Here is a 71454-nt window from a genome sequence, read left to right as displayed (position 1 = left end):
AACAAAATTTGAAATTTTTACTGATCCATGCTATGCAACGATTGCAGGAAATACAAAGAGAAATTGCACAACATCCCGATACCAATGGAACTCATTATCGTCATAATTGCCACCATCGTTTCGGCCAATGTCGATCTCCAAGCTCTCTATGGTGTTGAAATAGTTGGAAAAATCCCGAGTGGGCAAGTACCTATCATATTTGTTGATTTTTTCCCCAACTATTCAACAATACACGTATAAACCTAATAACGTGAATGGTTTTAACGATGTCTTTGTTGACGCGAAGAAACATACATACCTACGTACATAACATAGATAAGGAAGTAAAAATGTTTCGAACGTTTTCAACACATCGTTGTATCGTCATCAGGAATAGTCCAATAATAATTACATATCTGCAAAAAAAAAAAAAAACGAATGGCAATTACAATTCAATTTTGACTACGCAGTACCTACAAACGGTAGTTTTGAACTGAACAGCAGAAACTCAGCAAATGTCTCAAGATGATAAAAAGCAAACAAACCGTCAAGAAACAAATCACATGAAGTGTACTACACAAGCGCGTGAAGCCAAAGATCGTGAATTAAGTCTCACGTTTTTTTGGGTATTTTTGGCCTCGTTTAACCCTTTAATGCCCGGACTACTTTCTACAAACGAAAAAAAAAATTTTTTCGTTTTTTAGTGACATTTGTGACCCAATAAATCCATTTTTATCAAAAATTTTATTTTTTGTGTTTTAAATAAAAAATTAAAAAATGTTGCCAAATGGCTACATTGGGCATACAGAGTGCGCAAATATGAAAATTCTTAGATACAAATTATCCTGTAAATTCGATCGCTGAAGGTCAAAAACCGAAGAAGAAATGTTATATGCATTTTACAAAGAGTAACCAGAAAACTAAATGGCTTTAAGATTCTTTGGCAGGCTATTTGCAATTTATATTATATTCCTCCGGAGGAATTTGCTGACATTTCCATTACAGATGCTCTATCAAGGGATTCACTTCGATTGTCATAGCCTTCCTCGTCTCTTTTCTTCATATCTGTGTTATCATTGAAGTTCATGCAACAGCGTTTCAAATCTGTTGCGTGGCATTCAGTCAGCTATTAGAGAGTATCTCGTTCGTCTTTCCCATTACATCCTTCTCGAAGGCATCTTTACAATACTGATGTGTAGGAGGAGCACTCCTATAAGCTTTTTCATTTCAGCAATAGATGTAATCAAGACATGTCCGTCTTTTTGATGAGCGTAGAGTTTTGATTCACGGACAATATTTCCAAACAGCTCGTCATCAAAAAACTCTAAAAAATACTCCAAAGGGGTTTCATATTCAGATAGAGTATACCCTTGATCCTCCCACTGAACATCCAAACTGGGTTTAAATACCTCCTTCTTCCACGTACACTGGCGTTTTGTGGTTTTACTGGTTGACCGTTTTGTCGGTTGAACCTCTTTCACACTTTCCACAACCACTTCAACTTGTGGCTGTCTTGTAGTAGAAGGCGCCGAAGATAACCTTGATGAAGAAGTAGGCATTCCGCATCTTCATCGGACTCATCCTCTTACTCTGAAATGTCACCAGCGGGCACAACTATCGCAATATCCCATTCAACACCAAATCTACATTATTTTCATCAATTGTAGATAATTCAGGCAGCGTTACAGTAAAGAACGTATCTGCATAAAAAGTAAAAAAAAATCAAAAATTTATTCTATTCCATGGAATTTGGACTCTTTCTACGCCCAATGTAGCCATTTGGCTACATCAAAATTTCGGGTAACATAACTAAGATTAAAAACATTAACTTCAAAATTAAAGTATTTAGGCTAGTTATTTGTTGATATGACTTTGTGAAAACACACAAAAGTGCAATCATTTCTTCAAATAAACAAATCTGCAGTGCTCTGAAGCTGCCTCATTTTCTGACTATTTCAACTTTTCAATGGTCACCTCATCACCATGCTTTCTTCGAAAGGGAATTGTGGGTAATTAGTGTTTCCAATAAATTTCTTTGCTATTATTGTCTTCACAAGAGATAGAATGGTGGATTAAACCATGACAAGGAAACATATTTGTTTTTAAAAAAGTTACAGGGGCCCCTCAATTAAGGTGTGCCAATTGGCTACACTGGGCATTAAAGGGTTAAGCAAGGTGTCTCAAATCACATGAGGTGTATGATACAACCACGTGAAGCCAATGATAAGACAGTGAATTAAATCTTGCGTTTTTTTGTATCGTTGGCTTCGTGTAAACAAAGTGTCTCAGACTGCCAAGCATAAGCTTTTGTATATTTTGTCACAAAGACAGCAATTTAATCTGAATGCCTTCCACTTGCCTGAGCAATTGCCACTTTCATGTCTTTTTCAACCTTATGGTTCAATCTGATTAGTGTGGCAGTTCTCTGTTTTGCCTGTTGTTGTGTTTGTCTGATTTAAACCAGTCTGACAAAATTAGCACATTTTACATTGATTTCTACAGACGTTGAATTAGTGTAAAACCTGATGTTTTAAGTTCCTTTGGCTTGATTCACACAAATATATGGAAAAACAACAAGCGATTTCTACCGTGATAAGATTTACTTACTTTTCATGTGGTAAATCCTCTTCTTTTTGTCGCGTTAAGAAATTCTTAACTCCACTACTCATTTTACAGGGTAAACAAAAACAGACTTCTTTAATGACTTTAGAATCTTTTATTGTGGTTTAATCCATGACGAAAGCCAAATCTTAATTACAATTTTAAAACATTCATTTTCAGCCTGCCTTCCCCTTCTATGCCCAAGATCACTTACTGGTCGGATTTAGTATCGGATGCGTTTTCCATCGCCATAGTTAGCTTTGCTATCACGGTCTCTATTGGAAAGCTATTCGCAAAGAAACATGGATATGAAATTGCTCCTAACCAGGTAGCAGGCCAGACATCTTTCAGCATGTTTTGAAACTTTGTTTCTCCACGACAAGCACTATCGGCATTTTGAATTCCTCTTTAATTGATGTTTGATACCACTGCAGAATAGTAAACTGTACCACTGTTTGGTGTGACAGGCAGAATCTGAGGTATTTGGCACTCATGGGGAGGGTCGCGGTGCAACTAACGCTAGAGAATGTGTTAACTACAAGACAGTGGATTTAGAAGCCAACAGTGTGACTTAAACACGCAACACAGATTACATTTGCCATCTTTGTAGTTGTGTGATCTGCCACATCAAGAGCTAGCGAAATCCGTCAATTGCACATTGATTTAACGTCTGCAGACGTCGTATAAGTCAATGTAAAAATGACGGGTTATATTATCTGGGAGAGTCCAACATTTTTTTTATATTCGTAGGATTTCTTACTTACAAGTAAATTTCGACATATTTTTATAGGAACTCTTTGCACTGGGAGTGTCCCAGTTGTCATGCGCCATATTCCAAGGCCACGCCTGTTCTGGTTCACTTGCCAGGAGCAGTGTCAAGGAAAGTTCTGGAACAAAAACTCAAGTACTGAAATCGTAACTACATAGCCTACTCATGCTTTGACAAATCGAGTTTAAAATTGCTCCATTGCTTAAACAGCGACTCACTGCATCAATGCAGCTTAAATAAATGAACTCCGTTTTTATTACTTTTTTTTGAAGTGCTTTGTTTTTGCTTTTTCCACATTTCCATCTTTTCAACGTTTTTTTTTTATACAGTTTTCAGATATCGTATCTTGCGCCGTTATGCTGTTAGTGCTGCTGTTCATTGGGCCGCTTCTGCGACCGTTACCAGTGGCATGTTTATCAAGCATTATCATGGTCAATGTCCGGACACTATTCCATCAATTCTTGCGCCTGCCACACTTTTGGAAGTTTTGCAGATACGATTTTGTGAGTCTCGTTAGAACAAATCTCATGTCTGTTGATGTATATACAAACAAATAGGGTACTTTTTTTCTAATTTGTCTTTTTAAGACTGGTATGCATTGTTCTTGTGAAAGTGTCTAGAAATTTTTTTCTGATTTTCTGCCATCAGATTGTAACACAATAATCGCTGAAAGTGATACGTTCAAAACAAAACCCAAATGGCTCAATAATTGTTCTTTTGTACTTGCATTTCCAACATACTTATGTTACACTATCAACATTCTTAAAAAGGCAATTTCCTTTCTTTTTTCAGTACAGTTCAAATTACTTGTAGTGGCCTTTTACAGGTGATTTGGATCGTAACCTTCAAGGCCACGGTACTTCTTGGAGTTGACCTTGGCTTAGTAGTAGGAGTGGTTACTTTGCTTTCTAGTGTGGTGATTAGAAAGTACAACGCACGTTCAACAGTTTCGGGCCAACTCGGATCATCCAGCTTGTTCGGCGACATGGGCGTCTTCAACAAAGTAAGACTGCAAGAGATATGTTCTGTGTTGTGAGATTACAGGGCCATTGCTTATCCGGACAAGTTTGCTTGAAGTTTATTGGTAAAAAATTAACAACCGGTTAAAAACAAAAGTTTTTCTATATTTGCGGATTTTTTATCTTTGTGGAAAAGCATGCTTTCAGCAACTTCCCTGACAACAAATCAGTTGCTTTTACATTGATTTAACGTCTGCAGAAGTTGGATCAATGTAAAAAGCGACTGATTTAACTGTTTGGGCTTCATCTTATGCTTGATCTCGTGAACAAACAATTTCCTTCAGGGTCTTATTAACAAGTTGATTTTCTTAAAGATAAACGCTGCCTAAATATCAAATAGGTTTTTCTGACCTTTCCGCATTGTTCGTTTCAGGCAGAAGAAGTTGCGGGAATCAAGATTATCAAATTCCCAGAATCTCCATTCTTCGGTAACAAAGAGAAACTGCAAGCTATTTGTTTTGAAATCATTGCTATCAAAAAGAGGTTCACCGATCGACAAGGTTGTTATTGTGAATGCCTGACAATATTCTTTTACCTGAAGTGGTAAACAATGCACAATGGTAAAACAAGTTAGATATGAAAGATCACTGGATACTTTAGCTCTTTTAAAAAATAAATGACCCTTTGTTTTCAAAGAATGAAATAAAAACTTTTAAATTTAGGAAAACAAACAACTATAATTTATTTTTATTTTAGTTGGATAAGTGATTTACTCAATTATTTCGACTCTATTGTTCGATTTATTTTAAACCTAACCAAGCTCTGAAACGATTTGAACAAATTTACAAGTTTGTAGTCATCATCATCTGTTCAGTCGGTTTCGATTCTCGGTCACTCAGTAGATCTTCTCCCTCCACAACTCTCGATTCCTCGCAACCTCCTTTAGCTCTTCCATCCCATCCCGATGTCATTCATCACTGTATCGGTTCATATTGTTTTGGGACGACCCTTTCCTCTTCCTCAGTAACAACGGACGCTATGTACATTGGCTAAACGGCTCTGGCTTGGGAAAAGAACTAGCAACCTACCCCAAAACTCTGGCAAAATACTCATAAGTATTTTTCTCATCATCATTATTAAGTTCCTTCCTCTCGTCGAGGTTGGAGGCAATATTTTTCTATAAGTTCTTTATTGTCTTTTATTATAAATTTCAGAACGAACTCGGGTTCGATTTTCACGGCAAGCGTCAGAGCAATCTCAAGCTCTTCTTGCTGAGGAATCGAGTGACAGTGACGTTGCGATTGTTGCGGAAAGGCCCAACCACGCCACCGAGCGGGCGAAGAAAAGCGGCAAAAAGGAAGCGGCTGTCGACGATTATGTCGTCATCGTCGACGCGGTTGGCGGCACCGTAAAATACGACGGCAAAAATGCCAACAGTAGAGGCGCTGGGTCGTCGTCGATTGCATCACGTTCAACAGTGTCTTTAGCCAACAGTAGCCAGCCCGCTCACCTGCACACAGCTCACGAATTCCACACGATCATCTTCGACTGTTCCTGCTGGACCTTCATGGACACAATGGGGGTTGACACTGTTAAGCAGGTAAGATTGAAACAATGCTTTTCTGATATCAACTGAAAGTGCTGCTCAATGACGTGCGTGGTACTCATAAGTTAAATCACTCGTCTTTAGCAAATCTAAAAAGGCAGAGAAAATTTGGTCCTCATTTTTAAACAGCCATTAATGAGTGATTTGTTGGTTGTCATTCTCAGCATCTTGTGGTAGCCTAGTTTATATAGTCACCAGAAGAACGAAAAATATTATATCATGCTCATCTGTGAGTTATCGGAAGTTGGTTGCTTTAGAAAAATTGTCTTCATCACAAGCAATCTCACAAGTCAACCATAAAACGACCTTTTCTTCAAACAATTTGTCCGTAAAGATTTTTTTTTTCTTGCAGGTTTGTGGCGATCTGAAGGCTGCAAATCTACGTGTCTGTTTGGCCGCGTTGGAGCGAAAGATTTTCTACAAACTGTCAGAGTCGAAAGTATTCGACGAAGACGTTGTTCCTTATTCTTCTGTCGAGTACGCTGTGGAAGCCGCCAGGACACCCTCACCGCCGGCTGAAACTTGCAGCTATGACGTCACTGACGGCGTGGATCCAGACACGGTCGTTCCATGCCAAACAGAAGTCTGACGTCACCTCTTGCGTCTTTCACAATCATGTGCAATTTTAGAAATCACTACGTACTAGTAACTTTTGCTCAGGCGACGGCCACGCGTCGATGCGCATGATCGATTTTGCACGGGTGCACTGGACCATGAGATTTGTAATTTCTCTGCACTGCTTCTTGAATAGGCCAATTGCACCTTCCAAATACTGTTTTTAAATTCGCAAGCTAAGTATTTCTTACGGTTATCTATGATTTGTTTTTGACGAACGGAAGACGTTTGTTTTGTTTTAAGAGCAGACTACGTACCAAAAACATTTTAAACGCTTTTAGGATAATTGCTTTTTACCTCTCGCCTGCATCTGAAATGGATTTGAAGCGTACGTAGCCAGCAAATAATCTTTTTTACATTCATTCAATGTAAAAACGACTGATTTGCTGTCTGGCTACTTCGCCCATTTTCCAAAATCGAGATTGTCTTATGCAAATTACTTGAGTAGACTCTTCGCATCTGCCAAATACTAGTTGTGATGGCGTATAATGGTAACTGTCTGGAGACATCGGTCACTGTAAAACAGGGGTGGGCAACCTTTTTAACACAAGGGCCAGTTCGGAAAATCTAATGCTTACAGGAGGGCCGTACATCAAATAAACACTAATTCATATTTTCAGCAATGGAGTTTATCTTATTGAAATTTTGTACAAGAATGTCATCCTCCTGCAGTGAATTCAATTCAAGCTGGATTTCTACAGGCGAAAAACTTATTTCACAGGTACAGGGGATTGAAAAGACGGTCATATCACTTTTTAAGCTTCGAAATTGTGTAAATCGAGATGAAAATAGCCTTATTTGGGAAAAAATAGCTGAAAGAAGATGAATGGCCGCACGTTGCCCACCCCTGCTGTAAAACTTTATCCAGTGCATTGTGCTTTGCTCTCTTTGTTAGGTATTACACATTACGACTACTGCTTTCGTGTGCGTACATATTGCATCAAGTGTGATTTGAAATCACTGGCATTTTCCTGACAGCTTTGATTGCATGTTACAGCACTTAATTTTTCTTTACACTTGCGTATCATTGAAATTGTTTGTGATAATGGTGTTGGTCCAACCATGCTTTAAATCATGTGCCTTTCAAGCGGTGGGACAAGCAATCTAAGTTTGTGTGATGATCTTGTAGCAAATTGGATTTTATTATCCAGCCACCGAATCAATTTTTTTCACGTTGAATCAATGCAAAGGACTAAATTGTTGACTGCCTAGACAGCAAATCAACTGTTTTTACATTAATCGATTTGCTGTTTGGGCATGTTAACAATTCAGACCAACCAGGCAGCACACCAACCGTCTGAAGACGTTCAATCAATATAAAAACCGGTTGATTTGCTGTCTGGGTATGTTAGTATCGTTTTCAAATTGACATTCTGTTGTAACCCCTTTTGCTGTCTTGAGATGATGATCGCGTCAACTTTGCAATGAATTAACTTTGAAAATAACTGACAACTGCCTCTGCGCTCGAAACCCTTCAGCACCGTTCTGACCAAATGCTGGGGACTCAATTATACGTCGCAGATAATTGTTTCATTTTTCCTTGTGAAGACAGAACATCCACTGCCAATGCAAGAACACGGGGAGTTCTAATCGGCTGCAAGTACACGTTGTTTGTCTTTTTTTTTCGTTACATAATTTTTCGAATTGTTTGCATTTCTTTATATCAATCAAAATGTCCTTTGAACATTTCTGACCGTAAGTTCATATTTATTTATTACAATCTTTTTACTCTAATTTTACATTGATTATACAATTTCTTATCGCAAGGTATTAGATTGGACATCGGTCCCCACCCCCTGGGAACCTTTTCTCCGTGTTTTAGTTCATTTTTCTTGCGTTTTCAATGAATGTTTTATGAGTGAAATTTATTTGCGCAGTTTTTGTTCTCTCTGGTATTCAAACGACAGCAAATGCTTGTTCTTATTTGGCGGATTAAATCTCACTTGGGTTGGGCATTGGAATTGTTACACGGATTGACTTAGTGGATTAGAAATCAATAAATAACGAACTGATAAACGCATATAGAACAATTACCGCTTAGCATAGAGATAGAGTTATGCCACAGGCTATTGACAGCTTGTTACAATTAAATTTTAAGACACACACAGCAAACACAATTGTTGTCTTTGTAATAGCTGATCCAAGCGCTGTTCAGTTAAAGTGACTGCACATACTTTGATGATACAACATGAATGCATACAATATATCGTAATTCCATGTGCAATTTTTAGTTGTTCGATCATCTTTCTGGCATCCCACACCACATTGAGTTTGAGTAAATGCAGTCCTAAAATTTCTTTATTTCTTTAATCCAAATTATGAAAATTTAACTTTGAAATCTGCATTGTCAGAGACTGCATAGGGAACTCGTTGTTAGGTCATTTGGCGTTTTCGAGAAAATTTTGTGGTGACCTTGCTTGCCAACAAACGAACAGCAATCAGTGCACCATTTGTTTTTTAATGCTGCATAGTCTACTAGGAGTTCTTTCCCAGCCAACAAATCAGGGTAGGCTATAAGGCTGATTTGCTGGCTGAGTTCAGTCAATGTCTTTGTCTTTGAAGAACCAATTGTTGAGGTCAAGTCTGATTGAGCTGGAGTTGTCACATTGGGGTGTCTTGTGCAAGTGAGGATTTTGACTCTTTTATACCTTTTCTTCCGCTATGCCATGTTCGGAGGTAGGTGGCTGCGAGTCTTTTCCTACTTTTAGATCTTTGGCGACATCTTGAGGGCGTGATTTTGGCCGGGGTCTGTGAAACAAGAAATACCCGACGGAACAGCCTCCGATTGCACTGCACAAAATGGCGGGGTTCATGGTCATGGCGGTCAGCATCATTGCGTACGTCCACGTTAGTAACGTACAATGAGCGAACGTGTTCACGCAATGCGTCAACATCTTTGAATACATTCTGAAATAAAATAAAACTTTTTTTTCAGCCATTTGTTGAATCAATGTAAAAAGGATTTATCTGCTCGCTAGGTCGCTTGATAACCCAGAAAAAGTGTTACCGCACAACATAGCATCTTTTCACAAATTGGGACTAGGTGGGCAAATTTTCAAAAAAGGGTACTTTTAGCGCGTAAATGATGGAAAAAGGGCATTTTTTCCGAGCGTAAAACATGTAAAAACGTAGATTTTGCAAGAAAATTGTAGGTAAAAATACATATTATACTAAGGCTAAACTTTTGAGACCTATAATAATAATTGCTTCTTATATTCATCCTCGCCCACAATATTTTATAAATAATAATGTAATAAAATTTAATCTAGCAACATTTAGTTGCAGAGGTCTCTTGTACTAAAGTAAAAAGAAACAACTATGATAAGTTAGTATGTGAAACACAACACAACTGCTAAGATAAGTTGAATCTTTGCAGATTAGATGATTCCAAAGAGCTGGTATTTCATTTTGATGAAAATCAGGCAACAAACTTCGGTAATTCAGACTTTTAAAATCTGACATCAAATTTGAGGTAGCCTACTCACAACACAAATTGACAATCTGCTTGAATGTAACATTAACCATTTATCAGTATGTTTTTGTGTTATGCCATCGTTGCTGAACAGGTTGTGTTAACCTGTTTTAGCCACCTTGATAAAGTCAGTCGTGCTGACTGACGAAACGTCGGAAATACAAAAAGCTAGTTATCATCTTTAACATCAGGAGGTAACCTAGTATATAGCCGCCAGAAGAACGCAAATTACTTTAATTATCAAATGCCTGGTGAACAGTCTCTCTCTGTTTTTATTACATTAACGATAACTTAAGTAAGGTCAAAGGTAGGCTCATAAGTTCTAGATGTATGCTGAAGCTTTCCATTTAGCTGTTCATTCTCTGCCAAAGAAATAAAATAGTTCAAAATGTGAAGAGTATCAAAGACGTTACTTGATCACTTTTATAATCTAAAAAGTTCTATCGAAAAAAGCTGCGAAGTTTTCTCCCAACTGTTATGCCTAATAAAAAAATATTTTTGAAATAAAAAATAGTGCAGAATCTGTTATGCAGCTTGTCCTGTCACTTTTTCTTGTTCTTTTGTCATTGATGGCTAAGGTTTGGGTACCTGGCTGTTGTTTGGTTTGCAAATCATTTTCCATGTCTTATGGAAATTTAGATCATGCTGCAGTTTTGTCAAACTGCAGAGCAGTCCGCACATATTATACAATAACAACAATGAAAAAGCTAATAAAACATTATTGCTCAGTCCGGCATAACCTGTCATCATTACCAGGGCCCGCAAAAGTCAATAAAGTTAAAAAATTGTAAAGACCTCGTCTGTCCACGAATCAAAGAATAAAGTTGTTTTCAGCACCTAGGGGACTGTTTCTAAGAAGTTTATAGGTCAAAATTGACAATAAAGTCAAAATTTTCAATAAAGCCAAAATTTGTCAAATTATGGCTGTTGACAAACTTTTTGTGTTTCTTGAGAGTAATTTTTGTCAAAATCCTCGTAGAAAAGCATTGTAAATCAGGAACTGCGACACAGTTAATCCATATTAACCTATAAAACAGGAAATATGTCACAATGCCCACTTGGATAACTTTTATCGCAAATTGTTCACTGTTTATTCGTTGTTACGTATTTAATTATTCTTATAAAACACTTCCTCTTCACAAACGTGGTCCTTTCGAAGATCAACAGTTGGGATTTTGGGAATAGCCTACTGACATTCTGTAATACAAAAATGCCTAAGCAAGCTAAATTGTCTTCAGCAAAAGTTAGACAGATTTGTCGAGATTTTCCTAATGAATTTAATGCAACTCCCGGGGTGATTTAAGGTGCATTTTTGCGAGTTTATAGTGAAGTGCGATAAAAAGTATTTTGTTGAAAGCCACAGGGAAAGTAAACGCCATCCACCTGGATTGGAGCGACAACAAGCATCGCAATCAAGGCAAACTTTTATTGAACAAGCCCCTTTTATTGATCACGTTTGGGTCTGAAATCGACATAATATTATGTTTGGGTAATTGATATCAATTCAAGGAAGAACTGTGGCCTCTACAAATAAGCAATTTCGTTAGGTCAAAGTAAAGTCAAAATTTGATAAAAATAAAATCAAAACTTTTTTTTAGGTCAAAATAAAAATGGCCCTAATCATTACACATACCTAGAAAGAACAAGAAAATTCAGTTGCTTTAAGCCAGAAAGAAGTAAATGAACAGAGTTACAGAACGAAATCTACTTAATGGGAAACTGTAGGCTACTCAATTAGCCCTAGCCAGTTAAAAATATAAAAATACGACGATTCCCATCGTACCAAAACATATTCCCTATCATTTTTTTTATCAAAATTGAAAAGGACTTCTTTGATGACATAGGGATAGGGTTGCACTCTCAAGTCAGCTTCCTGGGTCTATGAGTCATTAATGGTAAAAGCTGTGAGAATCGGGAAGTAGTTGCGTTGGCAGGCAGGTTTTGTTCCTAAGAAATGATGTAGGCATCTAGTGATGCCACCCTATGTAAGTTTAGCTATAGCATAAACATATAAAAACAACTGCAATGAAATACAACGAATTCCCACGTTCGGTAGCGCTGATAGATCGCAGAAGTGAAGTGTTCCACAAGAATGTAGAAAAACTACAGATTTGTTGTTTTAAAATAAAACTAGGATCAAACTTAAACAAAAACTAAGTCTTAAAAATTGCCCACCTAGTTTCAAACTAGGGGGGCAAGGAAAGGGCTAGGAGGGCAAGCGAAGGGACTAGGTGGGCAATTGCCCACCTAGCTTATATGTGAAAAGATGCTATGCCGCACAAGAGGATAGCACTGACAAATTTTACTTTTAGTTAATGCTTATCACTTTTAAAATACAGTAGAAATCTTGATATGTTTATTTGGATCACTTTGATAACTTAATGATTTATTTCCGATTCATTTTCCTCCATCACCGGAAAACCTGCCATATAAGGAGATGGATGCCTGGCTCACCTTGGGTCACGTGATCGAACGGTACTTTTTGCTTCTGGTTTGCATTTGTCCTGTTACAACAACAGTGACGTAATCTCTCATATCGTGTTATTTTGAAAGGTTTAATATTGAACTTCAAAACGATATGCCAATACTCAAGCTAACGAGTGCAAAAATGTTTTGCTGTGTTTCGATGCAAAATGTCGTGTCTTGCTATCGTTTCGAAGCAAACTAAGTTACTCTTTGTGAAAAACTGCGTTTCAACAGAAAAAATTGTTTTGAACCGCTGGTAATCATTATCACTATGTCATAGTTTATCACAAAATCCAAATCCAGACTGTAGACTACTAATTAAGCAGGCTATTATTAATTTTTACGACTTAAAGTGATCTACAGTCAGCTCATTTACTTTGGCTTTGTTGTTGTCCACATCCAAATCTTGCTCTTCAAACCTGACAACAGTGCTTCCAAATCCATTTTTAGAAAATCGAATTTGTAGTATTTTCAGATACTCGTGTAAGCAACCAAACAGAAATATGCCAATGCAAGACAACGCCAAATCTGAAACAAAATTACAGAATAATCAGCGTTTGCGATAAAAATATGTAGCCTACTGTATTTTGTTTCGACAATAACTTCTGTCTTGATTTCACTCCGTTTTAAAGTTAATTTTTAGTGAATAATTTAAATTATGCAGCCTATTTTGGTAGTCTAATATCAAGAGTTATTTTGCTGTAAAATTTATAGCCTACAAGAAAAAACAAATCAATCATGCGTGGAATCAATGTACAAGAGATCTGATAAACTCACTCACTAGCATGGCGGAAAAATAACATAATAGTAGAGATCAAGAAAATGAAGTATCTTCTGACAGGTGTCAAACCCACAACAATGTTTGATATGAACGACTCGGTTACATGTCTTGTAATGCAAAGAAATTTATTCTCACACGAGTCAGTTCAATCATATATTGCTAAAAATCGATTTCGATCAGCTAGAAGCTGGATCATCTTCAGTTCAGCTAAGCTTATTCAAATAGAACCTTGAATAAAGCTTATTCAAATAGATTATTAACTGAAGATTAACTTAATTAGACTTAACTTAATTAACTTATTAACTGAAGATGATCTAGCTTCTAGCTGATCGAAATCGATTTTAGCAATATATGATTGAACTGACTCGTGTGAAAATAAACTTCTTTGCATAATAGTAGAGATGTCGAATATATCAAGCTTTTTTTAAGCCTGTACCTTGAAGTGTTGACGATTTTAAACGGGACTTGTCAGAAAATAGAGAATCCAATTTTTTATTGACCTGCAAACTTTATTTGTTTGGTCAATCTACAAAACTTTCAAAGTAGGCTACCGTATGTCAATCTATCATTAAAAGCAACGGCTGTGGTTGGAATTTACAAACATCACAAGTGGCGATTTTGACACCTCACCAGCTCTAATGAAGTCAATACAGACAAATTGCGAAGACAATATAGTTAACACTTACCACGATTGTTTTCAATATTCCAAGATTTAAAAATAACTTGCAATGGAAGGCGCTCGCTGAAGATCATTCTTCCGCATTTATTAGACTTTGCTAAATGTCACCAGACCTCCTTTTAGCTTAAGCAGCCTAGGCCTATTGTAATCAAACAGAAAAGTTAACCAGACTAATTTGCGTTTTTTTGTAGCTCTTTGTTTATCTTCGTCAAAGCATTTCGTCTGCAAAAAAGAAAGGAAAAATATAGTGGGTCAGCAATTGGCATTGTGCAGCTCAGTAATCTACGAATAAAATAACACTTCACAATAATCGGTAGTCCAGCCTGCAGCTATAATTGTATCACACACATAATAATTATTATATTGGTCATTGGACAGCCAGCTAATTCAAATAATGTCAGCTACAAAAATCATCTAGTTTTCGACCTTCATGGTTGACTTATTGCACGCAATGCCACGGAATTTGACGTTGCTAACGTAAAGTCATTCTCTTCAATCTTGTTGAAGAAATAGATCAAGATTGCCTTATGGGATATACTAGAAAATACTTCTGCCTTGAGCAAGGGATCTAGCCTAGTTATACCAGAGAAGGCAAACATTAAAAATCAGTCGCAGTACAATTTGTGGGACACCTTTGAAAAACGTGCACGAACGGTAGGCTATTGAACCTAGACTGAAAGTTTTATTCTAGATTGAATTTTATTCCATTTCAAAGTCGACTTACTTAGGTTTAATTTTCTGTATGTTAGAGTTAGATCATTTTTTATGGATTTCAACTTTCCATCAAGTACATTGTGAAACTTTCCCGATCAGTTTTAGTGGTGTAAGACAATAATTGCACCAGTGCGATTCAAAACGCTTTTGAGCGCATTTCCTGTCGAGCTCAGAGATTTTTATTGTTTGAATCTAAGTCTGAGCTCACAGTCTTGGCGCAAGCCTTAGACTACCACTGAGTTTGGTGCTTTCAAATAAACTAGTAGGCTAAGTTACAATGTTTATTTTTATTTAATTTCTTCAAATGCTCCCTTGATGGAAAAACATTTGACCTAGTTGATAGGTTCAATTTTTTCATTACATCAAGATTTATGCTTGTTGATAAACATTTAAATTATTAACCGGATGGCAGAGAATCAAAGTTTGATGGCCATCTTCAACCATTTCATTAAGTGTTTTACCAAGATACAGCAACGAGCGTTTGGGTGGGTTTCGAACCGACATTCTCTAGCCAAGTGGTCAATGATATCATTCAAAACGCCTTTTTACTTGAACAAATATAACATATTAAGTTAGCCCAGGTTTTGAACTAAAATTTTAAAAACACTGTTTTGCAATCAAACAAAAATATCAACTTAAAACTGCTACTAAATACGCTTCAGCTAAGTACCGGTACTTTAACCAAATAAGAATTGTAAATATGCATTTTCGCTGCGTTACAATAAGTGCCTAGTTTCTCTTAAACGTTTTTTTCAAGTCTTAGCCACAGAACAAAGAAGAAGGTAAATATATAACATTTCTAACGCGACTACTTCTCCATGACGTCTATGTCCTGCGTCAAGATTTAGCCTGCAAGTCGTTGTCAGCCGACCGTTTAACGTTACAGCTGAGCAGATTTTAGAGAAAAACAGCATTTCATGGAGTCTGACAATAATGTTCAGTATCACTAGATTCAAGAAATGCAAAAAACATTTCAAATTATGCTGCAACAGACTATAGCAAAGTTGTCAAAAATGGCGAAAAAGTAGAGTTGTTTATTTTCAGTTTATTTTTGTTTGGTCTGTCATAGCCACCCTTGCTGGGTTGTGCTGATTTTGGCTCACTTTCCAAGTTTTTACTGACATGGTATTTTCGTGAAAGTTCAGCATCAAGTTCATTTTCCGTTGTAGGTCTAGGCTTTCTGTAGAAAAAAATTGGAAGATATATTGCATGGGGAATTATTTTACTGAGGAATTTCTTTCCGGAGGAGTATATTATCAATTCAGTATTATTATTATTATACTGAAGGCTAATTTCTAAACTTTAAAACAGTGACAAATTATGCAAAATTATTATTCATGACATTTTAAAGTAGCCTACTAAATTTTCTATAGGCTACCTTGCTCAGGTGGTTTTAGATAGACTAATGCTCAATTATCTATCTTGCTTACGGCTACTACTGCTCGTTGTATACTATAAGCCAGGGCTTCCCAAACTTTTTTGCTCGCGGCCCCTTGCGATTAAAACGACGAACATTGCGAAATATACATTTGTGATATTTATTGAAAAGCTTAAATCTAGCGAAAACCAAAAACAATTTACCGTTCTCAGTTTAGTTTGTTTTTATTTATTTCTGACCATAACAACGAAGCCTATGGGTAGCCTACTGGAAACAAAACAAAAAAGCAAACACATATATTCAGCGTGAACAAAGCAAGTCCAGCCGTGGCTCAGTGTTTGTTTTTGCAGGTCTCAAGGCGGTTTCAATGTTGTTTAGGTTGGAACGGTAGGCGAAGTGAGAACATTTCAGATTAATTATTTTGAAATTTTAGATTCCAGGTGTTCAATTTTTTGATGAACGCATCATTTTTAGATTTCAATGCATTATATTGATGTTTTCTCCCAGGAGGGACAAACTAAATTTGTGTAGTTTTTCAAGCAAATCTGACATTTGGCATAATTCCAAAAGCTAGATGTTATTGCGAAAATGGTGGACCAAGACTAGATTTTATTCTGTTGGAAAAATCACGATTTCGGTTTTCAACGTTAATTGGCTAGCCATTTTAAAGCTTTAACTTTTCAAAGCCACCTCACTTCACGATGCAGTAAAAGATTTTTTAAGTCCAATTCCATTTCACCTCATAAATTTTCAAAAATACGGGCAGCTTATTGAGTGCGCGACTCTTAACTATAAAGTTAATAACTGTCACATCATCTTGCACAGAAGTGATATTATGCAGTACCTTGTGCAAATTGGTATACTATTTTGATTGGCACACTTTACAGTTTATAAGCTCTTTGATGTTCTTTAATAGCAGACCTAAAAAACAATAAAAAGTCAAACGTTTTTACCAAATGTACATTTATATTCAACAAAGAACTAAATCCACTTTTACGAGCACCGGCGTAGAGTTATTCCGCTCCAATATGGACACAAGGTAAGGTATTATGAGTGACACCTTCCAAGCTGTGAATGTGGCACGAAGAAATATTGAAATGTTCCAAGACATTTTTTATACAGACGAGACAAAGTAAACGCAGATTTTTCCATGTCATGAAATCTTATTGCTGCTTATTTGTGCCAAGCCTTGTTTTTCTCGATCGGCAAGAACTGCTCTAGTAAGGTGTGAGTTTGATTGTAACGTCATAAAAAAGCATTTAAAATTAAGTTCAAACATTGCTGCTCTAAATGTTGATTAAAATAGTCAGCGCTAGATAGCCAAAAGCGTTTTTGCTGATACGATAATTTAAGGTGATTTCCATGTTTTGTTTTTATATTGAAGCAGCTTACTATGAAGTCATTATAGGAGGGAGTTATGTTATTGGCAAAAGTAGGTTTTAATCGAAATAAGATAAATGTTTAAGACAATTTTAAAAAATTTGGGGCCAAACGTGCGTAGAAGAAATTAGAATAGATTAAATTATTCAAAAAGATGGTATTTTTCTTTTCATAAAAAACAAAAACAAATTAGAACACCTCTAGCTATTTTTTCAGCTTGCTGGTGCTCAGGTGAGGCTGCCGTATGTATTGGTCCAAACCCAAAAATCTGCTGAACCACATGTGGTGAACGTAATAGCTCAGTGTCGTTTGTATATATTTCAACTATTGCTTGCAATTAAGTGTCTGAACCTTAGAAATGTTTCAAATGAACCAAGCATGAAAAATATGAAACATTTCAACAAACAAGGTTTGCAACTGTTTTGTTAAAATCATAAATAACAAATAACATCAGAAATAACAACAATCAGGTAAGGTAACTAAATCAAATTTATTTGTGGAGCTTTCGCCTTGAGTATTCTTATTCAAACAGAAACTCTTGCTAAACTTTAACAATTCGGAATAAGTTGAGTTTAACTTCTAGCAGGGCGGTAACCTACACCGTTTCAGACGAAAGAAGCCCTTTAATTGCTTTGCTCCTTATAAAAAATAATGATTTTACTGAACAACGTGTTTTCAGCCACATGCTGTCTTGGCCAAGGTTCCCCGTCTCCCAGTAGCCTATTTCTTGAAAATACAAAAAAAAAATCAAATTCTGTCACAACGTCAGCAAAGTGCGAGTATGAGATTTGCTTTTTTTCATGTTTCTTCCTCACTTTTAGATTTTACTTTGTGTAAGTCTGATCTAAGCCATGTCAACGTCGCAAAATTCTACATTACTCATAAATGCAACGGACTTAACAACTATACCTGCTGTTCCACCTACAATTGAGTGGGTTCCTGTTGGGCTCACCATTGCAGCCTTTGCTGCTTTTATCATCTACTTAACACTCAGCCGGTAAGATATATTTTAGTTAATTATGAACATACGTCTTTTGTTAACATAAAATGTGACAAACAAGATAATTTTTGCATTCGTCTGTACCTAATTGCAACTACATGATGCAATTGAAACAATTTTACAAATATACATACTTCTAAATGTTAGTAGCATTTAGTAGCTAAGTTACTTATAGAATCTCGACAATCAAAACATAGCAAGTCTGTTGCTTTTCAGGTGCGGAGTTTTCGACGGCAAAGACGACCCGAATAAATTAAAAAACAACGACAACGCCGTTGTTTTAAAAAACAAACAAACGCAAGATGTTGGAAAAAATGAACAACCTCAATCGTCATCTCTTTTTGCGTCACATACTGTGACGTCATCTGCTTCCTTGGGCTCGCAAAAACTTTCTATCTGAAAAAACATTTCAACATTTTCAAGTATTCTGGTTGTCAGCCAAAAAAGCTAACACTGGCTGAACAAATTCGATGCACATACAAACAAAACTTTACTTCCTTTACGCAGTAAGAGCTTACCATAGAAAGCTTTACTATTGAAATTTTTTTTTGACAAAGCATTGACAAGCTTAACATAAATCTCTCTTCCAGTCAGCACATTTTTTTCGAGGATCTTTTCGATTTAACGTCTGCAAACGTTGCATCAATGTGAAAATGAAGGATTTTGCTGTCTGAGTTGTGGGTTATTTTGTGCAAGTATTGTTTCCGAAGTCATTTCGGGACAAACTGTTTTATTGCTTGTTGTCGTTGAAGCAACGTTTAAAGTACGTTTGTACACAAAAGAAAAAATCTTTTGAAAACATTGTGCTCTTCTAATCTTTGATTTATTGCCACGTCAAAGAACACCTTAAGGCCAAACGCAGAGTTTTCTTGAATGGTGGTGAAAGGTCATTTAGATGCCAATTTTACGACTCTATCGTAGCTCAGTGGTCAATGTTTTCGCCCCTGGCTCGTGAGGCTTTGGTTCGAGTCCAGGTCAAGTCATAGCCTACTAAAATCATTTAAAACGGTACCGATGGTATTTTCCTTGCCAAAACGGTGAGTAAATGGTTTGTATAGTTTGGAGAATGAGAATATACTGTACAACGAAAATAAGAAGTTACCGTTGTCAACATACATCTAGTTATTTGCATGCCACTAAATTGTCTAATTTGTTTTATTGCATAAGGATGGTGGATCCCTTGTGACTAAATGCTCCTGTAAATTGTACATTGGCTGCTTGGTAAATGTGGTTTTGTTAAGCGGAACATTTAGTCTTAAATTTAACTGAAAAATATCCAGAGTTTCAATATAGAAAAAAAGCGGCATTCCTTGGCACACCAATTTGTAATTCATGGTCATCGCGGTGTGAAACTTGTATTTTTGTAAAAGATCTGCCAATTAAACTTTCACCGCTTTGTAATAATAATATTCTACTTCAGTTTCAAAAGCTATTGATCACACGCAATTAAATGGACCCAATCTTTTTCATGTTAAAGATTGAGTCATTGTGGTAAGCGCAACAACCTTCAACAGTGTCACATCTAGAAAAGTGGTGAGAGCCGTGGTACGGCATTCGAAAGGGCGCCGGTTCGACACCGCTCAAGAGCATGTGGCTGTGTCTCTGGCAGGACACTCAAAGGCATGCCTCAAGGTGGACACGAAGATTGGCTTCCTTGCTTTCCCGTTCACTTAATCCAAACCTTCAACCACCATGTAAGCCTGGATACGACAAAAAAATGTAAAAGTGGCAGATTTTGCTTTCTGTGCATAAGCTGTTGATGTTGTTGTCAGTGGCGTAGCCAGAAAAAAATTTTGGGGGGGGCCAAATATTTGATGAATTGAAGAGAACGACAAAGTGTTTGATTTAAGCCATCGCCGCCTGATGTGCAGTGGCGTATGCTGGTGGGTTGAGCAAGGGAAGCAATAAAAGTGGTGGGGTGTTAGAGCGTGCCGAAGGCACGCGTATTCTAGGGGGGTTCGGGGGCATGCTCCCCCGAACATTTTTTGCAAGATTACACTCAAATAATGGATTATAGCGCTTGCTGGAAACACTTTTAGGGTAATATTTGTATAAAACTTATTAGCAGAAAAACAGCTATTAACTTATTAAAGGTAGCTCTTACACACGAACGGGCAAAACCTGCGGCTAAGTTAGAGAACACCAAAAACTCAGCTACACAAAAACATAACAGAGTAAGCCATTCTGAAATTGCTTCCACAAATTAGTTAAAAAAAACGTAAATCGCGTAAATTTTTCCCGATTTACGATTTGCAAAATTTATTGGTGTCTTTCTGTGTGTCTAAAACAAGTCCTTGGGGGTGTTAATAGCCAGATGACTTGGAAAACGTTATAAGTTTCTACAAATTTTATTATATTTTCAACAAAGGGCTCAACTTCGGAATCCAAACTTTGAAAATTTGGGGGGGGGGGGCCATGGCCCCTTTCGCCCCCCCCCTCTGGCTACGCCTATGGTTGTTGTGCCCAATAAAATGTTAGTAACTTGTAACGGCACAAACATTTATAATCGGTGTCAATATGGACATTGGACAGTGTCACAAAAAATGAAGAAACGGATCGATGCTTTTGAGCTCTGGACAGTGGACATACAGGCAAATGTTAAAAATTTCATGGAAACAAAAGATCACTAACGATGAAGTATTATCTAAATTCATTTCAAGCAAAATTCTTTTACAAATAGTCAAACGAAGAAAACTAAAATACTGTATTTTGGACGTACAATAAGGCAAAACTCGTTACAAAGGTCATTAACAGAAGGGAAGATAAATGGAAAAAGTAACAAAGACAGACCAAGAGTGATTTGGACAACAAATATCACTGAATCGACAAATTTACGTTATGAAAGTACAGTACGAACAGTTCATTATCGAGAACAATGGAGCATCCAACCCTCAATACGAGGAAGAAACTTAATGATGATAATAATAAATTTGTGGTTGATTTAATGTTTTGCAATGTTTTGGAGCTTGTCTTCTGTGTTTGATCGGTGATCTTTTGTGTCTGAGTGGCGTTATCACTCGCATATCAGATCACACATTGCCATCTGTATTAAAATATTGCCTTATGTTTGGATACAACTGTAGCCAACTTTCTTCGTTAAGCGGATGTTTCTGTTACCGTACGTTGCTGCTATTTTACAGTATGTAAAACAAAAAGAGTTATTGCTTTTTCATGGCATTGACAAGGCAATCAATGTCTTGCTGATTCTGGCCAAAATTAGAGCTGGCCAAAATTTTACTAACTTTAGAGTTGTTGCTGGGTGGCTGAAAACAGTCTGGAGCGACAAAGTCATACTGTACAATTGTGCATGATCCATAGCAAAAGAGCTTGGCAGAATGAAGTAGTCTTGAGTAAGGGCTGTTCAAAGTACAGTATATTTTTGTAAAAACAAAGTTGTATTCATCGAAACAAATTTTCGTTTTAAAAAGTTTGTCGTCGTCGTCGTCGTCGTCGTCTGAGCTTCTGGGGCCGAGGGTCTATCCTTTTACCACCCCAGATTCACGATGTTCCCGGACTACACTAGAAGGCTGCTAGAGAGCAGCCAGTCTTTAGTTTCATCATCCATGACGCGCAGACCTTCCACTCCGTTAGGTGGCTTGAAGATGGTACAGTCATTGATGACGCGGTCTGCGGTCTGTTCCTCGGCACCACATTCACAGGAGCAGGAAGAAGCCATTCCCCATTGGTGCATGGTTGAGCGGAAAAGCCCGACGCCCGTACGGAGACGGTTGAGGCGCACCCATGCCTGTCTCTGTAGTGTCAGGCCGATGGGGCGTGTGTCGGCGTCGGAGATGAATGAATGGAGTCTGGTGGTGCTTGACCTCCATTCAGAATTCCATTTATGGTCCGCCCAAGTAGCCACAGAGATGTCTTGTTCATCAGCTTCGTTGATTAGAAGCCGAGCGGCTGGCACGAATGGGTGTCTTGATTTCAGTCGGCAGGAGGTGCCCGTTTGGGAAGGCAGAGATCTTGTGGTGGAGAAGATGGTTAGGCTCCAGTGCCCGTCGACCGAGGGACAGCTTTAGAGTGGCTTCTTCGCGACGAAGCTCAGCAGGTTGGATGCCAGCGAGAATGGGGAGATTGTCCAATGGTGTGGGACGCAGGCATCCGGTCACTGTGCGCAGGGCGCTGTTTATGGCAGTGTCGATGTTGTGGCAGTGATCACTGCGGCACCAGACAGGTGCACAGTACTCTGCAGAAAAGTAGACAAGGACTAAGGCTGCTATTCGCAAAGTGTCAGCCCTCGCCCCCCAGCTAGAACCTGCCAGGCGCTTCAGTAGTGCAGCGCGGGATGTGAGTTTCTTGCGCAGTGACACCAAATGGTGGCGGTATGTGAGCGATCTGTCTAGTGTCACCCCAAGATGTCTTGGCTCGGGGCAGAAGGACAGAGGTTTTCCGTTGTTGTGGACATGTAGCTCACGATCAGCTTCTCGATTATGGAGGTGGAAAGCTGCCGCCACAGTTTTGGTTTCGCTGAGTTTCAGTCGCCAGTTCTGGAGATAAGCTGAGATGGTTTGCATGTCCTGGCTCAAGGTGTCTTCTAAATTTTCCCACGACTTTGTGGAGTGGAGAATTGCCAGATCGTCCGCATAAACGTATTTTGAGGAGACCGTGGTTGGCAGGTCGTGGGTGTAGATGTTGAAAAGAAGTGGAGCCAGGACCGATCCCTGTGGGACGCCGTTTTTCAGGCGTCTCAGTCTGCTTCGCCATGGATTGCCGGTGGTGAGGGTGAAGCTTCGATTCCTGACAAGTTCCATAATCATATGGACCATATGTCGGTCAGGAAGCAGGCGAAGCAGCTTGTAAGTAAGGCCGCGATGCCATACAGTATCGTAGGCAGCTGTGAGATCTAGAAAGACAGCGCCGGCCTTCTTTTTTGCCTCAAAGCAGTCCTCGATGTCTTGGGTCAACAGTGTGACCTGATCTACAGTGGATTTTCCGCACCGAAACCCAGCTTGCTCTTTTGGAAGGAGCGGGTCGATGATTGGGTTGACGCGGGCATAGATCAGCCTTTCGAGGATTTTGAAAGGAACGCAGAGGAGGAATATCGGACCATAACTCCTTGGGTCCTCTGGTGGCTTGTGAGGCTTAGGGATCGCAACTACTAGAGCTCTTCTCCAGATTTTTGGAATTGTGAGGTGGTGCAGGCAGGAAGAGAGGAATCTACGTAACCAGGACTTGAGGGCAGGGCCAGCATGGAGCACAAGCTCAGGGCAGATCTTATCCGGCCCTGGAGACTTGTGTGGTTTCACTAGGCGGAGGGCGGTGGCGCATTCCTCTGGAGTGAAATCTCCAGAGATTGTTTCTTCTTGTGGTGTTACCACTCGCCACAGGGCAGACACTTCCTTGGCGACAAGGCGAGATGTCTCGCGGTCCTTTGTCTTGTAGACCCCGTTCTGCACTAGCTGGGAAGCGATGGCATTTGCAGAAACGGGGCACTGGCGAGGGGAGTTTGCTGAGCGCCCAGTGAGGTTGTTGATGATGCTCCATGCTTTGCGGCTTGAGTGTGAGAAGTCGATGGTTTGGACGGCTTCATTCCATCGCTCAAGCTTCTTTGCGTCCAGCCGCTCAAGTAGTCTGGTGGCGGCGGTGTTAGAAGCAGTACTCGGGGTGGCGTTTAGGTAGGAGCGATAGAGAGCTTCACACTCAGAGTCCCAGCATGGTGTATAGCTGGTTCGATGGCCACGTGGTATTGTGGCCTTTGCCGCAATTATTATAGCATTGCAGAAGTCCTGGTATGCCTCATCTGCGTTGCATGTTTCAGGTGGTGGTAAATTTGCAGTAGACTCATTGGTCAAGAGGCTGTATTGATTCCAATCGGCTTTTTTGAAGTTCCATCGCTTCACCGGTGAACTCGGGACAGGAGCCACAAGTTTTGGGGCGATGATGAGGGACGGCCGGTGTTGGGACCGCGGGAACTTCTCAAGCACACGTCTGTCTGGAAGAGAGCTGTCGACACTCGCGAAAGCCAAGTCAGGGTTTGTCTCTGTTCCCCAGCGGCCGGAGTGGAAACTGGCTGGTTCCTTTGGATTGAACAGGAGGGCAAGATGGTTTGTAGAGGCCCAGTCAGCCAGCAATTCTCCGTCGCTGCTTGTGTTGTTGTAGCTCCAGTCGATGTGCTGGCAGTTGAAGTCGCCAGCGTAGAGACTGGGGGAGGGGAACGTTGGAAGGGATGATGGCAACATTCGCGATGGTGGGGGCTTGTAGATGTTGACGATGTTGTAGTCTGAGATAAATATGCATATTTACTCAATCTCGGCATCAGTTGGAGATTGGTCGACAAACGTCCACTTCAGGCTCTCATGCACAAACGTGGCAATGCCGTGCTTCCTGCTTAAGGTAGACCCGGCTAGCGTGTAGTTGAGAATAGCTAGCCTATCTGCAGAAGTGCAGTGGGTCTCCTGGAGGAGGATGACGAGTGCCCGATTGGTATGGGCAAGCTGCTCCACAACTTTGGTCTTGCTTGTTGTGTAGCCTTCTATGTTGAGCTGCAGAATGGTGGGGCGTCTGAACTTATCAATTGCCCCTTGCAGCTGTGCCGTCCGGGTGGAGGCTCTTTGTTGACAAATTTCGTTTCTTATCTGGTTGAAAGCAGATGGTACTCACAGGATGGGGCACGAGGAGCCATTTGTCGTCCATTTTAAAAAGTTCAAAGTAGTTTTTGTTTTACACTTTTAAGCCCGAATAATTGCTAAATCTTTAAGAAAACCACAAACCGTAAGTATCGTGGTGTTTTCTGTGTCTCGTAACTTTCTTTGCTATTCGTTTTCGTTTCAATTGGTGACAAAATGACATTGGTTGGATTTCTAATTGATCAAAATTGATTGCTTTCGAAATTGATTGCTTTCGAAATTGATTGCTTTCGAAATTGATTGCTTTCGAAAGGAAGCAGTATTTGAAAATCTTTGCGACGCACATTCTTTCGAAAAGAAAAGAAACAAAATAAAGCAAAACAATTTTGTGTCAAACTGAAACCTTTCGAAAATTTGAAATGTTTTGCTTTCAAACAACTTTTGTATTGAGACATTAGAGCGGCAAGTGCAGCCTACATTTGCTTGCCTGCTTGGGCTCGTGTTTTGAATTGTATTTTTTAGGCTTTTGTTTCGCTGTTTTTTTCTTTTTTTCCGGTTGTTTTCTTCGCACTTCTTGAGATCTGTTTCTCATCGAGTAGTATAACATCTCCAGCTCTTCTTAGGGCGTTGATAAGTTTATTTGGGCCTTGTAAACGTGACATTATTCGGTCTTTAAAACAAGACACCGCTAAAAAATACTTCTTAAATAAACCCAAGAAGAGAAGTATTAGTACAATCATCGAAGAAATAGGGTAGTTTTCTTCATTACGATAGTGATTTACTTTTCATTATGTGGTCAATGAAAAGTATATCAACAGAAAAAGACATCATGCTTGGTTTGGTAGGCAAAGGAAAAGTAAAAAGATCGCTCCAATATGAAATGGCTCGACACAGTTATGAATGATAGCAGGATGGGTATGGAAGAGCTGAAGGAGGTTACGAGGGATCGATAGTTGTCGAAGGAGAATGTTTATAGAGTGGCCGAGAGTCGGAACGGAGGATGATAATAACTTGCAATAGTTTGAATAATTTTATGACCCTAATGATGTACAACACTCATCAGAGTTTCTAAACCCATTGGCTGTAGTTATAGTCTTATAGATGCTTCCATATTTTTTTTACGGCATGTCATTCAAAAACTACAAAATAAAAGCTCTTTGGTGGCACTTGGCGGATAGTGTAAGTCATATATCAAGTGCAATTTTTGCATTTTGTTGGATTGGTTGTTTAGACATATTAACTAAATTGACATGCTTTTTCAACAACATTTTTATTGCAGTTAGTCATTAACTGGTTGCTTTTAAATTATATCATTCACCTTACACTATGCTCAATTGCTCAACCGCACAGCTCGTTAAACATAGAATTAAACTTAGGCAATTTTTATTTATTGTTGAAATAGTTCAGTTCAGTAGGTGATAGCCCCAAGAAGGGTCGTGGACATTTATCCAGAGTAGCGCATTTTTCGGACACGAGAGAAATCAAGGGCTATAATCGAAGGACCGCCACTCCGCAATGGACAAAGACACAGCCACATGATCTTGAGCGGCATCGAACCAGCGGCCTTACGAACATCGAACCAGGATTGTTACCACTTGGCAATGCAGCCGAAGTAAGAAATAAATTTATTACGAAGTATTCGTAGCCTATTCAAAGTATTCGTAGCCTATTCGCCGTGCCCATTCCTCAGTGTAACTAATCATGTCGAGAAAAAAAAATAACAATAGAATTCTTCTTCTTCTCTCGTATTGTCGCTATACGTCAGGGCATCCGTTGGTTAGTCACTGCCTGGTGTCGTCATCGATGAAAATTAGGCCTTCCATACCATGGGGTGGTCTATATAGCCGGCAATCCTTTATAATGTGGGCTGCCGTCTGCATTTCGCCACACTCACAAGCAGCACTCTCTGCCAAGCCACAGCGCAACATGTCTGCACCATAGCGTCCAACACCAGTGAGCAAACGGTTACGCCTTGATGAGGCAAGTCTAGAGAGGCCATGTCCCAGCTGGTTTTCGGACGGGGATCTGAATACTTGGCAAAGTGGGGACGTGCTGCTTGACCATTGTTCACACCACGCCGCGTGGCACCTCTGTTTGCTAGGGCTTCCACCAGAGGCTGCCAGAAGGTCTTGTGCAGCGCGTACAAATGGCTTTCTTGATTTTAGCCGCTGCTTATTGTGGCGTAACAATTGCATGTTGCGCCACCATGGAAACAATCAAACAAACTACTGTATATAATCGATCACTACGTAATTAGTAATTACAAATGATGATGGCGTATGAGCGATCTTTCCAGGCTAGATTGGAGGGCAGGAAATCTTCAGCCACTCAGCAGTCTCGTCGTCCAGGACTCTCAGACCATGCGCACCGTGTGGAGGCCGGTGGGTTAGGCAGTGGTGGATGACATGGTCTGCGGTCTGTTCCGTGGCACCACACTCGCATTCTGATGAAGGAGCCAGGCCCCATTTGTGCATGTCCGAACGAAAGCGGCCGACGCCAGTTCGCAGGCGGTTAAGCCTGACCCACGCAAGCCTTGCGAGGGACATCCCTGGTGGACGGGGATCGGCGTCGGGTATGAAGTCACGGAGCGTGGAGGTGTGATTTTGCCACTATGATCACTGCCACAAGAAAAGTAACATGTAAAATTAAATAGAATAAGAAACAAAAGAGTCTATAACTTTTATCGAATGATTTAAAAGATAACTAATAAATTTCTTCACTGTAGATTCGACATTCAAGACTGTCTTTTATTTATGCACATAGGCTAGCTAGAGCAGGGGTGGGGAACCTTTTTAGTATTGCCGGCCACATAAAATGAGAAATAACATAGGCGGGCCACTAAAAATTTCGAAATTTTCTTTACAGATAAAAAATGCAGCGAAGTAGGTAATGATTTATTTCACTTTCACGCTAGTGGGATGGCTAAAAGTTTTTATTTTTGGTGAGTCGTGTGATATCTGCTGACACAGAAGATGTTGCAACTCTTAACTGCATCTCCACGTTTTTATCAGTCAGTCTGGAGCGAAGCCGACTTTTTGTTAGATTCAATTCGGAAAAAAACTGCTCGCAACGGTAGGTGCTTCCAAACAGAGACACATATTTCAAAGCATGCTTCCGCATAACTGGAAAATCATCAGCATTTATGTAGCGTTGATAGAAGTTGAGCAGTGGAACGTTTTGGTACATCGCTTTCAACGTACCGTCACTCTGGAGCTCTACTATTTCATGTTGGAAGTTACTAGGAGCATCAGTTGCAACCACATTGAAAGGAGAGGCAAAATATCTAACTCCATTTCTTGACTCTTTATTTCCAAAAATCTTGCATTAAATGTTTCCATAAGATTGACACATACATAGGCATATTTGGCTGTTGTGAGAAGGCTTTTGCTCTTGCAAGGTAGGGAAATGTGCGGTGTTATTGTTTTCAAGTTGTACTTTCCTTTTGGGTAAAGAAATTTTGATGCGGACCACATGGAACAGTCACGCGGGCCGCAGGTTCCCCACCCCTGAGTTAGAGCAACATTGCATGGATTCAGGCTGGTTTGGGAAATCTTGGCTGTTTGTAGAATGCTTGATCACGTCATCAACATTTTTCGTCTGTTTTAAATAGCTACACAAAGCTTTGTAATATAAAATCTTTCAACCCCAAACGGATACAAGCAACGAAAGATCGTGCTCGGACGTGGCCTAGCTCGTAAAACAAGTAGGCTAGTTCGTGTAGGTATCGTCAATACCGTTAAAGCCATAAAATACTTAATGAGAGAAATAATGAGAAGATAGACCTAATAGGCTTAAACAAAAGGAATCAATCAATGGTTTATTTGTCAGTAACAGGAACATAGTACATGTTTGAAATATGCAAGTAATATACACAATGCAAAAGTTACACAAGTTCCCATACCGACAGGGAGACAACGAGACCACCACACGGTCTACTAGTCAACTGCCACCCTACGGAAATGACGATTTTGCCATTTAAAATACAAGAGAAAAAAAGAAAACGTCAAAACGTTCCCGCGCTTCAACATACGCACCAAAAAAGCATATTTAAGATAACGTAAACACAAAATTCCAGAAAGCAAGCAGGAACATTTTTATCTTTTCTTTTAAGAGAATTTTGTAAATAAGTATCTGTACACAAAACATTTCCCCAAGTCAAAAAATGGTTTCTCGCGTTTCGCAACTGGTAATATTTGACGAAACGCCTACGTATCACGTCATGGTTGAGATCTGTTTGGAAAGGGTAAACAGATCTCACGTGCAAATAACATTGCATTGACAATTTACGATTTAAGTGCCAAAAACTTAAAACAATGGTAGCTATTCAAACAAATTACGCTAAACTGGGACACTAATTCTCAAAGGTTTCAAAGATTTGTTTATGACATCAAATAGAATTCATTTTGGTCATTTTAGGTCCGTTACGAGGATACCATATCAACTGTAGTGGTTAAAGAACAGAAATGTATTTGTCTAAGCTTGAGCCGTTAAAAATAATTTGGTTCCGGTACTGATGAGGTTTCCGTATAACCATAGAATAATAAAACATCTCTGAAAAAAAACACAAAACAGCTCATGCGAGGAAAAATACGAGTAAATTCATCCAGGAAAGAAGTAGTTTTCCACAAAAAACGAAATCTCTCTAAAGTAATATGATTTGGATGCAAACACACTTTCGCAAAAGATAACGCGAACGCGATACTTTCTTCAAGCCGGGACCCACAGAAAAGTTCCTTTGTCCTTAAAATTATCCCAAGCCCAAACAGTACCCCCTAGGGCCAAGATCAACTGACAACTAGACTCAACCAAATGAGCTATCGGGGCTTTTTCTACGGTTCTTTGCACATTTTAAATTTTAAGTACACAGAAGAAAATTTGTAAATGGGGTTTATTTTTCAAAACGTCTGAAATAATTAGGTTGTTTCCATTTCATGCAAAAAATACTTTGCTGGTAAACCACCTAAGTTTACTTTCGTTTTTACAGAAGTATTGAAGGTGATTAAAAACAAAAGCATTTTGGGAATAGTTGAAAGGGAAAGATTGATTATACTGCTGTTGCACTTTTTTTGTTTATTTTTTGTACTTACAACAGAAAAATATCAGGCTAACAGAAAACGTTATTGAATAACCGAAAACACTTCTTCACACATGTTTTCTAAAACCTATGGCATGATGAGGTAGTTATGTGCAGAGACGTAGTCACGGGGGGCTTGGGGGAGCAATCGCCCCCTACATTTTATGTCCCCTCCTCCAAAAAAGATTTTCAATATTATTACAACGTTTTAATGACATTGTATTACATGTTGAATGAAATTTCATAAACGTTTGACTATGCATTCAGTAGCTATATGTTTTTAAACAAACTTTTTATTTCAAACACTGTATTAAAACGTTTGCTTCAACAGTTCTTTTAGCCCTTGATTTTTTTTCTAGCTGTGTCATTGGTTATGTGACCGTTGTCGCCTACGCAGTTCCCTCTGGCGCACAACTACCGCTTTTTATTTATAGCGATTTGCTAATTTGTTCTCCATTTTTACAGTCAACACACATTACTACTTAAAGGACTGTTCGTCCAGCCAATGATACACAAAAACATATTTGTAATTTCAAGCAGTACTGCATGTACTGTACTGTATTGAAAGACATGTAAAAGAGTAAAAGAACTCGTGTTTTGTACCCCAGAATTTTTTTTCAAAAATGGGTTGTTGAAATTATGCAACTGATTTAATGTGGAGACTGGAGATGATTATTTGAATAATTCAAAGTTGAGCGATCAGCAGAAAGACATATGTACATTTTTTTTTCAGCCCAAACACAATTATTCTCACAATTAATTAACACATCAAACCATAGCCCTCCACGTAAGGTAATGTTCTTTAAATGAAAGTAGACGATTTGCAGAAAGAAAAACAACAAAAGCTATTTGAGAGAAGAGACATTTCGTGAAACACTACTCAAGTTTTGGTAATAAAAGATGAATGCAGACTTTTATCTACGATCAATAAATACAAAATACTGTAGTGTGTAACTTATCTGTAGTGTGATTATTTTGTAACAAACTAATTTAAGCGCCAGCGTCATTGTCGGTATTACAATAAAACAAACGTCAATTATTTTTTCTAATATTTTTATTCCTATTGTAATAAAAAAAATTTCTAACAGTTATTTCAAAATATTGAATTATTCTTTTAGAGGTTTTGTATACAAGACTAATAAGCAGCAGCTTAAAACAATTTCATGATGATAGCAAAATTAAATACTTTAATTTAGCATAGCTTGTAGGCAATCTTGCTTAAGCAGTGGCGTGTAACGAATAGATTTTCTCATGCTGAACGTCCCACCAAGTGCAGTAAAAATTCTAAAGCTCTTTTGTTAGCTTAACACATGACAATTACACATTGATTTGTTGATCTTACATTATCCTGTAATAACTTCGTTTTTTTTCTATGTTTTCAGCTGGCAAATGTAAAATCACGTTTTCTTGAATGCGAAGTATTAGAAAGACCATCAGAGTAATAAAACACAAGCCTGAGGAAGAGAGTAATATCAACGTAGGGAGATTTTCACCCGATTACCTAATAAACACTTCTCACACCAAAGCGTAATTCGATGCAAACGTGGCGTGTAAAACCACCGAGAAAAAAGGAAGAAGAAAAGACAACAGCAGATGATTGTATTTGAATGGACCCTAAACTGTACGTAACTGAGCTTAGTTTTTTTTGTTTTTATGAAGGCAAGAATCTCGATTTAACAATAGCCTTCAAAAGCTTGTATTTAAACGAGAAAAAAACAAACTTAGATGAACAATAGGGGTGATTTATAGGTTGTATTGTAGTAGGCCAAGTATAGCTATTCCAAACAGCAGTGTTTACTAATAGGTCACCAAGTATTCATTAACTTGATACTTACTTTTTTAAGTCTAATTTACATTCAGTCTGTATAACTTGAAAGGAATTAGCCAGTCGAATAACAAGGTCTCTTTGATTCCCTTCAAATATTGGCCTTTGCTTGTAAAAAGTGTTAGTCAAGCAAATATCAGTGAAGTAGTGTCCAGACACGCCTTGCTTCAAGTCCGTTTCAAAGTACCGTTTCTTGCGTCTCGGTCTCCGAAACCATAGTAGTTACTGTACTTAAAACAATTTTTTCCATTTGCTTAAATTCAAACTAACCCAAGTGGATTGGGGAAAGCAGATTGGAGCAAGGGGTCAAATTCGACCTTTTAGAAAAATGATCTTCAACTTCAGGGCCGCCGACAAGTAACGGTCCGTAAATTAGTTGGTACCGGAAGACAAGGATCAGATCAGGCAGATCTAGAATGGCAGTGTAAGGAAAAGGTCAACTGCTAGAGATTGCAAATGACACCAGCCTTAAAACTACGTTCAAAGCAACAACTCTGCTCGTGTTTTGGATTAAAATTATGGCGGAATATCCTGCGATTGCCATTACAACATACAAAAACGTTTGCCATGTGTAGAATCTTACCTGTGTGAAGCGTTCTTTTTGCAATAAAAGCAAAAAAAACGAAATAACGGAACAGCCTACACCAAACAGCCTACACGGAACTGCCTACACTTCGGGTAGTTTATCCTGTTGTTTTCAAATCGACTCAATGAAATCGCATTCTTACAGAAAAACGAGCTCAGTGTTCTTGTTGTTGAGTTAAATTACTAGTGAGTTACAATGGTAAATCGCTTTATATTTTTGGCGTAGCTGTATTTTAATTTGAAGGCATGTTACAATTACTATCAAACAAATACCATTAAATTAAAACAACCTAAAGCATGAACATCAACGCCGCCCTTTCAGCGTACCGCGGTAACTGTTTCAAGGTTGGAGACCATTGCTCTACAAAGCCTATCTTGGAGCATGTTATTCATTGATTCTACTGTGAAACTATAATGACCTTATTTTTTTTATCTAGATCTGCTGCTGAATGTTAGCTTGTACTCAGATCAAACAAGCAATATCAAAAAAAATAACTTTAACTCTTCAATTTCAGAATTCAAAACAAAACAAAAACTCTTGAGTTTGTTAAAATGTCTGTTCGATCTATTGAAATAAGCTCATGCACTGGAAGAGGATTGAAGGACAAGCTGCTTAAATTAATTCAAGACAAAGAAAATTGGAAGGGAGGAAAGTGGTACAAGTTCGATTACAAGACTGGTGAGCAAAACATACCAGTCTTTCAAATCAAAGCATGCAAGAAAGTGTTGCCCATCGAAGAAGTGGTTAAGTTCGAAAATGTTAGCGCTGGGTTGTCTTGGGGCATTGATGCGCAAGACATTTTATCAGGCGAAGACTTTGGAACTTATTACAAACGATTCATGGCAAACAAAATGAGCACTTTTGATGATGACATAATGAACATACGCGACAAGTTTAGATTGTGCATCATGTTGACATTTGAGATCGCTCGTTGGTCATTGGAGGACAATGACCCAGAAAGAGCGATTTCAATCGTTCTCAACCAAACCGATCGTGATGTTGCTTCTGTTGATATTTCTAATTTGTGCGAGATGTTTCCTAAAGGTTCAAGTAAAACTGATGACGAAAGGCGAAAGATTGCTTGGAGAGCAATTATCAAGTGAGTAGATTAGTAGAATAAAGAAGAAAAAAAGTTTATTGAAACCAAGCCTGACAAAAAGAAGAAAATTGAAGAGAAAACAGCACTAAGTTTTCCTAATTTACTGTCATATAGAGCTTTGGTAGAGAGTTCACTTGTTGTACCTTTGTCGTAATGTTTCGAAGTAAACGCTGTAGTTAACAGTTAAATTTATCCTTTTTCATATTAATAGAGGTAGGCATATAGAGGTGAAATGTGTCTTGTGGCTTATAATATTTGGAAAGGTGGAACACCTCAGAGATTTTAAAATTGGGCTGAAAGACTGCACAACAATATTCAAGCCTTGAATAAAGAAATGATTAAATCTCTTCTATGCTCGTAAAAGAAAAAATATTTAAAACATAACTTCAACTGCAATACCAAAACTTGTAACTGTATAAAATTTCAGTTTTAACTTTTAGTTTTGGTCAAATAGGCTAAAGAACGTGTGTATTGATCAAAAACCATCATTGGGCTAAAGTACCACAAACAGAGACCGAAATAAAGTTAGATTTGTCAAACTTTTCTAGGAGGCATTTCCTCCTAGATCCTTACCAAACTATGATGTTTTTATATATCAATTTTCACATTGTCTATTTTGTCTTGTATATTTTACGTTGTTGAAACTCTGGCGTAGCCCTAATTCTTTTGTTGTACCCTACGTCCGCTACTGTATATGCTAGCTGGGATTCCACAAAATTGGCAAAAAAATGTATTGCTTTTCATCCTATCCACTTATTCTAAAAACTTCACCACCAGAGAGTCTATGAAGCTGAGTTAGAAAGTGCTTGCAAGTGCAGAACATGAAGCAAGATGATTTGCCGTTAGATTGAAATAATTTTGTCTATACGCTAATCGTTATTGTTTTGCCACAAAGGTTTCAGACTGAAAGAGATTTAGAAAATATCAACAAATGGTGGCCAGTTGGACAAAAAACAGAAAATGTTTTGGAAATATTAACCGGGAACGCGATGGAGAGAAAATATGCATTTAAAAATTTTGAAAAGTAAGTTAATGTAGGCCAACAAACTCCGTAAATAATTCTTATTGATGCATATACAGGCAACACTGGGGTTTGACACCCTTGAATTGTATTAAAATTCCAGAAGGACCTGTCAGCTCAATTTATTGACAAAATGGTTAAAAAGTGCTGACCACTTTCATAGCGTTGTTTATGTCTCTACCTCTTGCTCAGAGGAGTAAGCGAAATATGCTCAATCTATGTTTTAACCACAGACGAAAAACGAAGCGAAATGAAATTTTGTTGAGACAGGATCAAGCAAAGTTAGAGTTTTTCAAAACCATCGCAATAACCTCGGATGAAGAAGACTCTAAAAGAGCTTTCCAACAACTGGACGAGTAAGTATCTTGTAGTTGGATGTTCCCTTCTTGTAAGCTCAACAGCAACAGCCCGTGTCGAACCGATAATAGACCCTCAGCTCCCTCGGGAACAAGCCGGCTTTCGCCACGGAAGATCAACTGTAGACCAGGTCACTCTGATGACCCAAGACATCGAGGACAGCTTCTCGGCAAAAAAGAAGGCTGGCGCCGTGTTTGTCGATCTCACGGCTGCCTACGACACTGTATGGCACAGCGGCCTTACCTGCAAACTACTCCGTCTCCTTCCTGACAGGCACATGGTCCATATGATTATGGAACTTGTGCAAAACCGCAGCTTTACCCTTTCCACCGGTAGCGGCCGACGAAGTAGACTACGTCGACTCAGGAACGGCGTCCCACAGGGCTCTGTCCTGGCTCCCCTCCTCTTTAACACTTACATCTATGACCTGCCTGACACCATCTCCAGGAAGTATGCTTATGCAGACGATCTGGCTCTCCTGCATCCAGCCGGAGATTGGCAGTCAATGGAGAGGAACCTAAGCCAGGACATGTCAACTATATCAACATATCTCCAGAAATGGAAGCTACAGCTCAGCAAGGCAAAGACAGTGTCGGCGGCCTTCCACCTAAACAACAAGGAAGCAAAACGTGAGATCAACATTACCACCGATGAAGAACACCTCCCCTACTTCGCCGAACCCACCTACCTCGGCGTAACCCTGGACAGGTCACTCACGTACCGACGACACCTGGAGTCACTGCGCAAAAAACTATCTGCGCGCGTTGCACTTTTGAGGCGGCTGGCGGGTTCCGGTTGGGGAGCTGATGCGAAAACCCTTCGCACAGCTACCTTGGCCCTTGTCCATTCTACTGCTGAGTACTGCGCACCAGTGTGGTGCCGCAGCTCTCACACCCGCCACATTGACACCGCCATCAATGACGCACTACGCACTGTGACTGGATGCCTGCGTCCCATTCCAACGGACTGCCTTCCCATCCTTGCAGGCATCCAGCCTGCTGAGCTTCGCCGTAAAGGAGCCATGATTTCCCTTGCTCGTCGCGCACTGGACCCCGACCACCTCCTCCACAGTACATTCCAGCGCCTACCTGGAGGACAGCAGCGACTGAAATCAAGACGCCCATTTGTGCCCGCCGCACGACAGCTTCTGAACAACGTTGAAGATCTTGGAATAAGTGCGGCACACTGGACGAACTACACATGGAACATAGAGTGGCAAAACAACACCTCCCGACTCCGTGATTTCCTACCCGACGTCGATCCCCACCCTCCGGGAATGTCCCTCGCAAGACTTGCGTGGGTCCGGCTTAACCGCCTACGAACCGGCGTCGGTCGCTTTCGTTCAGACATGTGCAAATGGGGCCTGGCTTCCTCACCGGGATGCGAGTGTGGCGCCACAGACCAGACAGTAGATCATGTCGTCCATGACTGCCCAATCCATCAACCACCACATGGAGCGCCTGGACTGAAGGCCCTGGATGACGAGACTGTCGAGTGGCTGATGACATCATGCCCAAACATATAGTCCAGAAGAACAGCTCATACGACGAAGAACAGCATAAAAGTACACAACACACTTGATTAATAATAAGCAGCGGATTGTTTACTAAAATAAACAAAAGAAATATGTTTTTAATGTTATGATTGAGACTTGTTTCTTAAAGATCGAAATCAATGATTTTTAGTTTTTAGCAATTATACCAAAGGAGGATTTTTATCCATACAAGCCCGTGTAACTTTTTTGTTTCATACAAGAAACAACTGTATGCTACTGTGCGTTAGGTTGTATTGATAACTTTAGGCTACTACAGTATGTTATTGAGCAACGGTTTGAGAGTGCTGTAAACACTTGCATCACACTGTGCACTGAGATAGTATGGGATTAAAGTATTTTTAATTTAGCTTCCCAGTCTTAATGACTATACTAACTACTAAGTTCTTGTAGAGTAAAATAAATTCTGCATAAGTTGAATTTAACTTGGGTTGATAGGCTACAAACTAAAGAAATGAAGCGAGACATTTGGGTGTCCATTTTTTTCTTTCATGTAAAATATTATACTTATGAAAAAAAATCAATCTATTCTTAAAAATCACATTTTGTTAATTAATTATTATATTTTAAAAATCCATGATGCTCTTCATTCGCACGGATTCGTTTAGATTTTCAAGACAAAACAATTCTCACTTATAACGCATCCAATCAACGGGTTCTTCATTCCAAAGGTACATCAACACATACACAAACGAGGCATCCACAAACGATGCATCAACGCACAACGCTCCTCCTGCATACGACGCATGCGGAAACCAAGATGCATTAAAAGACATCGGCAAATGGTGGCCTAAAGGAGAGAGCGCAGAAGATCTTTTGGAGATTTTGTCCACAGATCCATTGGAGAGGAGATATGCATTTGAAAAATTTGAATTGTAATACTTCAGTAGTTTAAGCAGCTTACTGTTGTCCTGTAGCCTAAGCACTAAATACTGTCTTTCAGAAATAGTCAAACTTTTATTTTCAAAACTTATGCTTTCAAACGTGTGAAAATATTAAAGAAAACCAATTTCTCCTAAAACTGTCATTTATACAACAGAAGGAAGAAAAAAAGAAATGACGTCATGGAAAATTTAGATCCAAAGATTTTGGAGTTTTTCAAAACAGTACTGACGACTACCGACACTGAAGACTCTAAGAGAGCTTTTGAACAACTCAATGCGTAAGTTTTTTCCAATGAGTTCTTGAATTGGCTGTTCTGCCCTAAATAGCCTACTTGGATGTCGACCGTGCGGTACAACTTGCGGAGACAGCTATGACAACAATTTTTTAACTTTTTGCATTTCAAAGCTGAGGATTCAACGGAATAAAAAATTTTTGTTTTGCAATTGTAGTCTACTTTTAACATCGAGACACGGAAGATGACATTTAGCTTGTTTACAAATTAGAAAGATGGTCTACATTAGATTACAAACCAGGTTACTTAGGATAAACTTTTGTGTTGTATTTTTACATGGAAAATGAAAACAAACAAACCATGGAGCCCTTATTATACACAGACTAAAAATATTAGGCTGCATGGTTATTGTTAGGTTCACTTATCTCTACAGCTAAACCTATTTTTTCATTCCATTCTAATGTAGACTACTAAATATATTCACAGAAAACTGGAAGAAGACGAAGAAGAGTGAAGCATATATCTGTTACTGGCTGGGATAGTTCCTTTATGCAAATATACTACTTCTGCAATTTTTTTCCATTTATATTAATTTTGGAAAGAGTTAGTTTTTATGTGTCATTTGGTGTATGATGGAAAGTAAATGTATCTTTATCCTTTTTATCTTTGTTTAATGGGTTAATATGAGGTATGCAAAATGTTACGATCTTCATTTTAGCTCAGCCTAACATTTTCCCTTTAATTGCACTTTTGCCTCATATAAATAATCATGTGATGTTATGTTATTCATATAAGAACTGGGCCAGCACTAAGGCACAACAAGTTTCTGTAGAAAAGTTTACGTAAATTGATCTTAGATCAAGTTTTAAATAAAAATACATAATCAAAAAATCAAGATTAACTTGTGAAACACTGTTGTGATTCCAGGGGTTTTGCTTCCATTTTGAATGCTCTTTGTTACGGTAATGCTGATAAACAATCAACTAATTGAGAGAATCTTTATTCTCCGACTAAGAAAGCTTCTTTATTTGAGAGATTAATCCTAGCGGGTTTGCATACTTGTAGATCCCTTTGAACCAATGACGCAGGCCCGATTACCGAGTTTGACAGAGTGAAGTTTCCGATCGGTGAAGTGTTATTTTCTGAATCTGAACATCTTTGTCTTCTTGTGTATAGCCAGTTTAAAGTTTAGTTGCAGGGCAGTTGAGAAGGTAATTTGGGCCCGGTACCAATGAGATCCTTGGCCCAAAAATAAAACACTTATAAGAAAAAAAATCCAACTAATATTACATCGTTTCTTCAAGTTTTCTGGCCCCTTTAAAAACGTTACGAACCCCTAAAATCATTCCGTGCACGGGTATAAAAGTACCTTCTGAACCCCTCTGTCAACTATTATTTAATTGTGGGAAGTTTTGATATGAAGAAAATTTATCGTAATAGGCCTATAACAGTTGCGTTTTGCTTTGGCTCAAACGATCTTCTTGTGAAACTGTACTGAAATACTGTTGTGCTATAATGCCATCAATCTATTTATTGCTAATAACTCTATTGTGTTACTGGATGCTTGTAATGCTAATGTACCTGGTGTTTGTAATACAACAAAACAAACAATAAGAGGTATTGAAACCTAGCAACCCTTATCTGACTTTTGTTAAGACGTACTTTACTGTGTAAGGTGTTGATGTGCACACACAATCCAGACTTTGCAATCGTATGTGATTATTAAAGAATGTTTTCTTCACTTTCAATAACTGATGAATATTTGATTGCAGACATGGCAATGCGATGAATTGATTGAGTGATAAATATACCATACCGACGTGCATGTTTTGATTTTTGTTTTAACGCTTGTAATACAAACAGCCATATCAGGCTATAACAGATCGTCAGCAAGTCTATCTCTATATTGGCTACCAAGCTGATGTAGCAACAAAGGGCTACTTCAGTGTTAGACAAGTGTAAAACGTGACATCCCTATGGCAGTAAACGTTTTTATGATCTACTTCATTTACTAACTTATTCGTTTTTATTGAATAAGATAGATTTCGTTCCAAGGCAACAAAAAAATGAATAACTATAGAACAACAATGATCTAATTAACTCAAATGGTGCCTAATTTTATTTAGGTTGCTGCGTGCATGTTAGAGCATACACTACTAAACAAAGAGCTTATAAATTAAATGTGAAAAAATACTTTTTAAGAATATTCACTTAAAGTCACTTTTTTTCTTTTGTTAGGTAAGCCATAATAGGCCAATAATGAGTTTGGCAGTTGTGAAGCAAGAATTTATATTTCAGGCATGTGTTTTGGCCACTCAACTGGCGTCACCGGTATCGCACTACCTGTTTAGACGTTTTGTAACATCAAGAAGGGTTAAACAGTTTTCAGTCCTTGGGGCATGGTTTAGGTGAACGAATGGCTAGTATAGGCCTATCCCACAACATATCACTCACCATATTATAACGAGGAGCCAAAGAGAACCTTGTGCTTGTATGGAGAGAACTGATGGCCAGAGACTTGCTGAGACTGTAGCGCCACAGTCCAGAAATATAGCAAAACACGATTCAGATCCCAAGTGAGGGCCTGTCTTTTGTAATGAGTGAATTGTCTTCCGATTGGCTTAGAGAATTCATTACCAAATCAATTCAAACATATTTCACGAAAAGTTATCTCACCCTGAATAAAATGCACAATTTTTTTCTTTGCTTAGTATGAGAGCAATTGAATGACTAAATGCTTGCTACAATAAAAAGACACAAATATTTTGTAAAAAATCAAAACAATTTATTTTCCACAGAGCTGCATATTTGCTTCCACTATCAATGGTCTTGAAGCGCTTTATACGCCTCACGCAAGTTGTAGGTTACAACACTTTAAAATACACGTTGTTATAATCTCGTTTTTGGACCCGTTTTTACTGGAGCTGGAACTTCCTTCAATTCATTCTCCGGTAGGTTTTCCCGTGCTGAATGAGTTTTTTCAATGCACAGCATGCAGATGAAAGTCACATCGAGTCCAAGAATTAAGCCGCACACAAGGTATATCTAAAGAATATTTTGACAAAGTTCAATATTGCATTATAGTTCATTTTGCCGATATTAAAAACAAATTGTTTTACAAAATATTTAAATATCTCAGTTCGTGCAAAAGTGTAGCTTTAAGCACAGACTGAACGATTAACACCAAACATGATATTAGTATACGCATAGCCCATACTGTATTTCCCTAAAAGTATTTCTTAGTCTTTGCAAAGCAAGCAAGAGTTGATCTAAAAAGGATAACATAAATACGCAAGAGCTTTTCCCTCAGAGATTGTGCTAATATTGGTAGGCTCAAGTAGAATCTATTTGAATCAATGGCTGGTCTGAACTCGATTGTGGGAGGGTGCTGTATCATTTTTGCTAGCTTAGAAACTTTCATAGCACTGAACATTATCTCATCCCTCTATTACAAGATTTAATAGCATCCGTGTTGCATAGTGAAACGTACTATAATCTTCAAATGAACTTGAATGATAACGCAACCTCCTAAATGGTGACGCGAGAACGAATATGAAGAACATCCAAAAGATCCTTTTAAAGCACCTGGTGGAGCAGGCCGCTTTTTCTATAGATATTACAAACTATATTTGCCAAAGTAGCATATTATATAATTTTTTTTGCGTTTCGAATGGCCTTATTTTAAACTGTAGATCAAATATCTTCGATTTGTTTTCACTTCGGACAGCTCTATTACTTACCACGTTATATGGATCCATTTCGAACAAGACACCAGCTAAAGGTAACATTGTCATCTGGCCAAGAGTGTTTCCTAATCCAAAAACTAAGATATACGTTTTTGACACATTTGTGACACGAGACGTCCAAGATACTCCTGCAAGAATAAACTTTTGCAGATCAAGCTTTAATTTTTATTGTATTTGTTCAAGTTTAAGTTTATTTTGCATCAACTCAAACTTAAATTACCGAAAAATAGATTTATCATAGAATGTAAAGTTTCCGTAGGCTACTTATCTTTTCATTAATTGTTATTGAGCTCCAACACAAAAGACCAAATCGTGCTTGTGCAATAAGTAGGAGCTTTTTTTCTAAATGCAGACTTTATATCGAAACGCACCTGTTGGGAAAAGGGAAGAAAGGCAAAACCCCGACAAAAACGTTACAATCCACAGAAGAGTAGCTACACTGTGTCCAAATATAGTAAGAAATACCTGAAAAATTATTTCTACTGTAGATTGCAGTGCATGACTGCACGTTGTAGGTTTGGTTGGATGCCACGAACTTGGATGCCACAAAAATTTGTTATGTGGATTAGACTTAGGCCACACATACTGTGCATCGTCGGAATAAAACTTGAATGAGGATTTTGTGGATGGGTCCTGCTGAGGCTACGATATAAATTTGAAAAACTAAGGTATAGACTTAATTTGGTAACGTTTGGATAGGTCTATAACGTTTTTTAAAATGGTTTGTTTGAAAAAGTTTATTCCATTGGTTGTGAGCATTGAGCAATGCTGTTGAATTGACCTCTGTGGACCAGTAAAGGGGTCGGTTCTACTTCAGTATTTTGAGTTTGTCTAATTTAAAAACTATACGAGATAGTACAATTTTGGTAAAGAGGTGACTTTCTTCAACCACAGACAGATAATAATCTGTCTATACAAGATAGATCAATCACACTTTCACGTAGCAGCTTGAATTGCGGATCCTACAAATTTTTGTTTTTATAAAGCGTTTGAAAAATCTTCATAAATAAAATAATACTGTATAAATTAATGTACATACGTGTACTACATGTAAATGACGATAAAGCAGTCAAGAGCTATATCGAAATTGACAAAACTTAACTCTTCAACCTGCTTGTTTTATGAAATGAAACAAAATTTTGCATTAAAAGTTTGAGTTGTTCATTACTATGAGTCATGAACAAACTATATTGGCAATCCAAAACAATGCAAATTTAATCACATTTTTTACAGTAGGATTTATCGCATCGTCTCTAATTGTTCCAAAACCACTTTGATACAATTAAACGTTTAATTGAAGCAACTAAGAACTCAAGTTTGCCAGCAAAAATTGTGATCGTGGCGGCTGAAGACTTCACCACAAAGCTAACGGATGACAAGTTTTACCCAATGCGACGCCTAATAACCCTATTAGATCTACGTAATTTGAAAACAAAAGAAACAGCTAGTAGCAAGCTAAAGTATGAATTGTATGTCATATTGCCAGAATTGCACACGAACAAATAGCAGCATCATTCCAATTGAAGCAAATTATAAAATTTCAAAGATATTAGTGGTATAGTTTTTTAGTAATATCGTTCTGAAAAATACCAAGGACAAACCGACCCCTCCTTCACAAGATATACGGTTAATTTTGGGATCTGTTTTATGCATTCAAAAAAAATTCTCGTCAAGCATAAATAGGTTTTTCAGATGCAAGCCAGCCGTGAGTCATTCCACGAGCCTCACACAATACTGTGACACGTTCAAACACAATTTAAGTTTCTAACTTTATTCTTACGATATAGCATAATGTAGGCTACTAACACCAAGCAAGAACACGGAAGCCCACTTCCGCAGTGGTAAGTTAGCCACACTGCACTCACAATGCCTATGGTGACGCTTATCAAACTCAAGATAATCATGCTGGAAGGAAGGAAAAACTTGGCGTAGATTATTCCCAAGCAGGTAGAGGAAGAATACCCAACCCAAAATATCGTATTCAGTGTTAACGCATCGGAAACCTTAAAAGATGTTACTAATTGTTAGTTCAATATTTAGTTAGTTGTTTAATAATATTAAATTAGTTTAATAATAGTAATATATATTAATATTTAGTTACTTTTATACAGGGATCTGCTTTCATATAGCCAATCTGTTATAAACGCTTGAAAAACATTTTAAAAAATTACTGTAACCTAACAAAACGAGACTATATTGTAAAAGACCAAATATTTAGGGTGATAGGCCTATATGTAAAACTTGCTTTGAAGTGTGATTTCACTTCAAGTAACCAACTGATGTTTTTCGGGTCAGGAAGTTGGACAAGATTTCAGCACAGATTTCGATGATGTAACCGATATATCATGACGGATAACGTCGTCGTGCTCGCAGGATTTCTCAAACTTTTTTAGTGTGAGACCCTATTTTAGAAAATAATTTTCGATGCGATCCCTCGGTTGGCAGTGTAAACTGTAAGTCACCCACTGTAGGCCCAGTTTTAACTTCTTTGGAAACTCTAAAATTACAATTTTTGATCCCGTTGAGGAGCGACCCTGAGTGTGGGAACCCTGTGCTAGTCGATACTACAAACATGCCAAACAGCTTAATGTAAAAAAATTCAAATAGATTTCTTAAACGGTGTTTAGCTAAACGTGGTTTTAGAATACTGGAGTTCATGCATGCAATTCGTAGTTCACCATCGAAATGTCACAGAGGTTTCTTGCTACTACAAAGACTCTTACGGAAAAAGCCAAATCGGAACATAAGGCCACAGAATAGATGTAGGATTGATAGACATTAACTCCTCCTGATGTCATGAAGAAAAACAACACAACCGCCAGGAGAAGACAAACTACGTTTTTTAATGGCTCTTCATCGCGTTGCTCAGTGATTGTATTCCGGCTTGTTTGCACGTGATCTTCGACATGTAGCAAGGCCAGAACAAACATGAATGCTGCTGCCAGAAAAGTTAAACATCCTGATATGACATATGTCCAAGAAACCGGATTGAGTTCTGTTGGGTGCAATGGAGGAGAAGTAAGATTCATTGTGCTGTACACCAACGTTGTCACAACAACATCACTATCTTGAACCGGACAGCTGTCTCCTGAAGTTCCTTGTTGATCAGTGACTTTTAAAAATGGTGTTGCTGCAAATTAAACAAAGAAAATCAAGGTATTAGTTACATATTTGCTCACAGAATTATACAAACATCATTTTGATTACATTGATTTTAACAACAAAGGCATGCTTTCATATTTACACTGCTTATTTAATTAATAGATCACCCAGTAATGGAGCTAATAATCCTCCCAAGCCAGTACAAAAGTGGTATGTTTGGATGAAAGGACGAGACGCTTCCTCTCCCCAAAGCCTCAAGTAAATTGATTGCATACCTAAACATGTAAAGTATCATCATTTTGCAAGCAAGTTCCAGTTTTTGTAGATAGAAATCATTTAAACGTTTTTATATAACCGAAATTAAAAACACATCAATTTCTTTTTAGCCTACGTCAGAGTTTTTATGCTGACGAAGGACATAGTGTCATGTAATGGAGTGAAGCGAAAGATGTCTATATTTATCACTTTTTTACATCATCCTGCCAAATGTTGTATCGCATAAAGTAGCCTACTAATAGCCATTTCATACAAGTTACCATGAATCTTTGATAGCCTGTTTTTATCAGAGCGCCCAACCTGACCTCGTAGGCTAAAAAATCTTAAATTCTTATTGAATTTTTATTGGTTTGTGTGGAAATAAAGCCGAACTTCAGAATTTTAAATTTATTTACTTCAATAAATTACAGGCAACGCTTGTGGAAATGATCCATAACACTCAAATTCATGAAGCAAGGTTGTTAATTTGACAACCTTTTGTATACCGTACCATGATCTTTCCTGCACAACGTATGAGGAACAAAGAAGATTAAAACTGCTCACATCGTATGGCATTGCTGCTCTTTATGATAAGCACCGTGAATAACTTGGATACAAAAAGAATGCACACGAAATTCTACCTTTTTTGATCGATAAAATCAATTGGTTGCATACTTGGCTACTACGAGGTTGTTGTGGTATTGTTTTTCAGGATAATGAACTTTACGTTTAAATTTTTTTACCTGCGTCAGCAAATCCAGTAAATAATCCGATTATTACGCTGACGACAATTAGACCAGCTAAATTTTTGATCCATGGTATAACCAGTGTTAAAATGCCAACAAAGATTAACAAGAAGCCTGTAAAATAAAATGATTAACGATTGTTATCTTGACTTTTATCATTTCAAATGCTGACAATGTTTTATGTGACCATTGGAACAGCCCACTGCTCTAATTTTGTGTTAAATCGTAGGCTACTTTGACCATTCGATACAGAAAACTTACCTTGCGCTGTATTGAAAATCAAAAACTGCAGTCTAGATAAAAGAAGTTGGTTTATTGTGTGGGCTATTGTGGTGTTTCCACAATGATAGATTTTGGGGTTAAAAAAGGCCATTTGAATGCCTAATTTTGTCAGTTTCGCTTTCCAGTAAAGGCTTTGAACAACAGTCTCGGAGGTGGTCTTCGAGATGCACAAAGAACGTTTCTGCTTCTCGCTGAAGCATTGTCTATAAACTATTCCATTTACTACAGTAGATGCCGCTGAATGAAGAAATATCATTGGAACACGTTTCTCAGACCGGACTTACGCGGATTATTTTGGTTGAACACATTTTATTGCCTAGTTGAAGATGAGAAAATCTCCTTCTCTCTGATAAACTCCAAAAAAGAAACCTTTGCAAACCTATTGCTTTCAGAGGTTGCAAGGACTTGAGCCGGTTCATTGTTATTCCAAACGACATAATTCCAACAAACATTCCTCCAGACCTCCCGGTGAACATGGCGGACACTTCGGCAACGGATGCATGGACGTTTTCGGCGAGGTATAAAAGAGTTGGTCCAGATAAGGAAAAAAGCAATCCCTATGAAAAATTATCTTTTAAAAAATTTTCACATAAAACCATAAGCAAGACAAAACTAATTGACCTACATTCAAATTTTACTGTACTTCAGCATGAAGTCGAACCAAATAAATAATGTAAATAAGCAAATAAGCTTTCGCAATCGCGATACGTATACTCGTCATCATGTTGCACTAAGTTTGAACAAGCAAAATAAACGGAGCCTAAGTTATAATGAGAAAAGGAATCTATAGTCCACCATTACGTGCATGTCTCATTCTTGTTTTTTCATTATTTTGCTGATACTGTAGGAGTGTAGGTTGCAATATTTTTTCAAATGGTGTAAAATGAAAAGTATCGTTGAAGTCAATGGAATGGTAACCTATACGTATATCTTAAAAACTAATGTTAAAATATATACATTGAAGGGATCAACCAAATTGCTTCGAGTTATCCATAGTTCTAGTTATCTGTAGTTCGAAAAAAAAACACGTTACTATAGCGTAACAACAAGTACTTTACAATATTAGCCTATTAGTACACACGCATAAATCACTTTTTTGAAAGCAATGTATTGTTCAAGTTTCCATGGACAAAAGTCTCGACAGAATTATTTTGCATTTGTAAAACGTCTCAAATCCTCATACATTGATCAATCACTCTTGTTGCTGTGAGTATGGGTCTGGCTTTCGGCTCTTGTCATCATCGTCATCACTTGCAGCAGTGTCAGCTATCTTGTGTGCAAGAGTGTCATTAGCTGCTGCGTAGTTTTCGTATGTCCCGTCAATGATCACAGCAGCATTTGCAGTGCATCTGATGCGTCCAGCAATAGGGATGCGAGATGATGTCATCTTCTCCAGATGTGTCTGCTCTGCTGCGACTTCAATGCCAGGAGTCATAGCAATGAAGTTGGCATGTCTGAAGCAATTGCTTATTACTTTTGCCTCAACTGATATCCAAGCTCTATCAAGCATGTGCAATTGTTCATAGTGCAACGCTTTCAATACATTGACGTTTTTCAGTAATTTCGAAAATTTGAGAGCGCTGTATACGCTCTGGGACCACAAAAGCGCTTCGATTTAATCAAAGTTTCGTGTCATAGAACTTCGACTTAGGGATAGTTTTTTGCGTGTATTTCAGTATTTGATGGGCGTTTAGCAGGGGCCAGTCAATCTCCTTCGACATAAGGAGAGTTTCGAGTTAAAAGAGCTTCGAATTATCCAGCTTTTACTGTGCAAACAAACATGTATTGGGTCACTTACATTGAAATAGATCAGAAAAACGCGTAACTAACCTGGAATAACCTAACATAGCCTACTTATTAAATCAGATTTTAGAAAACTCATTTGATTCTTACGTCAGGAGGCTTAGACAGCCTTGAAATGTAAGCAAAAATAAGATATCACAACTTGTTTGCAACAATTTCTTACAGAGGATGCTCCACTGGCTGAAATACAGGAAACTAATCCGATGACCCACAGTATGCTCGGTTTCTTCGGCAAATTTGCAGTTTCCTCCTTTTTGAGCATGTCAACTGACATACTGCTTTATTCCAAAACAAATAATAATGTTACTTATCAAGCAACGCTATGCTCTGCCCACAACTCGTGCTTAAAATGAACATCCGACCCAATTGCTTTCCTCGACGAATGGGCAATCAATTTGTCAATAAAATTGGCATGGAAGTCAATATTTAACACTAAAAATTTATTAAAAAGATATTGTTGTTTGAATTTCTGCAAAGAAAAAGATTATTTTTGCTTCTGTTTGCCGTTTATTTGCCAAAAATCAATGCACTTCAAAATCACAAAAGCTTGGCAAATTCAATGCGCGTACTAACATTTACCTTGCATCTGATGAGTGTTTACAGGTCCCACATGCTTGATACATCTTGTTTCAAAGAAACTAGAAGATTACTACTATTAATAAGACAATTATTTGCACTTGTGCATAATTTATTAACAAAAAACTATTTTTCATTGACCATACCCTGAACGTTCAAAAAACCTTTCGGTTTAGTTGGCCTCTTTTGTTTTCTGTAATGCAATTTGTCAACAGTTTGTGCATAAAAGAAGTATGAAAGTATGCGCAGCACATATTTGAACAATTCTTTGTGCAAATGTGCATGCATTGGAAGACGGATAATTGAGTAACCTATTTTCTTTTCCAACTTCATTATCAGTCCGCCTATTTGCACACGGTGCAGCTAACATGACAAACATGGACGACCTTAATTCGTGCTCACAAAACATGGCAAACGCTTTAAAAAATGTTTATTATTATTCGAGTATTTCGATAATTTGTTGGAGGAGGAACTTGGTTTCTTAAATAATCTTCGCATACTTATCTTTTAAATTATCTCCAAAAACATGATTTTCCCTTTTCTTTTAGCTTTGAGATGACAAACGCATCTTTTCACTGCTGGTTGTCTGTGTTTTTCATGAAAAAAATCACAAATTTTAAATAACTTCAACTAAAACTAAAAAATGAGGTCCTGCTAAAACATTTTCCCGAAACTGCCAGCTAGAAAGGAAAGGTTCGTCGTAGTAATTCTCTTCAAGCTTTATTAAAAGGCTACTGGCCTATCAGTTGTTCTGTAAATGCAGTTACTTTGGAAAAAAGTTATAAGAGCGTCTACTTCTAACTGAGTTCTAAGTAAGTATTTGAAAACGCTGTGTTATCGATGGGGGTAGATTTCCTCGTAAGCTGGAGTTTTGTTCGTTAGTAGACAGCAGACTGCAGGTTTCCTTTGAATATGCGCCAACACGTTGATCACTCAGCTGTCTTTATATTTGTCTATACTAGGCTATAAGTCTTTTTGCGCATTTGTGAATAGAGGAAAATTATTACGGTGAACTAATTTTCACAAATGGCGTAAAAGCGAATGTGATAAACTTATTAGGTTACTTGTTTTAATCCAATTTTCACTACTTTTCAAAGAACAATGAACGGGACCTTGATTTTTTTTTACACAGCATAGAGCTGTTACATCTATCCAACGGGTGAGGACCACTAAATCATTCTAACCACACATGGATAGGTTAGTACAGTAGGCTATAATTATGTTATCTCCATTCCATTCAGTCTGCAAGCCATCACGCAGTCCAATGAAAAAACCAAAGGATTATAAATAGTTTATACTGTGTAAAAATTGGAAATAGATGAGAAATTTTAAAATTAGAAGCTTTAATTTTCAGTTTTGTGTTGTTGATTTAACTTGCATGACTTTGTTCTTCGCAAAGTCTGTGAAGTAATTCTTTATACAGTTCCTATATGTTTCCTTGTAACTAGTCATTAGACCAGACCAACAATATTTTAGACAAAACGCATGCTAACCTCAACTGTGACTGAGGTACAAGTTCTCTTGTTCTCAATCAACATTGTCTTTCGAATGAGCAAGACATAAATTATTGAGAAATTGTTTTTCTAACCTCTGTGTCTGTATCACTTAGTCCTGCATATGACATTTTCAACTTTCACTTTCCTTTTCTTTCAATTTAAGAAGTAACGTTTATATGTACCAACAACATACAGCAATTAAATTAGCTGTCACTTATGGTTGAATTGACCATGCTTACGTTTATCTTCTTGTTTATTGCAAAAATACGCTATCTACTCGTGTGGTGAAATAACGAGTTAAAACTGCATTTCTTGCAATGTTAAGCAGGTTTGCTTTGCAACTCTCTTACATCTCAGACTTGACAAATGTGATAAAATTATCTTTGTGTGCAAAGTAGGATAGTAGCTTCCATGGCCCTAAAACATAATCTGACACGTTGTCTCGTTTTTGCTGTGGCCACATAAAGTAAAGCTTCGTGAACTGACTAATTAAGCAGCAAAGCTGGATCCGTTTCTCGAAGTTACGTTTTTCCGGTCCGTCAAAAGGTGAAATGAAGGTAGGCTAATAAAGTATACTGTCCCATGCTTGGTCTAGTGATAAGGGCGCTTACGCAACCTTTCAAAAGCGTCGATTTGACACTGTTCCAGAGCACGCGTTTGTGTCGCGTTTGGTGAAATTTCACAGCCACCGGAACAGATGACTTGTTGACTGCATGTTTTTTGCTGCTTCCAGCTGTCTGTTGCGTTGCACATGACTCCCAGTGCTGTAATGTGTGTTGTTTCAATGGGCGCCAAACAAGGCGAGTTTAACTGATGGGGTCCGGAGCACTTTTAAATCGGGGGCCTCCGTGCAAAAAAATTTTTCACGCCGACGACGCGAAAAGCTTTACAAGATAACTTTGAAGTCACCCACAATGTTGCTAATGCTTTTATGCCAAGCTCAGTCGCCACCTTGTGACTAAAAATTAACTTTGAAAGAAAAAAGGAGGCATTTTTGCAGAAACTTCAAAGGCTGAAAGAAAATAATAATAGTACAAAATCACATTTTTCACGTCAGGGGGCCCTTCAAAAGGGGGCCCCGTGGAAACTTCACTCTCTACCCTCCTTAAATCCGGGCCTGGGCGCCAAAAGCAATTATTATTATTATTACACCGATAGGCTATTTAGAAGAAAGCATACATAAAACATTTTTGGGTTATTCGTGGCAAATGAATTTCTTAGCGTAATAACATCTAAAGTAGGCCTATTAAACTTTTGTGAACAAATTGCGTTAAAGTGTTAATTACCCAACCAAACTCAACTCATGCTTATTGCTCATACTTGCTTGCATATAATCTCCACAACTACCTCTGATAACAACCCATGTCCCAGTTCGCTTGTGACTAAGCACTTTTGTACGATAGGACAAACTATTATTGAGACGTCACAAATGCCTCAAAGGGGGATTGTGAGTTCCACCCCCCCTCTTAACTACGCTACTGGCCATAATGTCAATCAAAATTTGGTATTCGAACAGTGGCGTACGCAGTATTTTCTCATGAAGCGCCATTTAAAATTTTTCTCGAATCGAAAAGAAAACGAATTGAAAAAACACCCACTTGCCGATAATAACCAGGAAGTCATATTGTGTAAGATTACCTTACCATACTCGGCTTTCATTGGTGATAAAAATTTTAGTTTGCAGCAACTAGTTTACTCAATTGAATAGAACTTGTATTGAAAACAAAAAAATATGATATAACTCTCTTGACGTCGCATATAAATAATGTTTTACGTAGACGACGCAGTGATCGAGCTTACTCAACCCAATAATCCAGGCGTATTGACGGTACGTTCAGTGGTTACTGGAGGAATAGAGCGCACGATAGAACGACATTTTTTTATCTGGTGTAGCCTAATGCTATACTTTATAGTTCGAATAAGGTTTAAGGTAGCCGAGGCTATTTGTTTGTGAAATATAAACTCTTTCGGTCTATGCGTATGTCCCTGTACTTTTGGATTGAATTATTAAGTATGCGAATATGAAAAGCATGACAGTAGGCCTAAACGCATGAGTAAAAACTGTAACAGTTCGATTAACAGGCAATATCCTAAGATTAAGGTATAACAAAATTATCGTACTCTGAATACATTTAACGAAAAAGAAGGCCTACCCGACAGGGCCAAGTTAGCACCAAATCACCCCTATCCCATCCCTCCGAAATTCACTAGTGAGCCTCTACTTTTTAGCAAAGGAGCCTAAAATGTTTTTCAAATCATAACTTGTGAATTCGGATCAAAACAGTCAGAATGTCTCTACAATCTGTTGGGACTCCATATTTGACCACATAACAATGCAAACGGCTGTGAGCTTTTGTAAACAGCAGCAGCCTAACTAGAGATTTTATGGGCGGTTTTCAGAGAATAACTTTGCAAAAAAATATTGTCTCTAAAACATGCAATTGCATCACTCTTAAAATACAAAAAACTAGGGAAAAGAATGCCGCAGTGTTTGTCTTTAAAAAAAAGACGCTTGGTTGAATGCAAAACACTTCAACAAGGTAGTAACAAAATAAAATGGCGACGTGGAGTTTGCTTCCGTATGTAAGACCCCTCTCTCTTAGAAAGTATTTGAATTGATGGATTAATCTCGGATGCGAAAGTATGTACTGGATAATCCCTGCCAACGCTTCTGGATGCCAATACCGAACATCTTCGTCGTTTCCCGAGCATTTAATTTTGGACAAGTCTTATGCTTTCAATCGCTAAAACCACATTTTCCAAGAAAGCGAGAGCGTAGTAATATTTCTTCTGTAAACTTCAACAACATTTACAACATTTTTTTCATCTTAAATTGCCAAAAAAAAAAACATTAAACAAATAAAATAGAGTGAACTATATTATGTTTGCAGTACACAATCATTACAATGCTATAAAAAAATCAACAATTTTTGACGAGGAAGGCATGGTCCAACGGCCTCCCTCCTACGTACGCCACTGTATTCAACAATTCAAGCTGCAACGTTCATATATTTTACGGAAGGTATTCAATATCCTGTTTTTTCGGTTGCATGTCCCGATTTGTGACTGAACAGATGTTTGCATATGTTCCTGGGCAGGCGCGGATCTAGGAGTTTTTTTCGGGAGGGGCCAGAAAATTTGAAAATCAATTAAAAAGAAAGAAAAAGATAAAATAGATATGAACATGGCCACCTGGAGTTGCGGCCTGATTTGTCACATTTTGCAGATTTTGATTACAGCTACTGCTAGTGCTTGACTGACATTTTTTGAGATGTTTTTACTTTTAGTGGTTTTCTAATGTCATAAAACTTTTTTGTTGCCTTGGGGAAGCAGTAGCAAATGAGACAATGTAAGTTGAAAAACGCAAAATCAGACTGTTATTGAAAATTAACAGTCTGACTAAAATCTTCGAAATCAAATTTCTTTGTTTTTCAACATGTGAGAATGTTAAAACCTATTGTCTCATCTGGGGAAAAGAATAAAGAAAGCGTAAAAATCTACTTTTTAGAAAAATTTATTTAAAAGTTCGCCCAAAGTTAGAAAAACCTGGAAATTTCTGCGAAATGTGACAAATCAGGCTGTATCTTTAGGTGGCCATGATATGAACAATGATACTACGACAGTAGCGTAGCCAGCAATTTTGAAAGGGGGGGAATTGACGGCCGGCGGGCGAAGCCCGACGGCGGTCTGGAGGGCAGCCCCCAGAAAATTTTGAAAAATTACTTTGAATTTGGTGTATTTTGAGAGCATTTTCAACAAAAGTGTGGGCAAAAATATTCCTGTAAAATGGTGCTGTCTGGTGCCATAGCAAAAGGATAAGATCATGTTTTCTTTGGCATTTTTTGGTAATAAAGCTAAGTCTCTATGTTTTCTTGTTGCTAATTCCTGGCCGAGATATTTGAATATTTAGTATTGGCAAAACTCGCTCTTTTAATGCAGTTTCGTTTAAAATTAGGCAAACTTTGTTTTAGAGGCATAGAGACTGAAAGCATCATTCTCAATATCGTGGAGTCACACGCGTGCCAAAGGGAGGGGAGTTGTTAGTTGTTACCCCCAACCCCCCCTTGGCTACGCCACTATTAATACTACGACATATACGATATGCTATAAAATAAAATAGACATTAAAAGAAACAGCCATTTTCATCAATTGTGAATGTTTAAAAAATACATTTTGCTTGAATAAAAATTGCTAAGCAAGCAAAGTAAACTTGAAATCTGGTTTAAAACCCTATATGCAGTGTCCATGACCAATTGGATGTTTGCAGGCATATACGGCGATTGATTGAAATTATAATGAAGGCTAAAAACTATAAAACGGCCATTCAAGGTTTCAGATTGTTTCAACTGACGTCTTTGGTTCAGCGTTGGTTTCAGCTGAGTCAGCTCCAACAAATGTTGCTATTAAAATTCATTTGAAATTGTATGAAAGAAAATAACGGAGTCTGATCGATGGATGATTTCAACCATAATAATAACAAAAAATTATTCCCCCCGGATAAGTTAAGTCCGCCGTGGGACTAATATCAGCTGTTTAGACGCATATCAAACGATTTGATGCGGATACATAGAATTTCAACAATAATTCCTCACAACATTTCGGGGGGGGGCCCGGGCCCCCTGGGCCCCCCCCATAAATCCGCGCCTGTTCCTGGGGTTGAGCTCACAATTATATATCTTCGCTTACTAGCTAGGCAACAGGAGCTGGAGGTTTAGAATGTTCAGGAATCGGAGTCTCCATTTTCATCCGGAAACGGAGTAAAGCAGGAGCCTAAAACTTGTAGCAAAAACAGCCGGAGTCCGATTTCTTTGCCAGTTGATATTTTTAGCGTGAGCCTACAAATACTTACGCAAGTTGTTGCATTTATTATGCTCATGTATTTCTATGATTGTTTTTCCAAGCAGCCATTTTTTATTTCAAAATATGCTTTTCATTTTCATGACAAAGAAAAAGGAAGGTATAAAATAAGGTATAGTATAATGTAATCTAAACTGTGGTTTGTGATTTGCCTTTGGAGTCATATCCAAAATATTTGGAGCAGAAGTGAATCTTTGGAGTAGGAGCGGAGCAGAAGACCAAAAAACCTGGCTCCATATACCCCTGCTAAACAAGTCTATCTACTACAACAATCAAATGTGCAACCCAGAAAAATTTCACACCCAGTTTATCAGTTATTTAACGAAGAAACATATTCTCGTCAAACAAAACGGAAGGAGGTTACTGCACTGACATGATCGGTGAAACATGGTGAAACAGTTATACTCTCTGAAGCTTTCATGCTAGTTGGGATTTTCCTGAAAAACATTTTGATTTTCGTACTTTACGCAGTTGGCTGTATAAAATCTTTCTATTGTTATCTAAATTGTTGTAGGCCTATCGTGAATTGTGTTGTTTCTTAGCGCTGCAGTAGCCTATCTTATAACATTAAACTTTGCAAGGCAAACTAAGCTAAAAATGTCGTGCTAACGTATACCATATAGTACTGCGTAAGCTTTCAACTTAAAAATATTTTCCAAATTTATAAAGATTTCAGATTTGATATGCAAATTTTGATCTCATTTTCAAACTCAGCTACCCAAATTTACCCTTAAAACAATCTTTTTGATCATACATCAGAAACTTGGTTTGAAATTATTGACCTGTGTAATCTGATATGAAGTTTCAAGGGTAGGCTTCGCTTGGAGAGAAACCAGGATTAAAGCAGCATTTCTTTAGAATCAAAGTTTGCAATCGTGCATTGAATCAATGTTACTTTTACTTACTCTTTTTGAGTGTGTTTTTTTTTTCAGTGTTACTGTAATTGTGTAGTGCAAAAATGTTTATTAATTGAGAGTGGTCTCTAGGGTAGGCCTTCTTTTTCGTTCTATATGTTCAAAGTGCGGTAATTTTTGTTTGAATTTATAATTGCATTCGTTATTTAAACTTTCACCGACGTTCGTTTGTGCTTTAATTAAGCTAATAACATTACCTGTCATGATCGAATTGTTAGTTTTTACTTGTTCATTTAAGTTTAGGCCTATTATAACGCTTTTCATTCTCGCATATTTTTATTTCAATCTGTGAATATAGTGACATGCACAAAACCGTGAAAGTTTACATTTCGCCAACAGATTGGCTACCTTAAACCTTGGCAGTGCCGGTCTTTGGGATGTGCAAACCGTGCGATCGCACAGGGCCCGCAAATTAGGGGGCCCGCAATTTTACTCAGAAAATGCAGTAATTTTGTCATTTTCAATGGAAAAAATCAACAAAGGAATTAGCAATAAGAAAACATAGAGACTCAACGAATTCAACCTATTTCGTCACCTGAACATTTCCTACCCTGAAAAGATCGAGAAGCTGATTGGAGTTGCCACAAACATTTCAAAATTTCTCGATCTTTTCAGGGGACGAAATAGGTTGAAATTTAATTTTGTTACACGATTTCAGGGTACGAATTTTTCAGGGGACGAAATAGGTTGCATCCAGACTCAACATAGAGACATAGCTTTATTTCCGAAAAATGCCAAAGAAAGCATGATCTTATCCTTTTGCTATGCCACCGGGCAGCACCATTTTACAGTAATATTCATACCTAAATTTTTGTTGAACATGCTCTCAGAATGCCCCAAATTCAAAGTAATTTTTCAAAAATTTTTGGGGGAGTCCCCCCAAACCTCCCGCCGCTGGTTGTCGCCTTCGGCGATCACGCCGCCACCACCGCCCCTCCCCTTTCAAAGTACCTAGCTACGCTACTGAATTGGATTATTGTCATTGGGGCCCGCAAAGCATATTCCGCTCCGCACAGGGCCCGAAATACCCTAAGACCGGCACTGACCTTGGTCAGACTAAAAGTAACATTAAGCTAGGGCTTCCCAAACTGGGGGTCGCAACCCCCCAAGGGATCGCGTATAACGAACTTCAGGTGTCGCAGAAAGTATACCAATTTGCACAAGGTAGCCTACTGCATATTAACACTTCTCTGCGAGATGCTGTGACAGTTATTAACTTTATAAAAAGTCGCGCACTCAATAGGCTGCCCGTATTTTTAAAAATTTATAAGATGAAATGGAATCGGAGTTAAAAACTCTTTTACTGCATCGTAAAGTGAGGTGGCTTTCAAAAGTCAAAGCTTTAAAATGGCTAGCCAATTAACGTTGAAAACTGAAATCGTGATTTTTTTCCAACAGAATAAAATTCAGGCTTGGTCCACCGTTTTCGCATTTACAGTAGCTTTAGGAATTATGCCAAATGTCAGGTTTGCTTGAAAAACTGAATTTAATTTGTGTTTCCCAGGAGAAAACATCAATATTTTGCATTAAAATATAAAATTGATGCATTCATCAAAAAATTGAACATCTGGAAACAAGAATTTCAAAGTGATTTTTCTGAAATGTTCTCACTTCGCCTACCGTTCTAACCTAAGCAACATTGAAGCCGTCTTGAGACCAGCTTTAACTAACATTGAGCCACGGGTGGACTTGCTTTGTGGCAGAAAGCAGTCACCACGAGTCACACCCATCACACTGAATAAATGTGTTTGCTGTTTTGTTTTGTTTCCAGTGGGCTACCCAATACCCATAGGCTTCGTTGTGATGGTCAGAAATAAATAAAAACAGACTGAACTGAGTGCCGGTAGGGTATATTGTTTTTGGTTTTGGTTGATCTAAGCTTTTCAATAAATATCATGAATGTAGATTTCGTCCTTTTTAATTGTATAAGGGGTCGCACAATTTTTTGGGAGATTAAAAGGGGTTGCGAGAATTGGGAAGCCCTGGACTACAGTACTCTCGATCAAACAATGTCATGCTGCCCTCTCCCGTAACAAAATCCTGCGTACGCCACTAAATACACTCTCAATACGAGTGGTTCGTTGGGGTAAGTCAACTCCGTCGTCTACGTAAAACATCCTATGCGACGTCAAGAGTGTTAGACAATATCATATTGTTTGTTTTTAATGCAAAATTTATCGAAATGAGCAACCTAGCTGGTGCAAACAAAACAAGAGTCAATGCAACTAAGCGACCATATATGGTAGGCTAATCTTACTAACCTACTGGTTGTTGGAAACAGCAACTTAATATTGTACCATTTCTTTCGGTGTTTACCGCAGGGGCGCCGGAACGATTTTTGACTGGGGGGGGGGGCAGGACTATGAAAAAAAGGCACTTTCATTGTTGAAAGGCCTTTTTTTTAAGTTTTACGATAAGATATACCAAAAATGCTCATCTATCAATTCATTATCGAGTTGTAATACAAGTGTCCCATATACAAACAACAATGGCATGGAAGGGCCTCATACTATGTTATAATGATGTAACCTATTGTGATACAGAATTTTGTGTCGTGAATATTACTTTGAGGCAAAAATGAAAGATTATAATTAGGCTAAAAGCGAATAGCAGGAATTGTTATATTGCAAAATGTGCAGTATAGCTTACATGACCTTTAAAAGGGCACCCTGCCTCCCCATCCACAAGAAAATTGAAGGCAGGAGAGGACATTCGCTCCCTGTCCCCCGCTTCCGGCGCCCCTGGTTTACCGCCACCTAATAAGCTGATCCAGTATTTGGCAGCTCTGTTTTCACATGCATGTGGTTTGCTGTCGACTTTAGTATTCTTTTTGATCATCGGTGTTAGGTGTGTGGTCTGGTCAATATTTTTTCGTAAATTGTTTGGTGCAGAGACACTTAAAGTAGATCACTGATCTGAATGGAACAGTTGTAGATACTCGGCTGGTCCTGTGTTAGGAAACGGAATCGGTAGTAGTAATTGGTGTGCCCCTGCAGGATCTTTGGCAGTCAGGTAGTTTTATTTTGGGTTTCCCTAGCACCGAACGATCAGCGAGACTCACCACACTAAGAAGATTTTCGGTAAGTATGGAATATATTCTACACTCGTTATTATTATTAGCAAATGGACATTATCAGCATTAGCAAATGGGCGTTTTTTAATTCGCTAATCGCTTCCATTCGAAAGGCATTTCAAGTGACCTCCCGCCCTCCACTTGAGAAAATCCTACGTACGCCAATGGTTGACCTAATCATCGTTTGTTGCAAGCTGAACACTGTGTCTTAACTCGAGGTTGAATAATCCTCCTTGTAACCTACCTACGTCAAAGAGAAGGGTAAATTTAGTTGACTATTTTTAATTTATAACGTTGCTATCTGTTTAAAGCACAAGTCGTTTGAACAGACGCAATTTGGTGGGCTGTAACACGTCTTCGGTTGCTTAGTTTACTGACTGCCAACGATTCTATTGCAGATTTTGTTTAAACTTTGAGCGATTGAATTTATTCTTTCTTTTCTTTCAAATAGGCCATTGCTCCAAGTGGGAAGGCAAAGGTAAAATATTTTGCAACATACAGCACAGGCTGTAGGCTATTGATGAAAACATCAGTCAACAGTAATTTATCATATTGTAATGAACTAGACAAAATGGCTACGTTTTGGCTCTACATAATGCAAACAATTTGACAATTTTGATTTATGGTGACTGGTGGCAAGAAAAATGAATAAGCAAAAAAGTGGAGAAACTCAATTGACATAATATGTTATAGTAAAGGCAAGGCGTTATTATGCTACGTTGACTCTCATTAATCAAATTGACGTTATAACAAAAAAAGAAATACTTCCTCACAAAAACCATGCGTACTCCACTGATAGGTTATGCGCTTTCAATGCAAATGCTTTCAAAAAGTTGTGTAGACATATAGAGTTCAAAAAATGAAAAAGCTCCCCTCATAAGCAGGTGCTGCCATTAAACTTCTCTTATGTCAGCTGACTAAACTTGGGTATTAATCTTAGTAAAAGTAGTTTTCGTCGTTTCTAACACTAGTTGCAACGTTCATCTGATGAAAGTGAAAGTAAAAGCAACGACAAACAGGTTGATTTATTGTTTCACTGACGTTTTGCGCATCATGACAATGACAATGCGCAAAGTTATATACTGTAGTGCGGTTGAAGCCAAGAAAAAATGAAACATAACATTATTTTCAAGGATGGCCAAAAGATGTGTGAGCGTCTACTTTTTACGTTAAATTATATAAAAACTTCCAACATTTAAACATAAATTCGAAGCAGTGGAGACCAACAGAAATTCCATACGAAATTAAATTACAATCACGTTTCCAACTGTGTTCAAATAGGCATGAAGCCTGCATGTCAAGATAATAACGATTTATAGCCTTTCTGTAATAGATTTCCATCGTTCCGGTTGAGTACATTTCATTGTATTGACGTAAAGCAACTTTCTGCCGTGGTGCTTTGATAATAATTTGTTTCATTTTTCAATATTTTGTATCTGACCAGTTAATTCTGTGATCTTCTTTTAGCACGTGTGAACAAAGAGCTGACTGTTCATCTTCCATAGTATTGACAGCTCTGCGATGTTCTTTGACCCGGGAATTTATACTGCGTTCAGTTTGGCCCAATATAAACTGCGTCACAATCATTGCACGGAATTTTATAAACAGCACCACAGTCCACAATCATTTATTGTGAAAAGGAGTTAGTTTTTTTGGTAGTGATAAAATATTGCCGATTGTTCGAAACGGTTTCGAAAAGTTGAAGTCGCTATGACCCAACTCCTTTTCACAATAAATGTGGTGTTGTTTATGAAATTCCGTGCAATGCTTGTGACGCAGTTTATATGGGCCAACCTGAACGCAGTATCAATTATCGGGTCAAAGAATATCGCAGAGCTGTCAATGGAAGACGAAAAGTCAGCTCTTTGTTCACACGTGCTAAACGAAGATCACAGAATTAACTGGTCAGATACAAAAATATTGAAAAATGAAACAAATTATTATCAACGCACCACGGCAGAAAGTTCCTTCATCAGCATTAGGTCAAAACAATGAAATGTACTCAACCGGAACGATGGAAATCTATTACAGAAAGGTTATAAATGTTTATTATCTTGACATGCAGGCTTCATGCCTATTTGAACACAGTTGGAAACGTGATTGTAATTTAATTTCGTATCGAATTTCTGTTGGTCTCCACTGCTTCGAATTTATGTTTAATGTTGGAAGTTTTTACGTAATTTACCGTGGAAAGTAGCCGCTCTTTTAGCCATCCTTTAAAACAGTGGTTCTTAACCGAGGGGGCGCGCCCCCCAGGGGGGCGTGAAGCATCTCTCAGGGGGGCGCGAGCTCTACAACAATTTCAATTTTTTTTAATTACTTTAATGTCTTAGGACCTATGCTGTTCGTCATATTTTGTATTTTATCTTATTTTATATTGTATTCTATGATTCTTGGTTTATTAGTTAGACCAGAACTTACAAAACTATTTTGCGCTGAACTCCTTCAGATTTATCAAATTTTCTTCTGCTTCATTTTTACTTTTTTGTTCAAATTGCCTTTTTACAGTTTTATTTACTTAATGCTCGATCCCCTTACTTAATATTACCGGTACTAATGGCCTGTTTTATTTACTTAACGCTCGATTGCTTTTTTACACTTTTATTTAATGCTCGATCACCTTATCAGGTCACATGAATGCTTAGCTCAGTGGCCTATCCCCAGCCTAGTTGCAGTCACGTGGTACTCAAGTTGCTATCAAGACCAAGTACAGAAACAGGCTGAGAGTTGAAGGAGGCTTACGTTGTTCACTCTCTGGAGTTAAACCTCGCATAAAAAATCTAGTCGCTAAGAAACAGTGTCAAGTATCTCACTGATGTGTACAATAAACAGACAAAAATGCAATGTTTTTGTAGGGATGGTAGAAGTAGGGGATTGCTCACTCAAAAGTAAGGTGAACAACTGGAGGGTCACAATGTTATGACAAAATTTGATGCAGCTACAGCTTGAGGTCTAATGCCATATGTCGCATACTCAGGTGCAGTTTATATGACCTGCTCAGTGCCCACGTGTGTACAAAGTGTGTATCGCCAAAATAAATGTAGGAAATATGTGATATCATGTTTATTTAATAGTACGGTATTCAAGTCATGATAATGCAGGGGTAGACTTCGCGCAACATCGTTAACGGTAGACAGCCTCACACTGCTACAGTAAGGCTTTGCAGATTTTCTAGCACCCAAGATTATAACCAAATATAGCAATTCATTTGATGAGAATGAATTTATCTAAAAGCAAAGAAAACGTTGTGCAGTTCTGCTGATTTTTGAACTTCTTACTAACCCTCCAGCTGTCCACTTCGGAAGAAAAATCAGTAAAGTGAGTTGTCCCGATATTCTACTGTCCCTATGTTGTTGGTATGATACTTATTTAAAATCTAGGGGGGCGCGAGGCACATGACCATTATTGAAGGGGGGCTTGATAGAAAAAAGGTTAAGAACCACTGCTTTAAAATAATGTTGTGTTTTATTTTTTCTTGCTTTCAACGGCACTGCAGTATATAACTTTGTAAATTTTATTTTGTAAGCTTTTCGCTCTGAGGATGCGCATTGTCATGGCGCACGAAACGTCAGTGAAGCAATAAATGAACCTTTTTGTCGTTGCTTTTACTTTCACTTTCATCAGATGAATGTTGCAACTAGTGCTAGAAACGATAATTGTCCTGATGAACACCCAAACTTTTCAGTATTCGGTCTAGTTTTCATGATGTTTATCGCATAAAAACATTGTGTTTCATAAAAAACACTACGAATGATAAACTGTTTTTTTTTTTAATTTTATTTATGATAAAGGTGTGATGACATGATAAACATGAAATTATGTTGTCAGCTTGGCTTATAGGAAGTGATGCAGTTATGTACAATGCATAGAGTATGGGAGTTTACAGACGTTTCTTGGTACGGCAAACTGTTCGTGCATTCAAGTACATTTCCTTTGAATTCTGCAATACTTGCATAGCTCTGAAATTAACAAAAAAAAACATGGGTTATAAAATTAATTGTGTTCTTGATTCAAGCTAATGAATGTTATTACATGCTTCGTACCTCTAGTGAAGATGTCTGGGTTTGCTCGCAGAAAAGAAGATTGCATCCAGTGCTAAGACTGAAAACCTCAGCCATAGACTGCTTCGGGCACGAGATAAAATACATAAAATTAATACAGATTTCCACTTATTTGGGCAAAAACCGTTGTAATTTAAAAGTAGACCAGTGTTGGTGGGTTTTCTCCAGACTTGTGTGTCAAACGAGTCATGATTTATTTTTACTTTAACATCTAAGTCTTTTATCTCGTGCCCGTTTGGTTTGCTCGACGGACTTATTGTTCCACAGTGAAACTAACAAGTTGAAAAATATGCTACATTTAAATGGATACCCGTCATACTTTTTTGATAAAATATTAAAAGCTTTTTTGGATACGAAACCGAAAGATAAACCCGAAGAAGACGATTTTAGCAACTTTTTTGATGTACCATTCTTGGGAAAAGATTCGGTAAGATTTTCAAAAAATCTAGCTAAAATTGTCAAAAAGAAATTTGATTGTGACATTTACCCTGTGTATAGAACGTTCAAAGTAAGCAGATATTTCCAGCTGAAGTCGCCTACGCCCTTTGCTCTATGTTCTAATGTCGTTTATAAACTCAGTTGTTTGCGTGTTGCAAGCCTGACATACATCGGTATGTCAACAAGACATTTATCGACTAGAGCTGGGGAACACCTGAATTTGAATTCTGTACAGAAAAGCGCAATTAAAGATCACATTTTCTCATGTACAGAAAGTCAAAATAACGTTTCTATCAAGCAATTTGAGATCATGTCCAAAGGCAGGTCTGAGCATCAAACTAAGATTTTGGAAGCCTTGTACATAAAACGTCACAATCCACTTTTGAACAGACAATTGTATGCTTGCGGCTCGTCTTTCTTGCTCTCTGTATTTTAAAATTAGTTTTTTCGCACCTTGCCTTTCTACCATATCATGTGATCTGTTTGACACCTTTTGATGCAGTTACCTTTGATTCTCGTGGAGCCTATCGTTAAGTTTGAGCTAGTCAGAAGTACTGTGCAGTTTTTGTCTTTTCCTGTTATAGATTTAGTTAACCATTGTATTTTATTCAGATGTAGTTAAGTTGTATGTATATTATTCCTGAAGAGGACATCTTGTGATGTCGAAAACGTTCGATACTTAATTTGTTGCGTAGTTTTGTGTTTCTATATGTAGCCTAATAAACTTGAAGATGTTAAACTTGATTACAAAATAGATGTTTTACCTCGCTTTTTTTTGTTTCTAATGTTTCCACATTTCGAAGGAAAAAAATAACTAGGTTTGCCATAAAAATATCCTATTATAAAGCAATATCTCCGACAAGGTCCCTGTGAAAGAACAAAAAATAAAATTAAACTACGACATAGACAATTATAATAAAACTAGTAAAATGCATAATTGGAAGAAACTTAAATAGTGGAATTTGATGTTTAATATAAAAACCAGTAAAACACATGACTAGTTTTCTTAACAAAAGATCTGTACAAAATATTTTTTGACACGAAAATGAAATGTTTTTGTAGCAAAATAAACTATCATTTTGATATGAGTTCAAGATAGTTACTATTATTCAAAACTCTCGCCATATAGCGCAAATATAATTCAGTTTGAAAAAGGAACTTCGTTTTGCTCTACCAATTCATTATGCCTTAGGCTACTTTCTCCGGTTGCAAAATTAATATATTAACAAAAGATCAGTAAGTTAGCCCACTGAAAAAAAATTAGAACTTTAATTTATATTTTCATACTTGGTACATTACTGTTTTGTCTTTAGGTCGGTAAAAACTTTCCCTCGTGAATTTGAAATTATATTCTACCCTTATTGCAACTCACCAGATTCGGTAAGGATGGTGAAAAACTCTTGGCTCTTCCGTTATGATTTTTGAAGAGGATACTTTTAGCTTAAATAAAGCAACAAAGTGGTAAACAGTTTTAAAAACTAGGCTATTATATAATAAAAATAAAGGAAACAGTTAAATAATTCGTGTAGGAAAGTAAGCACCAAATTTTAAACAGCAATTACCTAACTAAAATTTAGTGAAGTAAAATTGCTTGCTCATGAACAAAATAGTTTTCCAAAAACTGGTCCGGTAGCTATCGAAATTCCATCTCAATGTGTGAGCCTATATGAACGTATGTCTTAGTTGATGTGGTCTCACAACAAACGTGCGGCCGTTCCCTCATCTATTTCGGTAGTTAGTGCTGATGGGTTGAATGCTACCCTCTTAGATCGTCAATACATGAATTGGCGTAGATTTAATCACCTGACCTTCAAGTTGTCGTTATTGTACTGTACAATTTCTATTAGGACTTTTCGTTCTTTCTGCCCGGTTGCTATTTGTCTTGTCAGGTGAAAGTTGTATTAGCCCACGACCAACATAATAAATCCCTGATTGTCTTTTTGTTAAATAAAGATGACAACGGTCAATACTTGTTATTGAAGCAACAGCATAAACTTTGTATGATCGCCGCTTAATTGGAGAAGATATTTAAAATCCTTTCAACTTCATCATCAGTCGCCATCTCCGCTTAAGCAGACTGCGCATCAACATGGGTCATGGTGTTGAGGTCCGCCCAGCTTTGCTCACAGAAAAAAAGCTGCCGCCAAATTGAGTTTGGATCATTCTTGGATTTTGTCATGCTAGCGTCTTGGTGGTCTGACTCGTTTTTTCTTTCTGTTGACTTTATCTTCTATGCAGATATTGCTAACTCAATATTTCGATCATTTAGTGTGCCTTAACAGTTTTAGAACTTTTGATTTCATTATTACTGCAATTAGACGTAGCTTCGTTATAGTCAATAAGTCTTCTATTTTCATATGGTCAAGTAGCCTTTTTACGCATTCGAGACTGTAGAACACGACTGGTAAAAAGTAACTGTGTAATGTATTTTATTCAGTTTGATTGAGAGTCCATTGGAAGCTAAAATCTTGTATTTTTTACAAATGCTGTCCAGCCAATTCCGTGTTGCATTGTCTGCAATTTCTCCATCGTTGGTCGCAGATAGTTTGTGGTGAGATACGAACTCTGGTGCTTGTTCTATTTGATTTCTGTATACAGAGATTAACTGTGTTGCTCATTTTATCGATTGTCATGCATTTGGTTTGGACACATTGAGTTGAAAGCCGAATTTAGTATCATTTTTTGTCCAAGCGGCGCTGGCTTGACTTTCGGGGTGTACGCTTGAGCAACGCACGTTAAGGACTGCTCTCCATTCAGCGGCATCTAATGGATGGAATAATTTCTCAGCAACAACACTTCAACAATCGGAAACTTCACACTGTCAATCTCGGTGACCGGCCCTGCGTCAGTGGATCAAAGCCTTTACAAGTATGTGAAACTGCAAGGATTAAGCTCTCAAAAATGCTTTCCCAGTCCGAGGATAAAAATTCAATCAATCAATCAGATTAACTAGAAGTTTCTGTATTTTCAGTTTAGAACTGTTGATGATGGTCAGTCGTCTACAACTAAGCTCTGCATAGCTTAGGTTGGGTAGTAGAGATCCCCAATCGCACATCCACTTGTTCACTCATCTTCCATGTTCCATGTGAGAATATTCTAACAGCTACGTGCAAAACAGCTTAGTGGACAGAACCTCTCCTTGTTTAAGACTTTTTAGGGTATCGATTTGATCTGGTTATTCTGATGGTTTTTTTGATAAGTGCTTTTGAGTTGTCGTAAGTTGTTTTTAAAAGGTCGATGCAGTTTTTGTTGATGAAAGATGTATCTAAAAGTTGCCAAAGGTGAGATAGTTTAAATCTGTCAAAGACTGTTTTAAAGTCAACGAAGAAATATGAAATCGGTTGAATTTGATAGACTTTTCTATAATTTGTTCCAAAGCTAGGATTTGTTCGATTGTTGCTCTTCGTAGTTGGTAAGCTGTGCTTGTGTAGGGAGGAGATGCAAATAGGTTATTATTACGTTTCAACTTATAAAATTTGTGTTAAGGACTTTTAGGCAGATATATCAAAGCAGTGATATATCTTGTCACAAAATTTAGCTTAAAATTAACTAAATATTATTAAATAGCCTAATATAGGTTTACGACTTTACCTGATGTTGGAAAGTTTGAACTGCGAGCTCCTGTGTGTAAAACTCCGCATAGTGCAATTAAAAGTAGAAGTAATGCAGTTTTCATTTTTAGCAGGAATACGGCTGATCACTGACCAGACAAATTCACTGTTTGATCACCTGAAATAATTTTATTTAACAAAATAAGTGGCTACGTTTATTTGATTGCATCTACAGTACAAACGTACTAGCCTACGTGTTTCTTTGAAACGATTTCCTAGAAAGCCACTCTTGCAAGACGAGAAATATTCCACTGTCTCATGATTGTGCAGAGACAACCAAAATATCACCATATACACTTTCCACCCAGGCGCGGATCTAGGAGTTTTTTTTGGGGGGGGGCCAGAAAATTTGAAAATGAATTAAAAAGTAAGAAAAAGATAAAACAGATAGCCTATGAACAATCAGTGGCGTAGCCAGGAATTTGGGGGGTTTTGACGGCGTGTTTTCCAAAGGCGACATCCAGCGGCGGGGGGTCTGGGGGACCTCCCCCAGAAAATTTTGAAAAATTATTTTGAATTTGGTGCATTCTGAGAGCATTTTCAACAAAAATATGGGTATAAATATTCCTGTAAAATGGTGCTGTCCGGTGGCATAGCAAAGGATAAGATCATGTTTTCTTCGGTATTATTTCGGTAATAAAGCTAAGCATCTATGTTTTCTTGTTGCTAATTCCTGGCTGAGATGTTTGAATGTTTGGTATTGGCAAAACTCGCTCTTTTAATGCAGTTTCGCTTAAAATTAGGCACACTTTGTTTTAGAGACATGGAGACTGAAAGCATCATTCTTAATCTCGTGACATCACACGCGTGCCAAAGGGGGGGTTGTAAGTCAGCTGTGGGACTAATATCAGCTGTTTAGAAGCATATCAAACCATTCAACAATTTCTCACAAAATTTCGGGGGGGGCCCGGGCCCCTTGGGCCCCCCCCATAAATCCGCGCCTGTTTCCACCCATGGCACTACCCACTAGTGTAGCTACAAAGATATGCTGCTTATGCATTACCTTGACCAAGTTAACTGGCGATGACAAGAGTTTTGATTTTTATCAGCTGGTTTAAAAAAAATGTATGGTATATGATACGGCGAGGACTACTCGCAATTGACTGAGTCAAATTCCGCAACCTCAAAGTCACATCCACAGGGTCAAAATGGCCGCACTTGGCTTGTGGTCACTGTTTGGCCACTCCTGGCTTAGATTTTGGATGTTTTTCGCTCTTTGCATATTTTTTTCTTCCTTGATCTGTTAGGCTATCACTCAATCCTTTGACAAACCACTGATAAAAATCAAGTTTATTTCAACAAAAATTATTTTACTTTTTATTTTTAAGAATTCTAGTTTAGGCCTATATAAAAAAAAACAAAAAAAACGTATTATTATAAAACTAGTTTCTTATGCAAACAGTAAATAAAAAATGTTATGTGTTCCCTTATCAACAGAAGTCTATACATTTTTGATGTTGTCATTTTTCACTGTCGAAGAGATCAATGTATAGCTTCTTGCTGGAATTGCATCTACTTATGCACGCAAACCGTCTCGGCATTTTATAACATTTTCTTTGGATCAGATTAATAACTAATTTAGATAAATGGAGCAACCCAGCAAGCTATCACGTTTGGGAACTAATGTAAGTCACGACATGATTTCCATAGAACGTACAAGTAGTAGACCTTTCGTTGCAAAAAAAACGAGGGGCAGACGTAAATTTGTGATTATATAAGGAATTGCTTTTCAACAAGCAACAACCACAAAAAGCTTAAAAAAATCAATTTAGGCTACAATGCGATAAGCATATCATGTTTGGACAAAATCTTCTGTAAATTATTGGAAGTAATTGATTAGACTACTTAATTGGTGATTTCCATCTACTGGTAGTTTGTTTGCTTCTGACCCAAAGTTTGTTTTGAAGCAGTTTTCTGAGTGTTTATTGCTCGTTCGCTTTTGTAATATTTTGCTCAGACACGTTTAAGTCTACTTTTCTTGGCTGTCATTTCCCTTGGCTGTTTGTGATAAGTGATAACACGTACAAGTCTTGGAAACTTGGAAGCTTTACTGCTAGAAAGTACAAACAGGTTTTTTTGCTCCTTCATCCTTTAGTCATTGTTTTTATTTTTTTTTTACTGCATAGGCTTACATGTTTATCATAAGTCACCTTCTCTGCTTGAAGCAAATTGAGCAACAACATTGGTTATCCGTTTCTTTGAGAGTCACGGTACGCTACGTTGCTACTGGTGACACCACAACTAAGTTGACAGTCTGCTGTGAGATAACTCTAATGATGTTCTGTTTTGATGTAAACTCTAGCTAGAATGTTTCTTTATTTGAGATTTTTAATTTGTTGTTTGAATTTTAATTGTGCGGTTGTTCACAAATGCCGTACGATCACATAAAAGGAGCTGTCTTTGTCAACCAAAATTCTAAAAAAAAGAAGCACACAAGTGCGTTAAAGCATTGTGTACACTGTACCGCATTATTTATTATTTAGCATTAAAGCATTACAGCATTAAAGCATTGCACAGCATTAAAGCATTGTTTACACAAGTGCGTTAAAGCATTGGGAGAAAAAGTTAAAAGACATTTCCTTTTTCGAACTGCATAACCTATGCCTCTTCAAGGCTGTTGAGAGGATATGTTTGGCCCAGTAGCAATGAGATCCTCTTGCCTATCAATACACTTTTCAGAAAAATGCGATATATTTAAAGAAACGCAGTGATTTTTTGAAGTTCTTGCGCCTTTGGAAAAGTTACGGGGCGCCAAATCATCCCAAACCTAGGTCCAATAATACCCTTTAGAGCCCCCTGTCAACACTACTGTGCTTCAACATAATTGCAGTTTGAGGATTCTTGTGTGGTTGCTAGAAACGTTCGTTTGCAAAAACAATGTTTTTTCATTGTAGCGCAAAGTCACAAGCATGTGCTGAATTATAAATCGCAGTTTCCGAAGTTAAGTTTTCATCATTTTTCTGGCTTCAAACCAAGGCTCCTAACATTAATTTCGTGCCACGCTGACAGTTAGCGTCGCTAGGATTGTCTTATCATTTATCATTAAAGATTGCTACAGTGACGTTGATGAGCCTGTCCTGTAAGCTAGCTTACATGTAACATATTGGGGTAGATAACCCTGAAAATACTTCATTTGGTGACACAAGCATGAAAATTGGCACACATGTACACATAACAAGTGTAGAATCAGTTTCGATTAGTTTGCTTGTTGTGATGTATTCATACATTTTATCACAAAGACTTACTGTGGTTCTACGCAGTAAAACATTATTCATCTGGATCTGAGTGCAATTCAAAGGCTGATGCTTGGGTCAAGTTAATGCACTTCAAAAAAAAAAAAATGATTGGTAAAATTTATTGGCAACCCGTGATTTTACAGTAATATTAAGTTATGTAAGCTACCATGGAGCTTGCAAGTTCAGTCACGATCAAACTAATCTAAAGTGTATTTGCAACGTTTCAGTAACAGTTAGTAGTCAAATGCTGTTCAGAATATGCAAATCGAGATACTCATTTCCAGTTCTTTGAATTGAATTTATTTTTGTGCAAATAGGCTTCAACTTCGTTTACTGGGCAGTGGCGAAATAAATAAAGGAATGGCTCACGCCCTTCTCTCAAAGTTTTTCAGACGATATAGTTTGAAACTAATAATTTATCTGGTTTTTGGATAGCGCAGTCAAAAAGCTGTTAAATTGTTTCAAAAACATGATAAAAGTTAAATCATGGCCCAGTAGCTTTCCATCGCCTGGTTCAAGTATCGGCAACTTTTTTTTTAAACAAAAGAGCCATTCTGCTATATCTTTCAGCGCAGATATCACCAGCAAAGAGCCACAAAACGTAATACAGCCTACGTATTTCGTGGTACTGTATTTCTGTAACTATAGATCAGAAACACACTTTTTCTATTACCTTAAAGCAGGGTTACTCAACTAATGTTAACAAAGCTCCAATGTTAACAAAGCTGTTAACTAATGTTAACAAAGCTTGAATTTGTTTTTTGTGCAAATAGGCTTCAACTTCGTTTACTAATTCTAGAGGCAGTGGCGTACGTAAAAGAAAAGAAGGGAATGGCTCACGCTCTTTCTCTCAAAGTTTTTCCAACGATATAGTTTGAAACTAATAATTTATCTGGTTTTTGGATAGTGCAGTCAAAATAAACTGTTAAATTGTTTCAAAACCATGATAAAAGTTAAATCATGGCCCAGTAGCTTTCCATTGCCTGGTTCAAGTATCGGCAACTTTTTTTTAACAAAAGAGCCATTCTGTTATATCTTTCAGCAGATGACCATCTCCATGTCTATTCAACCTGGCCTATACTGAAATGATTTTCAGACAGATTGATGGAATGGAGGGTATCAGCATAGGAGGTATGAACATATCCAACCTAAGGTATGCAGACGATACTGTTTTATTGGCGGAATCAACAGAAGCTCTCCAAACAATAATAGAAAAAGTGAACAATATTGGAAAGGAATATAACATGAAAATCAACATAAACAAGACGAAAACTATGATTATTACAAGAAAAGAAAATGTACCAAGTTTAAATATTACCATTGGCGGAATGCTGGTCGAACAAGTCAAAAGCTTTACCTATCTGGGACACACAATAACTGAAAATGGCAGATGCGATACAGAAATATTGAGACGAATAGAAATAGCAAGAAACAACTTCGTGAAAATGAAAAAGACATTAACAACACGCAAAATTAACATCAACACTCGAAAACGAATTGCGAAATGCTATATATGGACTACACTACTCTACAATGCAGAAACATGGACACTGTCATCACAAATGGTTAAACGACTTGAGGCATTTGAAATGTGGATTTATAGAAGAATGCTTAAAATTTCATGGAAGGATAAAATCACAAACAAAGATGTACTAT

At 37.8% G+C, this 71454-nt stretch overlaps 5 protein-coding genes across 5 annotated transcripts in view; 3 read left to right on the top strand and 2 right to left on the bottom strand.

Moving 5' to 3' along the window:
* The window catches only part of LOC145777305 (prestin-like), a 13894-nt gene extending 5619 nt beyond the window's left edge, over nt 1–8275 (top strand). Inside the window, exons 8-15 of the mRNA XM_082588656.1 lie at nt 48–182; nt 2761–2908; nt 3371–3484; nt 3679–3852; nt 4176–4352; nt 4742–4868; nt 5523–5908; nt 6267–8275. Coding sequence (XP_082444782.1) covers nt 48–182; nt 2761–2908; nt 3371–3484; nt 3679–3852; nt 4176–4352; nt 4742–4868; nt 5523–5908; nt 6267–6503 — 1498 coding nt within the window. The 3' untranslated portion in view covers nt 6504–8275. The remainder of the gene's footprint in view (nt 1–47; nt 183–2760; nt 2909–3370; nt 3485–3678; nt 3853–4175; nt 4353–4741; nt 4869–5522; nt 5909–6266) is intronic.
* Nucleotides 8264–14143, bottom strand: LOC145777306 (protein P80-like). The gene is made up of 4 exons (XM_082588658.1): nt 13935–14143; nt 12844–12995; nt 12456–12505; nt 8264–9436 (listed from the first exon to the last, which is right to left on the bottom strand). Exons 1-4 carry the CDS (start codon nt 13999–14001, stop codon nt 9172–9174), a joined length of 534 nt encoding a protein of 177 aa, XP_082444784.1. The 5' UTR covers nt 14002–14143; the 3' UTR covers nt 8264–9171.
* Nucleotides 14144–18224: 4081 nt separating this feature from the next.
* LOC145777211 (uncharacterized) lies at nt 18225–20890 on the top strand. Its single transcript, XM_082588535.1, has 2 exons — nt 18225–18396; nt 18616–20890. Exons 1-2 carry the CDS (start codon nt 18251–18253, stop codon nt 18797–18799), a joined length of 330 nt encoding a protein of 109 aa, XP_082444661.1. The 5' UTR covers nt 18225–18250; the 3' UTR covers nt 18800–20890.
* A 12087-nt stretch (nt 20891–32977) lies between these two features.
* On the top strand, nt 32978–39486 carry LOC145777224 (uncharacterized). Its single transcript, XM_082588548.1, has 6 exons — nt 32978–33555; nt 34451–34579; nt 34810–34932; nt 37157–37360; nt 37525–37647; nt 38089–39486. The coding sequence occupies exons 1-6, from the start codon at nt 33008–33010 to the stop codon at nt 38114–38116; spliced, it is 1155 nt and encodes a 384-aa protein (XP_082444674.1). The 5' UTR covers nt 32978–33007; the 3' UTR covers nt 38117–39486.
* Nucleotides 39487–40409: 923 nt separating this feature from the next.
* On the bottom strand, nt 40410–47852 carry LOC145776747 (sodium-dependent glucose transporter 1A-like). Its single transcript, XM_082587973.1, has 9 exons — nt 47700–47852; nt 46113–46290; nt 45449–45565; nt 44618–44725; nt 44072–44478; nt 43214–43351; nt 41720–41813; nt 41343–41476; nt 40410–40647 (listed from the first exon to the last, which is right to left on the bottom strand). The coding sequence occupies exons 1-9, from the start codon at nt 47808–47810 to the stop codon at nt 40492–40494; spliced, it is 1443 nt and encodes a 480-aa protein (XP_082444099.1). The 5' UTR covers nt 47811–47852; the 3' UTR covers nt 40410–40491.
* Nucleotides 47853–71454: the final 23602 nt, after the last annotated feature.

The sequence above is a fragment of the Aplidium turbinatum genome, chromosome 9 (genome assembly GCF_918807975.1).
Source record: "Aplidium turbinatum chromosome 9, kaAplTurb1.1, whole genome shotgun sequence".
Taxonomy (NCBI): domain Eukaryota; kingdom Metazoa; phylum Chordata; class Ascidiacea; order Aplousobranchia; family Polyclinidae; genus Aplidium; species Aplidium turbinatum.
This window is presented reverse-complemented; position numbering and strand designations above follow the sequence as displayed.

Excerpts from the sequence above, each read along its gene's own strand:
- LOC145777306 (XM_082588658.1), bottom strand. The coding sequence starts at position 14,001 with ATGATCTTCAGCGAGCGCCTTCCATTGCAAGTTATTTTTAAATCTTGG. Across the intron at positions 12,996-13,934 it reads GAATATTGAAAACAATCGTG|ATTTGGCGTTGTCTTGCATT; the intron begins GTAAGTGTTAAC and ends ATTTTGTTTCAG. Across the intron at positions 9,437-12,455 it reads GTTCGATCACGTGACCCAAG|AATGTATTCAAAGATGTTGA; the intron begins GTGAGCCAGGCA and ends ATTTTATTTCAG.
- LOC145777211 (XM_082588535.1), top strand. The coding sequence starts at position 18,251 with ATGTCAACGTCGCAAAATTCTACATTACTCATAAATGCAACGGACTTA. Across the intron at positions 18,397-18,615 it reads ATCTACTTAACACTCAGCCG|GTGCGGAGTTTTCGACGGCA; the intron begins GTAAGATATATT and ends GTTGCTTTTCAG.
- LOC145777224 (XM_082588548.1), top strand. The coding sequence starts at position 33,008 with ATGTCTGTTCGATCTATTGAAATAAGCTCATGCACTGGAAGAGGATTG. Across the intron at positions 34,580-34,809 it reads GCATTTAAAAATTTTGAAAA|ACGAAAAACGAAGCGAAATG; the intron begins GTAAGTTAATGT and ends TTTTAACCACAG. Across the intron at positions 37,648-38,088 it reads GCTTTTGAACAACTCAATGC|AAAACTGGAAGAAGACGAAG; the intron begins GTAAGTTTTTTC and ends ATATATTCACAG.
- LOC145776747 (XM_082587973.1), bottom strand. The coding sequence starts at position 47,810 with ATGTCAGTTGACATGCTCAAAAAGGAGGAAACTGCAAATTTGCCGAAG. Across the intron at positions 45,566-46,112 it reads GCAACCTCTGAAAGCAATAG|GCTTCTTGTTAATCTTTGTT; the intron begins GTTTGCAAAGGT and ends TTTATTTTACAG. Across the intron at positions 44,726-45,448 it reads TACTGGATTTGCTGACGCAG|GTATGCAATCAATTTACTTG; the intron begins GTAAAAAAATTT and ends TTACATGTTTAG.